Source organism: Cupressus sempervirens, chromosome 1, assembly GCF_028749045.1.
Source record: "Cupressus sempervirens isolate cs-2001-9-10 chromosome 1, ASM2874904v1, whole genome shotgun sequence".
Classification (NCBI taxonomy): domain Eukaryota; kingdom Viridiplantae; phylum Streptophyta; class Pinopsida; order Cupressales; family Cupressaceae; genus Cupressus; species Cupressus sempervirens.
Window position 1 is genome coordinate 21,976,810 of NC_143118.1, and position 72,089 is coordinate 22,048,898.

General features: G+C 34.9%; 1 protein-coding gene across 1 annotated transcript; it reads left to right on the plus strand.

Annotated features, from left to right (window-relative positions):
• The first annotated feature begins 14,926 nt into the window (after window positions 1–14,926).
• Window positions 14,927–48,628, plus strand: LOC149575968 (U3 snoRNP-associated protein-like EMB2271). Its single transcript, XM_089816108.1, has 8 exons — window positions 14,927–15,570; window positions 22,901–23,225; window positions 23,313–23,537; window positions 24,130–24,388; window positions 25,503–25,681; window positions 33,397–33,462; window positions 48,005–48,148; window positions 48,248–48,628. Exons 1-7 carry the CDS (start codon window positions 15,113–15,115, stop codon window positions 48,080–48,082), a joined length of 1,590 nt encoding a protein of 529 aa, XP_089672234.1. The 5' UTR covers window positions 14,927–15,112; the 3' UTR covers window positions 48,083–48,148; window positions 48,248–48,628.
• The last annotated feature ends 23,461 nt before the right edge of the window (window positions 48,629–72,089 follow it).

The window sequence follows — 72,089 nt, forward strand, 5'->3', positions numbered from 1 at the left end:
TCCCAAAACACATAATTGATTCTCCTCAATTCTTGGGAGGGCTTTCTAGCCTGAAAATGTCTATAATATTGATGTATTGTCATATCTTCCATCCATGGTTTGTGAGGAAGACCTTCCCACTCCTTTGAGACAACCAAAATATAGATAAGGAAAGATGACATGAAGAAAGGAGCAAATTAGCTAAACCTAAGAGCCCTTTATGTAATCCTTCTACTATCAAATCAATCCATTCAACAAATTTCTCACCTCCTACAATCTTGTGAATGAAGAAATACATCCAGTCCTCCTAGTGGAAAGCATGCTCATTCCCTTTCACCTTATTCAAGAGGAAAACTATATCAATAATTTCCTCAATAAAATGTTCAATAGTTAGAGCTTTGGGTAACTTTGACCCTCCCATTGCTGGCTTCAAAAGCCAAATTTGTGCAATCATGAAGTTGTAATCTTTCTTGTTCTTTTCATACAGTCACACTGCTTCTTCAAAAGTCTAGGGCTCATAAGGTTCTTTGTGAGGAATTTCCAAGGCTGATACAACAATCGCTCTTTCAATTCTTGCTAAGACTTCACTTGGAAACTTCTTTATACACTAACTTTGAGGGTCGTAGCGGTTTGCACATTCTATTACTCACTTAGGACATTCCATAGCAAGAGGAAAATTTGTAGCCTCTAACAATCCGCTACTGGTTAATTTTTGAGCTATGGTTCCATTCTAGGCACTTCTGGTTCTTTCTACTAACTCCATTAAATTTACATTTACTAAAAATGTATCTTGAATTTCAGGGAGAGAACTCAATAAACAAGTTTTTTTTTCAGGTTTCAGGAGTTTTGGCCAAAACAGGGTCATGTTAATTTGAAAATGAAAATGATCCACTAAATACAGCTGCTTGAAATTCTTAAAGAGAAACCAAAAATGGAAAACCACAAGAAATATTGCTTTGTACTCACCAATTTCACGTGCCAAATCAGTATCCTTACTAGCTCTGTTGCTCCAAAATCTAGAATATCAAATTTAGGATAAATGGCAAAGAAATTAGTACTTAAGGTGCAAATTCTAAGAAATATCACAAACATATATGGGAATGTGAAATCATTAATACATCCGTGTGAAGATTTATTTGACAAGACACTTTAGTCTTTTCAGTTAAATTCCGCTATTAAGTCGGCACACAGTCTCACATTTGAATGACCTCAACTTGCAATCACACTCCATTCAGTGATGACTTGTACTTTAACACGTGTCTTTACAATTGTCAATGTCATCATGCTTTCAACCACTCGGTCAATACTGCAAGCAGGAATACTTTTATTAACCAACTGCTTGGTTAATGCTAGAAAGTCTTGATTACCCGACTGCTCAATTAATTCGTAGATATACAAGGTTAACATTACAAAATCTACATTTCTCGATTAATACTGACATTTATGTAAACATCAATGACAATACACAATTGAATGATTATTTTCAACAAATCTGTGATTTGTAATGACATCTACAACATCTCTTACAGGGGCATGTTCAAAGTATTGGAGGTGACAGATGAATGTTTAACAAAATGTTGATGTATTCATAGCTCATATGCCAAGTCGACATAGTGGGCACTTGAGATGTGTTGATTACCGATCACAATATCCATAATTAGAGCATAGTGGAAATTATCAAAGTGAATTATAGCGAAGAACATGACGTAGAAGTTATTGAAACCAATGCATTTAGAGCCTTCCAATTTCAGGTTTCAAATCACGGTAGACATGAGAAAGACATGGTACTCAGAGTGTCTCATGAAGATAAATAAAGCGAATGTCTAACGAAGGGAATTGTTATAAAATGTCACTTATAATATTTATATTTAAGTAGAAACATTATAAAGATCCATAAAAAAAATTCAATAAGATTTTAGAAAACAAGAAGCTTTAGAAATTTTTTAAGCAATGTGTTCGGTTACCAAGAATCACTTTTGACAACTAAATAGTCATTGGGAGGCAGATGTGAGAAAAACTAGTTATTTACAATTTCTCATCACTGGAGGGGTTCTTCTTTTTCAATTTTAGGAGTTTTGTAGCTGCAGGAGGATGAGAGGAAGAATAGTATCTTGATTGTACCAAGGGAATATATGAGAGTTTATTTTATGTTTTCTACATTCTTGATTGCAAAGGGAAGACACATAATAGTCTTGTGGTTGTTTTGTTATATCTAGAAATAAGAATGAATTTATATCATAGGTCATGTGAGTTGTATATTTATTTTTCTTGATTGGGAGTTATCATGAGGTTCTCTTCTTCACATTTGTAGATATAATCTTCCATTTTGTATCAAACATGTGCCGCACTTAATCTTGTGGTCCATGTAATCACATTATGCTAAATAATATGTTTAACTCCACTTATTTCCTCTGTAAAGTAGAAGGTTGAGTAGGTAATCTTATGGTTATTTGTTCATCCTCTTGTTTTTAGTTTGTAAATTCAATAATAGCACTCATTCCATGGTTATGGGTGAGTGTTAACATGCCTTAGTGCCTTCACGTTAAAGGTATATCTAGATATTTAATTCATTTAATATCTTCTAAGAGGGAGTTGTATCTCTCAATTCAGAGGAAGCTTATCAATGCAATGATAATCTATCCAGTCGTTGGTAGAATTTGTGTCTTCATTTGGGCATTTTGATTCATTATTTGCATTTATTTTTTGAAAGACAAATTTTTTTACCAACAACACATATGGTGGATCTACCTTACAAATTATTTTAATAAAAATGCCCATGTAGATGTAGCATGTTATTTGATGGATAGTCTAATGCCATTTCATTGAAGATAATAGAAAGTGTTTTTGTTTTTGTAGTTGTTAGTGTCTTGAAAATTTGTACTAATTTCTCAATTGTGTTGTACGTGTTTGGGTTAGTAAGGGGAGTACTTTGCAACGAAAAAAGTCTTAAACATTGTTAAAATGGCTAGGATTTGAACTTATTATTTCATTCTTTAACTTAGATTTTCTTATTTTATCTAGCTTAGCAAATAGTCCCAGCATGGTTGTCCAAACATCATGAGGAGGTTTGCTATATGTAACATGATATCTCAAATCAAGAGAGATAGACAGTTAGAGAGTGCCAATAGCTTTATCCCTTCAATCATTTTTTTAAATACTTTATACATCTCTTGTAGATTTTGGATCCTAGTTGAAAGTGATTTTAAGCAATCTGAAAAGTAACAAAAAATCCTAAATAGTAGTTTTTCATTCATGATAATTAAATGGAGTTAGGGGTACAATTTTGACAAATCCATAATATTATCAAAGAGTACAACAGAATTGGAGGTGACCCCTTCAAATTGTTGATGCAAAATACAAAATTGATATCTAAGTATATTAGTGTCAGAATAGTCCCGGTAAGGATAAAATGTATTGAAAGTGTTATGTCCACTTACAATGACTAAAATCTAATAGCAAATCTAAAAACTAGACAAAAAATCGTGCACTTTAAAAAATAAGGCAGCTAAAAAATGTTATTGTATGTGTCAAAATGAAGCCCTGAAAGTTATAGAAAACAATATTAGACAAGTACAATTAAGAAAAAACTATAATTTTTTATCATTCTAGTCACCAAAATTAGAAATAATGCCAGCGCTAGAATGTTTACAAAAATCTACCACAAGTCCTCCCAATTTTTTTTTGTAAAAACAAAGACTTAAAATGAGCAAGAAATGAGCCTTCAAAGTTGGAATACAAAATAAAAAAAGATAAATGATAAAGAGGGAGAATTTCCAAAATCTTTTGACATTAGAAAATCACTAAATTAAATTCTAAAGTTATACGATTGTCACATAAAAGATAATTTGTCATGTTTGAATGGATAGACAATCATTAATTTTAGCACCATGGAAATTTGCATGTCATAGAAGATGATTTTGACTGCGTAAACAAACTACTTGTGTATCATTGATGTCTTTTTCTTTGGTAGTAACTATGTGATGATATGGTTCTAAACATGTGGTGTGTTCTAATTAGGTCTAGGTGTTATTCCACGTGAAGTCTTTTCCACTTGTAAGGACTATGAATCTCACCACTTATCTATGTTCTGTGTATTGTATGTTCCCACATGGAACTCTATCTTGTGAGTCATGGGATCATTAGAAGATATCATGTATCCACTAGTATATGTTTGTGTGCCCAAATTTTTATTTTTATTTTTCTGAAGTAGCATCGATATGTGTCGATGTAGTTATGTTTTCTGCAAGCAACATAATTATGGGGAAGAAAGTCATGTAGATTTTTCTAGAAACCAAGGGACTTAGTCTCACATTATTAGTGGGAGGATATATATAGCAGTTTATAATTAAATATGTACTTATTTCCTACCAAAGAATTCATCAGTGGCTTGATATTCCAACATGTCATTTCCAATGACCCTAAAATTGTATAGTTCTAAGAAATGTACAATCATTATATTCTTAGTCTCCTATACAAAACTAATAAATGATAGAGGCTAGGTATGGGTCTTGAACAAAATATATTTATTAAAAATAAATAAGAAGATAATTATGAAAAGGAATATACTATACTTGTAGAATAAAAACATATTTTCTATATTTTACTATTTTTTTCAAATTGGGTCGTGTGACCTAATTTGCTAAAAACAATGTAGGTCACATTTGAATTTTGCCAATATGCACAAATTTATTGTCAAAATTCATCAAAATAGCCTCTTAGATGTAGTGGTGATGCTCAAGCAACTTTATTATGCACCACAATAAATTCAAGCCAAAATTTTTGAGTAAGAGTTTTCACACCTTGAGAGCTTTGATACCATGATAGAGTTTTAGGTGACTTTGCAACACCCCCATGATCAAATGAAAGACTAAAAATAACTTGAACAATAGAATGGGAGGACAATTAAAGCAAGATGTAAGGATGGAATTATTACCAATAGTCATAAATAAAATATACATAATGAGCCTACTTATATAAGCAAGACAAAAATATACAATGATAACAAGTGGATAAATCATCACCTACAAAAGGTGGAATCACATGCCCAACAAAGGTGGATCATACTCCATTATATAATGAAGTATATGCAACATGTGGAGGATAATAATGTGATAAGAGCACAAAAGGTGGATTTCGTACATAAAGTGGAACATGATAACAAATATTACCATGTAAAGTTAAATTTGTCATACACCATGTGCTAATATAGGTGTAAACTACTAGATGTTTGACACACAAATAGTTATGTATGCATTATCCTAAGAAGTTTAATTAGTAAAAAATTGCTAGTTAGTTATTTCAGCTTTTCAATTATTTTCACATGAAATGGATGGTAAGGTGTAAAAGATGTTTACTTTGGTAATATGGTTGTGTATTACTTTCCTAATTGCTTTTATTTTTCAAAATCTAATATTTAATTTTAGTCTAGAAAATGTGTATGTTACAACTTGAAACTAAAGCTTTTTTCTTCTTTAATTACTTTTTCAGGGTTTTCTTCTTTTATAGCCACAAATCCTAATTCATCATCACTTTCACTCTGAACTCTTTCCTCAGACTCATCATCTTCATTTGCACACAAACAATCTCTAGGTCTTCTAGACTTGAAATTCCTCTTATAATTTTTATCTCTTTTAGGACACTTAGAAGCATAATGACCAAATTCATTGCAAGTCTAACATTTAAAAATTCTCTTAACATCTAGTTCTCTTCTTACAAGTAGGGAAATTCCTTCTTCAATTCTTCTATCCTCCTCAAATTTGGATTTGTTGCTGCTAGCATAGTCTCCACTAGTGCTTGCACTTCTTGATAAAGAAGGATGAACACTTAATGCACTAAAAGTTGTTTCCACTTCGGGCAATTCTTCAGGTTTCTTTAAGCTCACTTCTACTACTTCTAATCTTCCAAGTAAAGTCTCTTTGGTAAAATTATCATTGCAAGGTATCACTTGCTCAATCATCTATGTTGTCTATCTGAATGGTGGTGTCAAAGTTTTTAAAATATTCCATATAATCTCATCTTCATCTTTAGATCCACTACAAGACTTAATTCCTACAAAAATTTGTAATATTCTACCAATATAGCTTCTCACATATTCATCTTCCATCATTTTAGCATCTTGAAACAAACATATCCAATTTTGTGGTCTGATTTTTTTAGCATTCTTATCACCTTCAAAAGTAGATTCTAAGGCTACTCAAATTTCATGAGATGTCTCTAAGGATTTTACCTGGCCATATTCATTCTCAAGTTGAGCTGACAATAATGCTTCTCTAGCAAACCTAATTACACATAAACATATCTCTTTCAACTTCATTCCATTATTCAAGTTTGGTTTCTTCTGCAATCTCCTTTTAACTCTTTGTCATCAACTAATACCATGGATTCATATATAGAAAATGAGTCTTCCTCTTTAATAGCTTCAAGGGAAAGACCACCAAACTCACTGTCCAATTGGTCTTTGTATTATTCCTTGCTAAATAATAGAAAATGAATGATCTCAAACTCCTCTATCCTCTTGACTGGATCTCTCCTCTTTTGATCTCAATGACATATCACCAACTTTGCGTCCAAATAATCCCTTGGATATCTTACATGGAATTTCCAACTTTGCATATCACTTGCACAATTCACACTTCACTCTTGCTCTAATCAATTACATGATTCATCAAAACAAAAATAACCTTACTTTATACCATATCCTCAAAATAATTCCTTGATTTGGCCTTCAGGCTTTCCCAATCGATTATAATAGGACCTCATTAAGATATTACAACAATTATACAACATTGTTGGCTCACAATCTTTAAAACTTTTCACACGTATGACCGCTGACCTTACACACTTATTGGCACCATCATCAGGTTGTCTACTATCACTATCTAATTGTATTCATCATGATTCTATCACTGTTAGGAGATTTAATCCAAACATCAGAAATCACTTATCAGGTACTTTGTCTGCTTACTATCTTTTGTAATTCAATAATAACTTTTGCATGTCTTTGACTCTTTCTATGTGCACTTGTCCACATCATTTGGATATAGTGTAGAATACATCCTTAATTGTACTTGACCTGATTATCAACACACAGTACGTACGACCTCGTTCTCTATCTTTTACTCTACCAATATTCACAGAAACAATTCTATTTTGACATCAATGTCAAACACATACATGATTGCAACATATCAATCATGTACACAATATCTCCAATACTTAGGATACTCCCCTAAATGAATATCATTAGCATTCATGCTAACAAAAGTATCATCAATGTTGTAAGAGAGTTATGTTTGGTAATTTTGGGAAGTTTATAAAACATCTTGGACCTTTTCAGGGTCAACCTCAATGCCTTTTGCTAAAATGATATAACCTAGCAATTTTCCAGAAGTGACACCAAAGGCACATTTTTTTGGATTCAGCCTAAGCTGGAATTGTTCCATACGGTCCAATATCAAACTAAGGTCTTTGAGATGTGTGTCTCGTTTCTTTGATTTTGCCAATGTGTCATCAACATAGTCTTCCATGTTTTTATGCATCATATCATGAAAGATGGTTGTCATTGCTCTTTGATATGTAGCGCCAGCATTTTTGAGCCCAAAAGGCATGACATTCCAGCAAAAGGTACCCCATGCACATGTAAAGGCTATCTTTTCTTGATTTTCTAGAGCTATCTTTATTTGGTTGTACCCAAAAAATCCATCCATGAGTGAGTACATCTCATAACCCGCAGTCATGTCCACTATCATATCGGTGTTTGGTAGTGGAAAGTCATCCTTGGGGCATGCTTTATTGAGATCTCTAAAATCAGTACAAACTCGTATGGATTTGTCATGCTTGGAGATAGGTACAATGTTGGAAATCGACTCGGCATAATCAATGGCCCTAATGAAGTTTGCATTCAATAGTTTTTCTAACTCTGTCTTGACCAGTAGGGCCACATGTGGATGCATTTTTCTCAACTTTTGTTTGACAGGCTTGACATTTGATGAGATTGATAAGTGATGCATGATGAGATCTGTATCAAGCCCTGGCATGTCAGAGTATGTCCATGCGAAGTTGACTTTCTTGTCTTGAAAGAATTGAGCAAACTGTGTCTTTTCTTCATTTGACAAAGATTGAGCTACATGGATAATCTGAGGACACTCTTCTGTTCCCAAGTTGATAGGCTTTGTAGGTTCAACTAGAACCGAAGATCTATCCTGGAAATAGCTTGGCAGACTACCAAGTACCTCATCCGCAGGTGCCTCGGAGAGGTTTTCACCATTAGATACACCTTTATTTTTACTTTTTTGAGGGTCAGACACACCCACAATGTGGTTTTCGCCGTCTGATCGCTTATTTTTCCTTTTAATTTTTTGACTGAGGTACTTGATATCTGATTCCTTCATGTTAACCATGGGTTCGCTGGTGGAAGAAATGACAGGTTCAATTGCGTTTAGATAACAAGCGATCTCATAGTCATTTTGGAAAGACCATATTTCAGGTCTTTGATTTTGGATAGACCAATCTATGAGATTTGGGTAAATTAGCGAGAGTGAGGGAGAAGTTTCAATGTGATTGATATGGAAGGAGTCATCTTTGGTGACCTATGAAGTTGAGCCTATAGAAAATGTCGCAAAAGAGTCCAACTCAGGAATAGTCCTGGAAGAACTAGCGTGATCCATTGAGACATGTTGTGAGTCAAACTCATCCGACCCCATACTAGACTGTTCGACTACATCGAGTTAGGTTGCATAGGCATGAATGACATCCACCCCTAGCTCGCAGGATGTATCAGAGACGCTTTCCCACTCATACTCATGAGAATCTGTACTTTGACCCCTATCTATGAGATGAACAATATTCTGCCTAATTCGTCCTCTATTTATGTCCTCAGAAGTAGACCCTTCTTGTTCTTGTTGTTGGGAGCTAGAAGCTTCTTCATTATTAGTAGTCACTATTTCTTCTCCCCAAAGGAGGGAAGTGAGAGGAACAAAGTCTTCGTCTTGTGGAGTAGTAGCAATTACGAGAGAGTCATCATCCTCTGATTCACTAGACATGAGCAATCTTCGATCACAGTTTGGTGTATTATTGTCTAGCCCAAAGCCTAGACCAGCGGTGTCTCGAGCATCACGACCTTGAGTGTGACTTAAAGGTTCAACTAGAGCGTTCTTACAACCAGTTAAGGACTCGTGGCCCTGGTAGCCCTTTTTTGTCAGAAATTTATAGCCTTTTCCATATTTTTTGGGAGAAATAGGGGTAGTCATTGTAACCTCCTCGTCTTCCTCTTCTCTGTAGATCCGGTCCCTAATGGCTTGTTCTTCCTTCTCTGCTTCCAATGGTATGGAAGATTGCACAAAAGTGCCAAAAAGTGTCATAGCAGAAGCAGAAGACTTCTTTGCAATAGTTGGTTTCCCATAGGACTGAGGGGAAATTGGTAAGGCAGCAATAGAGTCCAAAGTATACTCGCCCATACCAAGGCTCATCATTTTAAGTTTTTGTTCACATTCTGTGAAAGATGGTGCTAGCTCATGAGAAGAGCGATTGTGTGGGACTAGCATTTCAGCAGCAGATAATGTGTTGATAGACATGGAGTTGTCGCCAGGGACAACTACTTCAGTACCATTAAAAGGGAACTTAATGCACTGATGGTATGTAGAGGGTACTGCTTGCATATCGTGAATCCATGGTCGTCCCAACAACAAGTTGTATGCAAGTGGTATGTCTAAGACTTGAAAAACAACATTCTTCTCAACTGGACCAACTCTGATTGGAAGTACAATTAGACCTTTAGAAGGCCTTTCAACCTCATCATAGGCCTTTATAGTGATCTTGCGCTTAGGATCGATGGCAAATTCAGACATGCCCAATTGTTGGATTACATTGAACGAAATGATATTTAACCCTGCACCATTGTCTATCAGGACTTGACGGACGCGAGTACGAAAGATTTGAACTTCGATATGAAGAGCAAGGTTATGGGGATGACTGAGAGCTCGGTCATCTTCTTCACAAAAGGTGAGATAATGAGGCGAGGAGATGTGGTTCACCATAGCTTGGAATTGTCCCGCATCAATATCTATGGAAACATTGGCAGAACGTAAAGCCTTCTCAAGGATATCCCTGTGCAAAGGAGATAACTCTAGCAATTCGAAAATGGATATTTGTGCTTGTGTGCATTGCAGTTGGCTAACAAGATCGTAGTTGGAGATCTTGGAAGTAATTGGTTGCTTAGACGTGAAGCATTTTTAGGATCATTAGCAACTTTTAGGACAACCTTAGATTGCACCCTAGTGACAGCGTTGAGTGGTTCACCTTGAGAAGATGAAGACTCAGCCACTCGGAGTACCACCTTGGGTCTAGTATCAGTATGATCTTGAGGAGTGGATCGTGTCCTTAAGACCACTCTTGGTCGTTCATCTTCAACATCATAATTTGGCCAGTTGTCATTGTTGGAGCTTGTCATACATATGTATTCAACGGGCTCAAGCATGCTTATAACATTATCAGTGTTAGCGTAAGCATAACTGATTTTGGCGTCATGATTCTTTTTGGCAGCTACCCTTGAGGTCTCACCCTTTTCGTATTTAGGTAATGGTTTTTGGAAAGCCTTATGATCAATATTCTTAACAAGGCCATCTGTAACAACTTTGCCAGCTTCAATGAGGTCTTGAATTACATCTTTGAGTTTGAAGCAATTCTCTGTGTTATGTCCCTTACTTCGGTGATAGCTACAAGTATGATCTTCTCTCCACCATGGAGGTCTAACGGGTGGATCGTAAGGACGTGAGTTGTCTGGCAAGGTAACCAATTTGTTTGCAATTAAGGTTTTTAAAACCACTTCATAAGGTTCGACCATAGGTGTGTAAACACGTCGCTTCTTTGCAAATTTAGAGCCTTTGTCAAAGGTTTGTGGTTTTGAACCTTCTTGTTGCTTTGTTGCATAGATGGCATTGGAAAGATTAAATGCAGGTTCCTTAGTCTTAGGAGTGTCCACTACTCCGTCATTGACAACATACTTGTTTTTGTTCCAAGGTTTTCCTTTGTCTTTACCGTTTCCATTGTTAATTCTATCCTTGTTTATGGAAATATCACCTCTTTTGATAGCAACATCCTCAATGCGATATGCACTTTCTACCATGGTGTTGAAGGATGTGAATAACTGTTTTCTTAGATCAAAGTATAATTTGAGTACAAGCGTATTGACAAAAATGTCAATTTTTTCAGCCTCGAGCACTTGCCAAGGATACCGAGAGTATAAAGATCTCCATCGTTGGAGGTATATTGCAAAAGATTCTCCTGGTTTTTGTTTGATGTTGCATAAGTCTAGCACAGTCACAGGATGTTGAATGTTGTATGAATATTTTTGGATGAAGCGTTGCGCAAGTTCGTCAAATGTTTTAAGAGGAGGACTCAATTTTGTGAACCATTCCATAGCTTGTCCTCTTAGACTTCTAGGAAACAAACGCATAAGAAAGGTGTCTTCATGCATAAAGTCCATGCTAATAGCATAGAAATGTCTCACATGGTTGTGAGGGTCACCATTTCCATCATATTTTTCATACTTAGGAACCTCTATATCCTTAGGAAATGGCAGCATGTATAGACTCCTATCGAATGGAAGAGGCCAAATTGATTCAACAAATGATGTCCTAGGAGGCTCTTTTGAAGTTTGTAGTTGTGCAAATTGTTTCCTTAGTTCCTGTATTTCTTCCCTTAAGATTTCAGCCTCAGTGGGCTCTCATTTTGGAATAATATGTTCAACATTAAAACCTTGAGGGAGTTTCCATCCCCTAGCTGTCATGTATCTGAAGTATTGGTCTCTATTTTCCTCTAAAGCTCTGAGCATTAGTTTTTGGGCGAAGCCATCCTGTTGAAATTTGATCACGTCTTCGCTAGTTACTTCTTCATCACTATCATGATGAGATGGTTTAGGTGAAGGACATGCGCCAGCGGCAGCTCTAGGAGTCCTTGGAGGCGTGTGATTACCATCATTGTTTTCAAAGGGATTTCGAGGACAAGTTCCTTTATATATTTCATAGCATGCCTGATTGTCAGTTTCAACTTGTTGATTATCTCTCTCCATAGCGTATATAGCCTCCAAAGTCTTTTGGGTTTCACGTGCTTTTTCTTCTAAGCGACGTTTAATTTCATCAGGGTGCACCATAGTGACTATACCACTCGTATCCTCGGGTGTCTCAAAGGGTGTACCAAATGGATTTTCAAAACTATAAAGCGGGTTGTGCCGAACGTTAGCTGTTTGTGTTTGAGCAAATTCGAGATTCTTATCACAAGGTTGTTTGCGAAGACATTTGGGTGGTGTTTCCAATTGCTTGAAAACGAAAGGCGTGTGGCTACCGTTACCAACTTGATATCTAGTTGTGACCGACATGTAAAGAGTTGTCTTTGTTTAGTAGGACAAGAAAAGCGAACTGAATTTGAAGCTTTTACGATCAGGACTAGTCACTTATCAAAATGTGATAGATGGCTTGTCAAACAGTGCTCAAGATCTTACAGCACGGGTGATTCGAGCCGAGCGGACAAGTGAGAAGATCAATAGCAGATAGCTAGAATAAAATAATAGCTAAATTTTGACAAGTGATTCATCAAGACGTTTCAAGACTTACATTCGACGGACTAAACTCATCTTTTCGACCTACGACGAATTCTTCACACACTGATACGTAGCCAGGATCAAGGGTGACCAGCGTGACGCTCCTTAGACCAAACAAATCCAACGACAAACTCTGTTTTTGACCCAAAATGACTCTAGGCGATACTTTCTCAAAAGGAGGGAGACATAAGTTCGAAAACAGTGTCGTGCAACAAAATTTCAGGAATAGTGCGACACATTTTTTTCAAGCGACAGATATTAGGCTCGATTGCGATAGAATCTTGCGAACAACGCGATATAATTTACCAAGACATGCGACTTAATTTTTTGAAAAAAATGTCGTGCGATATTTCTTCTGAAAGTGTGCGACAGAGTGTCAGTTTTGTGCAAAAAAGTCAATTTTTCGATTTGAAGTTCGTTTCAATTTGTCAATCAGACAGTCGTTTGAATCAGACAGCGTTTCGTTTCAGTTTGCATCAGTAAACAACAAGGTTTGCAAATAGTAAGTGTTGTAACATGTCTCAAAACAATTGATCAAGGGCAAAAACAACCTTGTCAATATGCATTTGGGATATCAGAACGGCCTTCCTAACAACTTTTTATCAGAATGTTTATGTTGCAAGAACATAAAATTGGTCAAAACATCGAAAACAATAGCCAAGCAATCTACCTTAGAGTCACGGTTCATTACTCAACAACTTGGCCCACGCTTGATGCTCCTTTGCCTCACACCAAGTGGTTTCCCACAAGAGATATTGGCTTTGTCATGGAAGTGCCATAAGCACAACCAAGGGAACACATATGGTGAGTGTAAATCTAGGGGTGATCCGGGTAGTCCACTAGGATCAATCCTTGCACCAAGAAGTTGAGCGGCTAAAAAGGGTAGTTACTAACTTAGGGTTTTTAGATCGAGCTTCCGTTCATAGTGTTCCTCTTGCTCCCAATTACGGGACACCTCACCTTACGATGAGTAACCGATCTCACGATCACAAGAGTACCTTAAGCATTCTTGCCTAGTGATCTCCCTATGGTCGAAATCCCATAAGCGATCACACTAGGCGAAGACAAACACTACGTCTAGCAAAGTTTTGTGTCCTTGGTAGCCTTGAGTTTATAGTGGGTTGGAAGAGCTAGGTAATTGGCTTGTCCCCAGTTGGGTCGTTCCTCTCAGGTCGTCCGAGAGCAAGCCCTCTAAAGGATTCTAACTACACAAAGTGGATCAACTTTCGGAAGTCAAGATTTCTGATTCACCGCAAGGGTGAAGAGCATACTCTCCTATTCCAATCGTTTTCTCCCAAACACGCCAAGAAGATTCAATTACCCCTTGCTTTTGAAACCAAATGGCAAGTAAAGATTTCTGATTCACCACAAGGGTGAAGAGCATACTCTCCTATTACCAAAAGATTCAATTACCCCTTGCATTAGTATGGAGGAGAAGATAATTAGTTTTTATCAACCCTTATAACATTTATAATGAGTTAAAGAGCACGAGGTACAATATTGAACAAAAATGGAGGAACGTTTTCATTAGAGAGCCACCAAGGGCAGGATAGGGCAAAAATCTCCTCTTGTATAGGTTATGGAGACCATGAGATGACCCAAAAGTTATAGGCACCTATCCTCCAAAACTGTCTTAATACTTTTCTTTTCGCTATTATTGTTTATTGAAAACCCCAAAACAATCCTTGCTGTAACATACGAAAGCATGAAAAGTGAAAAACTAATATTTTTCCCCACACTTTATGAAGCCACTCATTTTAAAAAGTTTGAGAAGGCAGATTAGTTAGTTCCTGGGTTGCTAGAAATACAATAGAGCTCTTTAATTTAGATTTTTCTACATCAATAGCCATGACCATTTGTTGGTTAGGTTTAAGCGTTGGTAGGTAGTTCCTTACACCCATTGAAGTCCTTGGTAGAGGTCGATGTGGTTGATCACTACTTGTAGAAGCGTGCTCCATCTAGGATTGAGAGGGTTTCTTGTAATGCTTCCTTGAAAGACGCATGTTCGACCACCAACGATTTTTGGAGACATTGAACACTTTGATTATGGTTGGCCATTGGGAAATAAAGACCCTATAGAAAAAAAGGTTGGATAAGGAAATAAATGCTATTAATAGAAAATGACCACCTACACACAAGGAAGGCCTACTTGAAGATCATACTCAACTTACAACCAATAGATTTCTTATTTATATGTGAAACTATTTTTAAAACTTGTTATCAAAAATTAAATGAAAACAACTTCAAATTAATCTGAAAAGTATTGTAATATGTCTACCAATATTTATATAGTTATGTAAATTTGTAAAATTTATATAGTTATGTAGATTTGTAAAAGTATATGTTAAATAATTTAAAAAAAAAAAATTCCTTCCATCCAATTTAATTCTTTTCGGTCGCATAGGCAAGATTCAGTCCCCCAAAACCTAAAATTTATTTTCAGAGGTTTAAGCCGATGAAAAAATGCAGTGGCAGTCACAGAGTTTCTGAAGGAAGGTGCCGCCATTGTTAAAGCTGAAAGGATCAAGATTTCCGACAATGTTTAATATGAAGAAAAACCAGCAGCGCCATAAGAGCAATGTATCCAGAGGAGGAGGAAGAGGAGGACGAGGAGGAGGAAGTAACAGAAAAAGAAAAACTCCTGCAATTGGCAATGACCCATTTTTCAACGATAAAACCTTTAAACGACAAAGAGGGAAGGGGGAGGAGATTCACAGCAGCGAAGAAGACGACGACGATTTTGTTGACAGAAATGGGGAGGAAGAAGATGAAGACGTCGCCTTGGAAGATACAGAGACTGCTGATGATAAGCGACTTAAGTTGGCCAAAGCTTATCTGGACAAAATTAGGGAAATAACAAAAGATCAGGATGAGGAAAACGAAGAAGATGAAGATGAAGAAGGGCGGAGGGGTAAACGGGATTCGCTTGTTGCCGAGATTCTTCAGCAGGAGCAGCTCGAAGAGAGCGGCCGTGTGCAGCGTCTTCTTGCTTCGAGGTATTTCCCTTCTTCATTTAAATTTATTTATCGGATTGATAAAATTCTCTTTTTGGCTAAGGTAATAATTGGGAGGATGATTTTGAAGGTATCACGTGCGAGAAAACTTTTTCTTGATAAGAACATTGAGCAATGGAGTTCATGAAATCACTTGATTTTTGTTTTGGTTAAGAGACAGTCCTAAAGGTAGAAATTGAGCACGACAGCGTTTTAAAGAAGCAAGATAGACATTGCAAGGAGCAACAGAACTAGTGTCAGTTTACATGGGCAATATTGTGTAGTTTTCTCTTTAGGGACATTTCTTATTTTTGCCCTAGAACAATAGTTCCTATTTAGGTTGAAAACTGTATTGTATCTTAAATATTAAAAAATGATGAAATTTAATTATCATTCAACTCAATAATTCTGAAAAGAAAACTCATCTGAGTTTTCTGCTGTGTCATTGCTGATTGCAGTTCTCTTCCTTAATATTGACTTGTCTTTCACTCGTTAATAGGTCCTCATATATAATCCAAATTGCTGATCTGCTTATTCGATTTCCATTCCAAAAATGTCTTGAATGCTCCCATCTACAAATGCATTTTGCTTACCCTTGTAGCTTCCAGAGTTGGGGGACTCACACCTTTCCATAATGGGGCACTGCTTTTTAATTAGAGAAATGGCTGAAAAGCTTCTGATCTACAGCCATGGGCTGGTTGTCTGTGCAGTACATAGGCTTTTGGGCGGGGATTTTCTCTCATCTGAGCATTGTTGTTGTGTGAATATGGATATTACGACAATGTTTGTTGCAGTCTTGAACAATGTTGGTGAAGCGAAGGATATGGTTGCATTGTGTACGAAGCTTTTCAAGAAAATTTCCTTGATGAATTAGACCATATGCAGGAGAACATTGATGAAAAGAAGATGATCGCTTTGCTAAAAGTCTACTATGTGATATGTCAATGAGGGAAGGAAGTGAAGAGATATCCCCTTTGCTGGGTGGATGGTTCTAGAATTATGTAGCGGTGGATGGTGGCAAGATGCAATACTTTTCTGAAGAAATTGATGGACCTACTAAAGGAGTGTGGCCTGGTTGGTTGCAGAAGTAATTCGTTTTGGAAGGTCTTGCTAGGGATGAGGAGAGTGTTCAGGTCAAAGATATCAGTGTTGCCTCCTCTAGTGTGGAGCTACTTGTGAAAGAGGATTTGGCCATTCATTCTAAGTGTGGCCCTGGATGCCTAGTCAAGGTTTGTGCTGCCAAAGAAATGCCTGGATGGGTTGTTGTTTAGTAGGATTTATAGAAGATGTTCGGTTGAGGGGTAGATGAATTACAGATAGAAGTAATAATCAGGACATTTTGAATACAGTCTCTTGCCCAATGATGTGATTTTTTAGATATTACTACAAGGGCGCTGCCCCTAGCCGCTATTTAATGATAAAAAATATTCCAGTCAACCCTATTAAAAATTAAATTGCTTTATAATTTCTTCTAACTCTACTTTCCCTTTTAAAATAAATTTCTTCTGTTTAATTCTTGTAGATATGGTTGGCGGTGGCCTATTATAATGAATTGCCATTATATTTTATTGTATATCCTAGGTTTATTTATTAAGAACATGATCTCTAGCATGGGCATGATATATTGCAAACGTAAAGTTGTATCATATGGTTGGTTGTAGTAGTTGCCTAAATTCCTTCAGAAATATGGAAACTTTTTGTTCCTTTGAATCTGTCAAGATGAGTAATACATACAAGCATGCAATTATATAGTCATAGGCATGAAGAGTTTTCATAGTTCAAATCAAAACTGTATTCATTAAAAGGCAACTTTCAAACCTAAAACAATCCTCAAATATAGTCGCATATGATTCTATAGAGGAAAACATGCAGAAATCATACAAGAACTGTGAAATGAGGTAAAAGGGGGTAGATAAATAGTTACAGAAGTCTGTGATAGAAGTCAGCTGTAGTGCTTGATGTATAGGAGCATTGCTTGTGGAGGTAGACTTGGCCATGCTGTAGATGTCAATGTTTCACATCCAAAACATGTTGAGGCTCTCGTTAATACTAGTGGTGAGCTTTTAGCATGTGGGGAATATCTCAGCTGTGCTGTATAACACTTTTTGGTGATTTATATACGTGGGGAAATGGTAGTCATATGGGTTCTAGAAGAGCTAAATGGACATTTGGAAGGAATATCCTCATCTTCAATTTCTTGGGGACCACGACACACTGTTATAGTAATCTCTATAGGCTAGTTCTTTACATTTGGTGATGTAACATGTGTTTTGGGTTGTGGAGAGGGCCTCAAGAAATGAGCCCCCTTGCTCCATCTGATCTTGAACTTTTGGTAGAGGAATTGCCCACTTTTGGCCACACTTAAAGAACAATCCATGGTTCTTACACGAGACCAAATCAAATAGCTGGAAATGATATTTTACAAGAGTTTCAAGAGATTGCCAATTATCACATTCATAGATGTATCTATGCAAAGGGATTGACTTTCAACATTTTCTTCTCACCATGTTGGCAAAAAATGCTCAGATAAATTAATGAAGATTGAAAAGGGTACAAGTGCCTAGGTTTTGAGGTATGTGACAACTAATTGCAAAAGACGAACCTCGTAAGGGATCCATTGAAGCCCATAAGTAATTTGTGGGATGAGGTAGAGGTATCCATATCATGGATGGAATAATGGAAACCTTTAGTTGTTGATCAATCAAAGTCATTGAAGTGGCTTGTAAAAGGAAAATGCATCTAATAATAGTGGATTTTAAGGGGGAGATGAAGGATGGTGCATGTGTTGATTACATCTTTATCTTGACCATTATCATAATAGACAACACCAATAATTGTAGAGTAGTTGGCTTTTGGTTGAGGAGCATTATTTGTTGGTTTTCGCGAAGGATCGCTGCAAATGTACTAAGCGCTGCCAGATTGGTATTTGTGTTCCAAATGCCAGCAACCTCTAATTTATAATGAGCAAAGGCTATGAAGAGACGGGGATGCACCGGGGACTTGGGCTATGAAACTATAATTATTATGCACTATTATCATAGTAACATGGAGACACGTCCCTCCCCTTTTGCCCCACATCTCGAAGAAGGGGATGCACCAGGTACTTGGGGACTTTGTCCCCCTATCCCAAGCGACACCGTCAATGTCTGCCACCTTCACTGAGGATGGGGGGATGTCCAATGTTTACTATGTGCTGATTTGACTATTTATGTTCAATGTTCGATGTTCCAACTCAATGCAATGTTCAAGTATTGACACTTTTACATCTTTATATCTTCTATTGCAATACATCTTTTCATAACTAGCATTTTAAGTATCGTATGTATAGTATATACAACGCCCCGTCCCCTGCCACCGTCTCCCCGTTGTCCCCAAATTGAGGCCCCTCTGTAAGCCCGTCCTAGGAACTTGCCCCCCAATTCTGCCATCCCCCCGTCCCCGAAGGCGGTGTAACTATGACTATTATAGATTGCCCTTTTACAAGAAGCAACAAACTCTTATAGTTTATAATTAATATTACAAAGTAGTTTCAAAATATTAATTGTTATTGTCTATTAATAAATATTAATAGCATAGAAGCAAAAAATGACAAAAAATCACGATTATGTGTGATTAATCATTAGTTGGCATGTGCAGTGATTCATTCTCCCAAAAATCAAGGATTTTTGGTCAACGACTTTCAACTTTTTTTGCAATTTATTAGATGATTAATTGGCAAAAAGTGACAATTTGATAAGCAAAATAATTACGGGAAACTAGCAAAAACTCTAATAGCAATTGTGATGGGAAAAACTTGCAAAAATATGACGTGTTTCTCTACGAAATTGATGCGTGGCGTTCAAGATGCAATTGGGAAAGTGGGGTTGAAAGTTTTGCGTAGTCGCGAAGTATTGTAGATTCGGGAAGTGGCATGAGAGATAGGCAATTACAAAGAAATTTTTCCTCTCTGCATTGAATATATTGTATAACTTGATTGATAATATTTCTTTTCTAACATTGATTTTGTTTATGTGAATTTCAAATATTTAAATTGTTGCAATATGAAGCAAAAGAAGATCATAACAAAGCTTCCTTATTTGTTGCAATATATCTAAAAGAGCAGGGTAACATTGTTTTTCACTATCTATTTTAGAGAAAACAAAGAACCCGTCGATAATTATATAAATCACTTTAGGCTTGTCAATTATGACATATAAGTTCTTATGATTTATGAAATTGCTCAATATTTATAACTTAAATTAAATTTATAATTCACGCAGCTCAGTCTTTATGTTCAACATATATAGAATTGTTTTGTTATATACACGTGTATGTATCACTTCACATATGTGTATGTCATGCCAACTTTGTATACAATTGTTTGTTGAGTGTATATAATGAAAGGAACTTGAGAGAGTTCTAAATAATGAATTTTCCTTCTTATCAATTGATGAGATTAAGGGGCTTCCTAATGAATGCTTCATAAGGCACAATACTTGTTAAAGGTTTTGCAAACAGGGTTTCAAGCAAAGTAGCCTTAACCTTGGACGAAACTCCATGGTTAAGCATGTCTAAGCTATAATACTAGGATGAATGACCTCTCGAGAAGTCCTAATGCTTCACCTCTACGAGCTTCACCTAGATGCAACGAGTGGTTAGTGCTCCATTCATTTTCATGAGGGATGGGCTCTTGTGAACCACTACTCACAAAACATGGGTCAACGAGTTTAACTCAAAAATTATTAGCAATATCAAAATTTAACTTATGGAAAATATCTCCAACTTATCATTTGATGAGCTTAAGGGGCTTTATAATGAATGTTTCATAGGGCAGAACACTTGCTGAAGGTTTTGTGAATGGGGTTGCAAACAAAGTGGGCCTAACCTTGGAGGCAACTTTGTGGTTAAGTGCACTTTGAGTTGGAATAGTACTAGGATGGGTGATGTTTTGGAAAGTCCCGATGCTTCACCTCTGCTCATCACCTAGATTCAATGAGTGTTAAGTGTTCCATTCATTCTCATGAGAGATGGATTCTTGAGAACCATTACTCAAGAAACTTGGATCAATGAGTTTGACTCAAAAATTACACTGATGAATTTTGATAGAGATATCATAGTTTGACTTGTTGTGGAAAATATGGCCTACTTATTATTTGATTTGTATAAGGGGCTTTCCAATAAATGGTTCATAAGGCACAACACATATTGAAGGTTATGTAAATGGGGTTGCAAGCCAAGTGGGATTAACTTTGGAGGAAACTTCGTTGTTAAACACACTTGAGCTAGACCACTATTAGGATGGGTGACGACTTGGGAAGTCTTGGTGCTTCACTCTTTATCATTTAGATGCAATGAATGCTAATTGTTCCATTCAATCTCATAAGAGATGGGTTCTTGCGAACCACTAATGAAACTTAGGTCAATGAGTTTGACTAAAAAAACTACATAGATGAATCCTGATAGTAAATATAACAATTAGATTTTCTGTGGAAAACATCTCCCACTTATCAATTGATGAGTTTAAGAGGCTTTCTAAAGAATGATTCTTAAGGTACAATCATGGTTAATTGCACTTATGCTTGGAGTAGTACTGGGATGGGTGACCTTTTGGGAAGTCCTAGTGGTTCAGGTTTGTGAGCACCACTTGGATGTAATGAGTGCATAGTGTTCCATTCATTCTTATGTGAGATGGAATCTTGTAAACTACTACTCATGAAACTTGGGTCAATGAGTTTGACTCAAAAACTACACAGACGAATCCTGATAGCAATATCACAAATGAATTCTACTTAAATGAATATGAAGATTTTCGTAGCTTCATTCTGATTTTGAAAAATAAGAAAGGCCACATCATATTTTGTTGTTCAAATCATAGCTTGATTGAATTCTAAACAAACAATATCACGGTTAAAACTTTGAGTACTCCAAGTTTAAAATATATCAGGAGGTTGTGCAAGTGCTTTGAATCATTATGTACGTCCCTTTTCATCCATTCTATGGAAATGTCCTTTAATTAAAAAAGAAGCGCAGTTCTTGACTGCTTTTCTTGAGTTTTTCACATTTTTTTGTCTATATCTGATTTTTGTCGATTTTTTCCAAAATTCCACTCCTCTGGTTCGCGGATTTAAAAATCCCACTCCTCTGGTTTGTGGATTTACTCCCCAAACGATTTATGCTTTTATGGGGCTCTAAACCATGAGATACTCTGCTTTGGTTATCAGTAAGTTTATACATTGCAAGTTGAAGTTATGATTTTATAGTACCTAAATTTCTGTTATAGTACTTCGCATTTTTGCAGTACTATACATTTTTTATTTTAGCTATAGCCTTAGTGGAACTTAAATTTAGGGACATTGCAGAAATTATCTTTTTGGGACAAGTTCTGCACGTTTTTCTTTTGGGTGTGGATCCAACTCTAAATGATGCCATGGATATACAGCTTAAGCTTTTGCACCAGAAATAAGTCACAGTTGACTGTATGCCGTCAAATTACAATGATCTTTTAGTTATTTTTATTGGTGTCTGGAGTTCTCAACTGTATATTGGTTTAGTTGTGTTTTATTGTTGATGCGACAAATAAGAGCAACTTGATGGCCTGGAGATTCAAACCTCTTGTGTTTAAATTTTTTATTATAAGAACTTTTTTTCTTGAGGTGATTCTTTGTGTTTATTTAGACCAGGGCTTTTATTTTAAAGTTTTTGAGTTTCATTCACCAGAGAATGGTTCAAACACTTAAAATTAGTAGTTATGATAATCTGAAATATTAACAGAAGATTGTTAATCTAAAAATACTTGCTTGTTTACTTGATTGTCAATGAAATATTAACAAAATACAATTTAAAGATAATTTTTTCGTAGATGTTATGATAGCTTGCTGGTGCATTTATCTTTTCTCTACTTCCAGAAAAGGCATTGTATTCAACTGAACTGCCTAGTCGTTTGATTCTGTTACATGTGTGCATACTTCATTCAAGGAACAAGTCTATGCGCATGAATGTTTATAGCTGTTTTAGTTTCTTTTTTTGATGTTTATATCATGAATTTTGAATAGCTATCCAGCCTCTTGGTAATATTTTTTTTTTTGCTAAAGAAATGTTGATAGTGTGGTTGGTGCTGAGTTTTGTAAAAGAGTTCAATGCATAGCCTCGTATGATGGTTTGAAGTAGTAAGTAATTGAGTGGACAATTATTCCAAATTCCAAATTTCTCTAATAAGTGCCACAGGAAATTATTGATTAGCCCTTCAGAATTTTGAAAAGAATTCATTTAGTAAATGGAAATTCAAGACAATATGTTGTGGTATGTTAGTTTGGTTCCGTATAATAAATGAATGCTAAAGGTCAATTCTCAACAGGGTTGTGAAGCCTTCCAATCAGGTAGAGTGGCGAGTTGTTAAAAGACACAAGCAGTCTGTAACAGCTGTAGCTCTAAGAGAAGATGATTCAAAGGGTTTCTCAGCATCAAAAGATGGTGCTATTTTTCATTGGGATGTTGAAACAGGTGCAAGTGAGAAATATGACTGGCCCAGCAAGGAAGCCTCTACAAAAAGTTTAAATAGGAAGCAGCGCAGCAAACATATTCTATCAATGGCTATCAGTTCTGATGGCCGGTACATGGCTACTGGAGGATTAGATCGTTTTGTTCATCTATGGGATACCCGCACACGGGAACATATTCAAGTACAAATTTCATAACCTCTAGTGCTTATCCATTATTAATCTGGGCAGAGCAATCATTCAATTTTTAATCTTCTCTATTTACTGCAGGCCTTTCCAGGTCACAGGGGAGCTGTGTCTTGTTTAGCTTTTCGGCAAGGTACACAGCAACTCATATCTGGATCATTTGATCGCACAATCAAATTGTGGAGTGCAGAAGACAGATTGTACATGGATACTCTCTACGGTCATCAAAGTGAAATCCTAATGGTAGATTGCTTGCGAAAAGAACGAGTTCTTTCTGTTGGACGTGATCACACATTGCGTTTATGGAAGGTATCTTTTAATGTATTGGTGGAAGGATTTAGGCACTTAGAGATATCCTGTTTCATATATAATTTTTTATATAGCAGCTCAAGTTTACATTAAAAAATAATGTCACTTCTTTTGAGGTGTTTGATGATAGTATTCTGAAATTTTTGCTATCAGTATGTGTTGTGTGTCATGAAACAAATACCAAGATCTGCTGTAATTTGCTTTGAAACTTCTTGTCTAGAAAATCTGAATGATCTTATGGTGTAGGTGCTTAGCTCATCATATCATTCTCCCAATCTAGTGTCTATATTATGGAGCATTCCCGTGGTTGTGAAAAGTTCGTTTTATCTTTCACAATATTTTACCCCTTTTTTCTAGCTTCCCTGTATAGTTTTAGTATTTTATTTGTTGACATTATATAAAATGATGGATCATTTATTACTAATGATGTTCAAGGCAGATAAACTAGAAATTCCCATCACCATCCATTCAGTGGCTTCAACTTTTATGATGAAATCTATTTATGGCCTTTTTTCTTTAGAGTGCTTGTGTGATGGTTATGGTTTACTGATTATTTAATAGATTCTCCCCAATGACTAACTTTGGTGTGCAGATTCCTGAGGAGACACAGTTAGTGTTTAGAGGACCTGCAGCATCTTTAGAATGTTGTTGTTTTGTCAACAATGAAGAGTTTATATCAGGTTCTGATGATGGAAGCATAGAACTTTGGAGCATGATGCGGAAAAAACCGGTTTTTATTGCAAAAGGTGCACATGGGCATGCGGGTATTCAACATCTCTCAGAGAATCATGGCGCTGAGGAAAAGCCAGAAGAAATGACATCATCACAAGTTAATGATGGCAATGATATTGGTAAGCAATTTGTAAATGATAATTGGAAATTTGGGTTTAATGTCATGCCACTGTTTGATTAAAATGCCAACATTGAACAAAAATAATTGATCTATTGAGAAAGGTTAAAAAAGACAACATTGAACAAAATGAATTAATTTGCATAGGAAGGTGCAATTAGCAATTATGCTAGGCAAAATAAGTGTCACAACTGCAGCTCTTCAAACTTGAAGTCTCTCTCTCTCTCTCTATACTATTCCGGAATCTCTATGGTAGATATTTTTTTAAAAATCAAGGATGAGTGGACTGTAAAGACAACCCCTGTAACTAGCCAAATTTGTTGCAAGAGAAATAATGTCATTTATTCAAAGAGATATAATTAATTGATAAATCATTGGTGCCTTTATTATACTGTTCAGTTGGAGAGAAATTGGGTTGAGAGAGAGTATTGGGTGTTTGATCATTTTGCTGCATAGATATTTACTGGTCTGAAATATGAGTAAATCTTCTGTATCAAGCGCATCTTATGATATTGTATTTGTATGTATGTGATCTGTGATAAACCAGATTTGAGTGAGTTAGTTAATCTCATTTGAAGAACTTTTATATTCTGTATCTGCATAGTTGAAGTGATTGAACTTCGTATACTACTGACTGATCGATTGTTTGGTATTGATAATCAGAAGTTTAAGAGCCCTGTGTATTTGTTTTAGCTTTCTATAAAAGGGTCTATATTTTGTGGGGCTGGATTTTCCACCCCTGAGTAGGAGGGTTTTCTCAGGATAAGTTATTGTGTCATTTGTTATCGCATTCCTGTATTCTGGTTCGAAAACATTAACAACCAGAAGTCGTAAATAACATGTGAAAGTACTAATGACTCCTTTAAACCATCTAAGCTCATTGGTAAATTATTCCTCTGATCAGGCTGACACTAACCTGCAAAGCCAACACCAATTGCATTGTAAAAAAAATCCAAAATGGAGACATTACACGACCTGCAAGTTTGGACCTTGTTACTGCTTTTTGGATGTCTATGTTTTTAACACGCTTTTGTTTTGGTTCATTTGTTTCTCTTTCTTTTCTTCTCTAGTTTATGTGTTTAAAACATTGTGTTGAATTTTTTGCTTGGATGCAGGAAATGGTAACGTAACACATAAAATGGGAAGTAGCTCTTCTGTAGAGTCCTGGGTTGGAGCTCTTGCAGTGTGTAGAGGGAGTGATCTTGCTGCATCAGGGGCTGGTGATGGAATTGTGCGATTGTGGGCTATTGAGAACAGCAATAAAAGCCTTAAAGTTGTGCATGATATACCTTTGGTAAGAAATGAGATCACCTTTTTCTGTTCTGAAGTCAATGTCAGATGAGAAAAGGCCTAATTAAAATTTAAATAGCACCAGTGAGCATATTTTTAGTGGGAAGTTCATATTGCTGAAGTTAAATGCTAAGGTTATCTAATTAGACTCATTAAAAGATGATTGTCTTGCACTATTGCATATTGCAAATATATGTTACATTAAGGGCTTGCTTTTCTGCCTTTTTAACTTCTGATGTAAAACTTTCCTTGCATTTGAGTGCATATTGTTAAGATTATAGCTACAGTCGGATTGATTTAATCATAAGATACAATGTTGATATAATAAAGATTATATATGTATAGTGCATAGAGGATTATCAAACAACAAAAATGGAAGGTATCTGCCGGCAAAACAAACTTCATCTCAGCTATGGGAATGAAAGAAGATAAGGTATCACAATTAACCTACTACCACGTATACTCGAGTCAATGGAATATAAGGATTGACTCATCAAACAAGACTTACATTGATACCTATTATTGAGCATCCACACTGTGGAAGAGAATCAGGTCTACTATCATTTGAAGACTTGTTCTACAGACCATATTTTAAATACACAGTGCAGAAACTAGAATTGAACAAAATTCTCTTCACACAAAAACCTACCATTGCTGAATTATAAAGGAAGATGAATATTAATAGAAGTTATCTCAGAGATTCATTCGAATGCTCCAGCAATATTCTCTATTGGCAGTGTTGGTACTATAAGCATCAATGATTAGACTCAATTCAGACATCAATATATATTATCCAGTTTTCTATAGCTTAGGATGACACCTCAATCAATTCATAAAAATGATTGATAGAAATAATCAAGAAGGAAGGAATCACATAAGTCAGGTCCAGTCAGAATCAGCGACCAGTATAGAACCTCACAATTATATATCATAAAAAATCTCAGTTTCTCTTTCAGCTATCAGACAGAAATTCAACTCTAGGGTAAATTCATTAGTCGCAGATGACTATGATGGAAAAAGAGGGATTACAATTTATAAATCGAATAATATCCCATATGATTGGAATATAATCAGACAATGAATATCCAACCAGGGAATACACACGGAAGAATAAATAGTCAATGGTACGAATGAAGATTCAGACTTTGTGTCTATTCAGCATATGTCAGAAACTACTGATGATCATTATATACAAATAACATGCTAACAAAGCATAAGTATCGACCCAAGGAATAATATTAAATCAACTATTTTGGGTATTTGCTGAAAGGTGAAGACGCAGAAGAATTTTGTGATGCTTATTATTGATATAATCACCGAATTGGAGAAAAGGGAATCGATTCATCACTTAGAACATACGGTCAGTATTTTTGCCACATATAAACAAACAATGATGGGGGTCTCATAGGAAGTCGGTCCATTTCTTACTTAGTTGAGGAGTTTAATGAAAAATCCAAACTGATCCAAATTAACACAAGGCACTATTAAAGACTGCAATTGTATCATCCCAATCTATGATAAGTCAATAACCAAGATCGAACTAGACAGCAATCATATTTGAGGACATTGATTATTGTGAAGAAAATGGTTTGGAAATGTCATCATAACAAAAATATAAGTATGAAATGGGAATGTTGATTCAATGAGTAAGAGTGTAAGAGTGTAACGTCTATTGTCAAAATAAGATAATTATATTATCACCCTAAACAAATTGAGAGAAAACTTACCAAAAGGAAGGGGTCATCACAGCGGTAGCTGAGATAGGAAATACGTGATCCAGTTGAACAATGTTTTGTTAATAGGGATGGTAACAATCAAGTTCATCTTCAGAAGAGACAAATATCATTAAACACTTCTAGAATATATCTAACATAAAGTCAAATTTGGAAAAATCTGCATATTTGGAACAATGTTCACTATCGCACCATATGATAGAGGGGCTACATCAATATTATGGGGGGGATATGACCATTCACCATAATACTTGTATCATGCATGGAGGCTTATGATGGATTTGGGGATGTTTTCAATAGCAGTTACACATTTTCTAGACCTGTCAATCTGAAATGACTTGAACACCTCATAGTGTTACTAGAACTTTTCATGTGATACAGAGTCTCAATCCATTAATGTACCTTGCAATTTTCTCAACATCATCATCCACATGTCCAGATCTGATGTCCAATCTATAGAATTCCTCAGTATATTCTTTCACAGTCATGTCCCTTTGTTTCAAATTTTGCATCTTTCTCAATAAGCTAACTTGGTAATCAGCAGAAAGGGATTTGTTCTTTACCTTGTTCACCATCTTTGGCCAAGTTCTTATATTCTCCTTTCCTCTCCTTTGTCTATTAGTTTGCAAGTGCTCCCACCATAATGATGCATGACCTTTCAGCCTAGTGACTGCAATCTTCACCTTTTTGTTATCAGGAGTGTTTTCATACCAAAAGAACTTCTCCATATCAGAGATCCAATCTAGCACAGTATTTGTATCCAATTTCCCATCATAAGGGACAACTTCTACAGCAGGCTTTGAATTTGCCCTAGACAATAATCGCAACAATCTTTCCTCATCTCGATCTTCTTCAGGTTCTGGATTATGGTCTGGTGTTGCTGCTTCATCATCACTTACATCTTCAAGGTGCGCTCCTCTCCTCTGGGCTGTCTCCACATCATCTAATCTGGGTGCAATTTGTCTTAACTGATCCAATATAGCGTTATCAACATTATTTCCTCTACCACGAACCATCTTTACAAATTAGGTTCCTGCAAGATCGTAACCCTCTGCAAGTTATAGGTCAAATCCACAGATCTGCCACCCTACAACCAGATCCAAATCAGGGTTCTACACGATCCAATCTCCACAAGGATGAACTTCGGGCTCTGATACCAACTGATGCAGGCAAGGGATGAATAACTAGGGCCAAAGGCACACCCAGCTATCAAAACCACCCTACAAGAGTTAACACAACGGAAGCAAACACGAGGAACAACACCAAGGAGAGGGAGAACAAGGATATATTTATTGATTCATCAAATATTCAGCATACATGCCCAGCTGTAAGGCCTTTTGGGTTACGACCAATTACAAATGTACAACTTCCAGATCTTCAAATCAGCTTTTTAAATCCACATATCTCTTTTCTATTGAACTCTCCCCAAAAGTCTACCTTAACCCTAAACCTAAACACCCTACTTATACTTGCCAAAATGGCTTACGGATAATTCTAGAACATGGAGAAACCACAAGTCGGCCCTCATCAAATATAATTTGACTATACCAAAATTAAATGTGAGCGAAGTCGGCCCAATTGGAACTAGGCAGAATGAACTAATGTGCAGGATTATAAAGAAACCCAGGATGCTCTTGCATCACAAGTTCTCTACAATTGTATTTTTCCACTTCTCCCACTCTATTTCACTTGTTTAGGTTTGTAACTTTATCCTATTTTTCTTATGCTTTCTTATTTTCATCTTGATGATGGATAATTGAGTGTGATTTGGAACATTGATGCAAAATTATTCGACACAATTTAATCCAGAAACTCTTATAGGTAATTTTAAACTATTTTGATAATTTTGTGGATATATTACTTCAAAATAATTAAATTTATATAAGGCGATTGTAATGTTGATTTTGTTTTTTCAAATTTGTACCCTTGCATAATCTTAGTTTTATTTTTACAAACCCAAATTAGAACCTTGTGACTTAGCGTCAGCTCGTTGTTATTCCATACTGGAATTGAAATTTGGGTCTTTGAGCCACATATTTTCTAATTCAAATGGGCATTGATCTAGGTTTTGATCTTCTTTGTGTAGTAGCTAAATTGAGAAGTGGTCAGATCCAAGAATAACAAGCATACTTTATGCACAAGTGGGAAAGATTTCCAGTTGCTACTGATCTAGTATCTTTAGTTATATTAAAAAAACTCAAATGACGATTTATCCAAGTTAAGGGTGCGTCTTTTAGTTTAGTGTTTGGTAAACTTGCTCCATTTACAAATAATATAAAGTCCAGTTATGATTGCTTCACCTCCTTAACAACCGCTAAATTATCTCATTAATAATATATTTTTGTTGAATTCTAATGTCCCCTTTTTGAAATAGGACCTAATAATAAGTAATAATAAAATAAAATTATAAGAGAATAAAAAATAATTTATATAAAAAAATTGAATAATATTAAAATATAACAATACAAAATTAAGTCAATAAAGGTTCAAAAGGCATTAAATGAAAAGTTGTGACTCCTTCAAACATGACATATATAAATAGAGAAGAGAACTTCATTAGAAAGGGGAGAGAAAGGAGTAAAAAGGGAAAGGTATGAAGAAAGGAAGAATTAATAGAAGAAAAAAATGGAAATTAAAAGATAAGGATGTGATTCCTTCAAAGGGCAAAAGTTTTGAAGGGTTCGGACTCTTTGAAAAGGTACTAATTACGAAGGCTTGTGACTCTTTCAAAGAGGCCAATTATGAAGGGTTGTGACTCTTTTAAAGGGCATAAATGATGAAGGGTTGTTATATTAATTGATAGGCTAATGTTCTCTGCAACTTGTGGTGATCTATGATAGGGACATTACAAGATGGATCTAGTCTTGATTGAATATTCTTGCCTCTTGTGGGTTAAAAACTTAAATGATAAATTAATTACCCTAAGGGATGGATTTGGTTCTGGTTGGGCGTCCTTGCCTCCTGTGGGCCAAATGATGAATTGATTACCCCAAGGGATGGTTTTGGTCCCGATTTTATGTTATTGCCTCATGTGGCCTAAGTGGTGAATTGATTACCCTAAGAGATGGTTCTGGTCTTGGTTGGACTTTCCTACCTATTTTGTGGACCAAGTTAACTTTGGCTACATTATATTCATGTGTTCCCTCCATTTTTTTTATGTGTATGTTTTGTGTTTTAATGTTATGCTTTGTGTTTCGATATATTCACTTGTTTTCTTTGTGAATGCTCCATGTTTTCACGCATTCATGTGTATGCATCATGTTTTCAAGTGTACGATCCATGCTTTGCTTTATGTTTTTAGTTGATCTAGAAGAAGAGAATAACTAAGAGTGAACAAAAAGATATGAATTTGTGGTATGCTATCATGCGAACATTGGCATTTGCAAATTCAATTGACACCATTATGAGATGGGCTTGATCTTTTTTCTAGAAGAAGAGAGAAAAAATTCTCTCAAGCTTTGTCAAGTTTCTACTATTGATCATAATTCACTTTCAAAATAAGGGAGAGAACACATATGATAATAATTGTGCAGTGGAAGGTGGATATGGATGAGATTCCATGATCATTTAATCATTGCTTGAGGATGAGCAAATTTGGGAAGGGCATGTAATGTCCCCTTTTTGAAATAGGATTTAACATAATTAAATCAAAATATAAAAGGATAAAAATAAAATATAAAGTAATAAAATAAATATTAATATATAATATAATTAATTTTAGTTAAGTTGGTGAAGGGTCAAAAGGCATGAAATGAAAAGGTGCAACTCGATCAAACATGTGATATATAGTGGGAGAACTTCATTTGAAAGGGGGAGAGAGTATAAAATGGAAGGTGTGAAGCAAGGAAGATTAATTGAAGAGGATAAATAGAAATGAGAAGAAAATAAGGAAGTGATTCCTTCAAAGGTCAAAAGTCTTGAAGGGTTGTGACTCTTTGAAAACGTGGTGATTTTGGAGGTTTGTTACTCTTTGAAAGAGGGCCAATTTTCAAGGGTTGTGACTCTTTCCAAAGGCATAATTATTAAGGGTTGTCTCATCCAAAGAGGGGTAAACCTTTGCAAAGGGAGCCACGATGAAGAGGTGTGGTTCAAGCTCACATTGCAAGATATGAAGGGGCAAGTGTTTCATTTGAGGACATTTAGGGAGAGCAATTTGGGGAATATTATATTATTCTCAAAGGCAGCATTGATAAGTGTTGACTCAATTCTAATGAAATGTGGTGACCCTTTTACCAATAAAGTATACAAGAGTTATCATTCCAAGCCAAAATGGAGGAATAACAGTAAAAGAGTGTTATGCAGATTTTGAGAGTAGACTGAGTAGAAGAATAACATTTGATAAAGGAGATTGATTTAAGAGATCAAGCTGATATGAAAAATTGGACTTTCGGTATTCATACAACTTATTTCATCTTATTTAAGTAAGAATTGCGACTCTAACTGCTAAGAATTACAACTCTAACTGCATTTTTGCTCTTGCTTCATTTTGGATTTGTGAATTCAGAGCAAACTATAAGTTGGTTCTGAAAAAGGACATCACGTGAATAGTATCAATAAATATGATAATTATTTTCTCGAATCCTTTTTTAATTGTGGAAAAATATTCGATTTGATATAATATTAGTTCTGAAAGGGGACATTACATGAATGGTATCAATAAAGATGATAATTTGTTCCCGAACTCTTTTTATTAGTGCATATAATTGGGCCATATACATTTGATCAAGAAAAATATTCAATTTGAGCAAAGATATAGGTAATACTACTAATTTTACTCATCACTAGTGTCGTTCTTTCCAAGTGATTTCATGTTTGATAATTGAGGATCTCTTGTTGCACTTGTTCCTATTCTTCTCCTTGTATTGCATCCGCTTATCTTTCATTTGGAATTGGGTGGGCTGTTTGCTGATCGATTCCTTGTCCTTTTCTCATTTCTCCCTAGGGGTGAATATTCCCCTACTTTTTTTGCACCTCCAAAAAGATTCAAGGTGATATCAAAGGTAGATTGTCCTTATATATCCAAATATCCCCCTAACAAAGTATGATTTGTATGCAATATTATTTGCAAATCTCCATTTCTACCTAATTATTGCTAGGTTTTGGGGTTTGATTTTGTTTCTTATTTCTCGAGAGACTCGGTTCTTCCAAGGCTAGCAGTTGTTTTGAATTCTTTAGCAATTCTCTTTGATTTGACCACATTTTGAGCAGTTAGGGTAGAACTCTGACAACCCTTGACTTCATCCTTTTGTATTCAGCTCCTTTCTTAGGTCCGGATTCCAATTGAATATGGCATTGTGTGGTAGGTTTAGGAAGGCACAAATGTGCACATATAACCAAAATCATTTTATGATTTTATTTTATCAGCCATTATGAAAGTGTATAGGTAATTGTCTAGTCCTACCAGGAGCAAAGAGCTCCAGTTTTAGAGTTCGGTTATACATTCTAATCCACAATTGTGTATTCAAACATTGTGGTTAGAAGGGTCAAAGTTTGGCTCCTAATCCTTGATGTAGAATCCAGCTCGATCCATTAGCCAAGGTGTCCCTTATTGATTTTTTTTGAATCTTTGATTCACACTCAACTTGGAAGAAGCCTTTTGCAGATTTTGGACTTTCACCTCTTGCCCTTCCTCTTCTTGCCTCCTGAGACTTTCCTTCAATTGATATATTATTCTGCTTTATTGCTCCATTTTTTTGTGCTCCCAATCTTTTTGTCATTTCTCTGCATTTTTCCGCTCCATCGTCTCTCTCTCTCTCTCTCTCTCTCTCTCAGATTGATATTTAATTATATTCTTATTTTAAATTTTTGGGTCTTCAGGCTGGTACACAATCACGATTCCATTAGTATTATGTTTTATGCTATATTTCTTGTTTTGTGCATTTCATATGCTCTGAGGCTATACTTTATTTTGTTTCAAATATTAAGCCTATGTTCATGTTATGTCAGTTATCTGAATAGATGCCTTGTTGTGCTATGTGGAAAACAGACCGGATTTGTTAATTCACTTACGTTTGCACAGTCTGGACGATTTCTTATTGCTGGAGTTGGGCAGGTATGCTTTTTATTTTTATACGCAATCTGAGTTCAGTATGATTCAAAACCATTGTATTTTTTATTTTCAGCTTATATTGAAGGTTTTTATTTGTTGTTTCTATGGTGGGCAACAACAGCTCAAGGTTGAATTCTTGTCTGTTTTTGTTCTAACTTCTAATATTCAACAATCTAGAAGAATGCCAAAATTTCTAACATACATGCATTGACATTGCATTTTTTTGGTAGGAGCATTCTTCTTTAATGATAAACGTGGTCTTGCATTTATGTGGTTGCGCCTAATACTTCCTATTCTCCTACTGCTGAAACATTGATTTATAAGGGGTAGTCTATTTGTTTAATTGCTAGATTAAATGTGCATCATGCCTCTATCTCCCTAGCTCAAGGTTTCTTTTCTGATAAAGATTCATGTACCCATATACCTTGTATCTTGATTTACCATTTCATTAAGCTCAAGTATTGGATGACCGTGAATGATAAATAACCTTTTTTGTGAACACAAATTCATAATTGTTTGCACAACTTGTTATTTGGTATTTTTATGAACCTTTCTCAATTGATTAAAATTTTGAATGCAATGTTGGACCATTTTTATACCTTTCTTGAGCAACAGCAACACTAGATATCTTATGGACATGCAGATATCCAAGGTAAATGCAAGTCGACCTACACGTTTAGGTGAACATGTGATGTCTGTCCCTTTTGGGATTTACTTGGATTAAGCCCAAAAATAAAAAATCAACTTCAAGATGAGAATGCATAATGCTCAGTGACATAAACTTGTAATAAAGTTGCCCACTCTAAAGATCCTAATTGGAATTATTTTTGGTTTAGGATCTGCACTTGTCAATAGTCACTAGAAACTTATATTACTACAATAAATATTAATAATCCATAATAGCTTTTAATTACATAAATCCATATTAATATCTAATTCCACATCAATTTCATTTTGAGCAATTATATTCCAATATTTAATCATATTAGGAATGTATTAGGAATAGCTTGCATACTGCAATCCCAAGGATAATTGTTTTTGTATTCTGAGAGCATGCGCGGAGCTCACATCCATCCATCCCAGGTGGCCTACTTGATAAGACTCTCAAGCCCAAGGGCACTCAATGCCCTTGGTCCATATGTATGACAAGCGTAAGGTCTCCTCCATCCCTCAGTCCACCCTGGAGGTTGCTGTCCTTGTTCTGACTTGGGGGCATGCAACTCGCCTCAACCCATGAGAATGGCTCCAACCATCTTAGAGTGGCATACTTGATGGGGCCTCAAACTTAGGGGCACTTAATGCCTCTGGCCTACAAGCATAACAGTCATCTTGGTGGGCATGCTTGGGTCTCATGAACTTCAAAATATGTTCCTAAAGGAAATTTCTTTATCATTGCCAGCAAAATATCTCTTGATGAATTAATAGATTTATTCTCAAACAGATGTAACAAGTACACACACACACACTCACACACCCCTATGCACGCACGCACACACACAAGTTGCTGCTCTCTATTTGTATTTCCAAATTGATGTCTGTGATGATTGATTGAATGAATTCCTTTGATTTGTTGATTTGAGGTATTGGTGGATGATGATCTAAGATTGTTGATTTAGTAAAGTGATGGTTGATTGCTGGATTGTTTTTATCTTATTCACAAGATGAAGTGATGATTGATGATGATTTGATTGACCTAACTGATTGTTTGTTTGCTTGATTTCTTTAGGGATTGTTGATTGATGGATGAATGGAGGATTTGTTTTGTTGGATTTTGGAGTGATGATTGAACATTGAATGCTTGAAACGATTTCTCATTTATACTTCATTGGTGAAAGAGTCACCTCCTTTCATAAGAATTGGGTCACAACCCTTCTTTGTGCCTTTTGATAATAGTACCAAAAGTATCTAATAGAAAACTGACCTAGCTATTTATCCAAGGTTAGAAGATTGTATTTGGGGCTTGGTAAGTGCGCTGAACCCTACACCTGTTAACGATGCAATTCAAAAAGAACTTAATGTAGTCATCATGCTTACGAAGGACAAGAACTGTACAAAGACTCAAAATCTCCTAAGCCTTTTAGTTTTTATAAAGACAAATGAAAAAACCATTGATGCCTTACAAAGAAAGGAAAGAGTCTATGAAAAACAAATTGTGTTTTAAGTGCAAGGAAGAAAGGGAATAGGATATATTTGTAAAAGACAATGCGAAGACCAAAATTTGTATTTTAGCTACCAATAACAATTGATACTAGGCATGTGTGGAAAGGAAAGTCGAGCATGCTATATGGAAGCATTATCTGGCAAAGTAGTATAGAAAGGAGGGAAAGAAAACCCTAGCAAATGAAGATGGGGTGAAGAAGGGAAGATCATGGGAACTTAGCCACCATCTCACAAGCTTCCAGATCTTGGGTAGTGGGGCATTCTACAACTTGATCAACAAAGACTTAGTTGCAAAATTGAAATTGGAGATTAAGGACTTCAATGGTTTTACAATGGGTCAATTTACCAAGATAATTCCCTGAGTAGAAATTACTCCAGGGAAACACCCTAGCGAAGAGGATTTCCATGCAACATTAGATGCCAGTGAGAGATTGGGCACTCGGATACGCTCCTTGGGATGCTTCATTTTTGACCTTCCAAATTTGGAGATATTTTTCCAACATAATGGAGTAGTAGTCACTTTGAGAGGGTTACTTGATAGATCACCAAAAGTAGTCTCATCTCAAATGAAGAAGAGTGGTTTTTTAACCACTAGGGTTGTCCAAAAAGGTCGACCTGCGAATACCCAATACAACCACTAGACTTATAGAAGACACATGAGTCAGTTAAACCATGTTGCGAATCTAGTGAGGGATGTTGGCCTATTGCTAATTTAGCCGATAGGCTATTTGTGGGAACTTTGTTCCCAGAAATTAAATTTTTGACGAAAAAGTTGTCAGTTTGGCCGAAAAATTGTAAATCTTTCCCATTAATTATTATCGACCAGTTTTTATCTCACTCCACTTTTAACTCTTGTTTTGATATTTATTAGTTGTTATATCCACTTTTAAATATTGTTTTTCTTTTTCTATATATTTCAAAAAAAAAACTATTACTTGTGATCTCATATTAGTTCATGTTGTGATCTCTATTTATTTAATTTTTGATTCTCAAAATTGATTTTGGTTTTAGCTTTTAAATTATTTTATTTTGTTCTAATGATCGAACATTGAATGCTTGAAACAATTTCTCATTTATACTTCATTGGTGAAAGAGTCACCTCCTTTCATAAGAATTGGGTCACAACCCTTCTTTGTGCCTTTTGATAATAGTACCAAAAGTATCTCATAGAAGACTGACCTAGCTATTTGTCCAAAGTTAAAAGATTGTATTCGAAGCTTGGTAAGTGCACTTAAGCCTACACCTGTTAACTATGCTATTCAAAAAGAACTTAATGTAGTCATCATGCTTACAAAGGACAAGAACCATACAAAGACTCAAAATCTCCTAAACCTTTTAGTTTTTATAAAGACAAATGGAAAAAACATTGATGCCTTACAAAGAAAGGAAAGAGTCTATGAAAAACAAATTGTGTTTTAAGTGCAAGGAAGAAAGGGAAGTAGGATATATTTGTAAAAGACAATGAGAAGATCAAAATTTGTGTTTAGCTACCAATAAGAATCGATACTAGGCACATGTGTGGAAAGGAAAGTCAAGCATGCTATATGGAAGCATTATCTGGCAAAGTAACATAGAAAGGAGGGAAAGAAGACCCTAGCAAATGAAGATGGGGTGAAGAAGGGAAGATCATGGGAACTTAGCCACCATCTCACAAGCCTCCAGATCTTGGATAGTGGGGCATTCTACAACCTGATCAATAAAGATTTAGTTGCAAAATTGAAATTGGAGATAAGGACTTCAATGATTTTACAATGGGTCAACTTACCAAGATAATTCCCTGACTAGAAATTACCCCAGGAAAACACCCCATCAAAGAGGATTTCCGTGTAACATTAGATGCCAATGACAGATTGGGTACTCGGATACACTCCTTGGGATGTTTCATTTTTGACCTTCCAAATTTGGAGATTTGTTTCCAACATAATGGAGTAGTAGTTACCCAAAGTAGTCTCATCTCAAAGGAAGAAGAGTGGTTTGTTAACCACTAGGGTTGTACCAAAAGATCGACCTGTGTATATCTGATACAACCACTAGACTTATAAAAGACACATAAGTCAATCAAACCATGTCGCGAATCCAGTGAGGGATGTTGGCCTATTGCTAATTTAGCTGATAGGTTATTTGTGGGAACTTTGTTCCCAGAAATTAAATTTTTGACTAAAAAGTTGTCAGTTTAGCCGAAAAATTGTAGATATTTCCCGTTAATTATTTACCGACCAGTTTTTATCTCACTCCAATTTTTACTCTTGTTTAGATATCTATTAGTTGTTGTATCCACTTTTAAATATCATTTTTCTTTTTCTATATATTTAAAAAAAAAAATTACTTGTGATCTCACATTAGCTCATGTTGTGATCTCTATGTATTTAACTTTTGATTTTCAAAATTGATTTCGGTTTTAGCTTTTAAATTATTTTATTTTGTTTTTTATATTAGTTTATTTTTTTCTTTAAATATTATTTTTAAGTTTCTATAATTTATTTAGTCAATAAAATATTTGTTAGAGATGTTGCTATTTTTTCATATTATTTTTTTGTATTCCTTTTATTAATTTTTCATAATAGATTTTTTGAAGGGGTTTTTTTAAATGATTTTTTTTCATATTTGATAAATTGAATTTAAATAAATAATATTTATTAATCTATTTAAAAGATTTTTAATAAATATTATGTTATTTAAATTGAAAATTATTAATAATCTAATTTGTTCACAGAAGATTATATTTTAAATCTCCATTTTTAACTATTGTTTTTCTTTTCCTATTTATTTTAAAAATAATTACTTGTGATCTCCACATTAGCTCATGTTGTGATCTCTATTTATTTAGCTTTTGATTTTTAAAATTGATTTTGATTTTAGTTTTTAAATTATATTTATATTAGTGTAGTTTTTTTAGTTTCTATATTTTATTTAGTCAATAGAATATTTGTTAGAGATGTTAGTTTTTCATATTATTATTTTTTTATTTCTCTTATTAATTTTTCATAATAGATTTTTTGATTTTTTTTAATTTTAATTTTTTTTCATATTTGATTACAAAAAATTTATCGGTTAATTATTATTATTTGTGGTTAAAGATTTTTTATTATTAGTTAAGCTTGAGTAGATTTGAACCCAAAACCTCCCAATTAAGAGGCTCACAATTTACCGTTATGTTGTAGGCTCTTGCCTTCATATTTGATAAATTGAATTTAAATAAATAATAATTATTTATCTATTTAAAAGATTTTAGTAAAATGTTATGTTATTTAAATTAAAAATTATTAATAATCTAATTTGTTCACGTAAGATTGTGTTTTAAAAAATAATTTTATTATTGAGCACCTATCAAATTATCGTTGCAAGCACATGTATGCAATTGCTAGTAATCCCCCTCCCAACATTGCTCATTGCGACCTGCAAGGATTCAAACTTGTGACCAAGTTCTGATATCACTTGTTAACTGCTAGGGGTGCCGTTGCACCAAGTGATCGACTTGTCAATGCCTGATACAAACTACTAGACTTATTGAAGACACATGAGGTTGTTAAACCATGTCGCAAATCCAGTGAGGGACTATTAACATGGTTTGTGCAATGTATGACTATTAACAAGACTTTTTCCCAAGGGAAGATAGTTCACATTGATATCCAACCCATGTAAAAAGAACATAGGAAGGTATTTGGTGATATTCCTCTAGGACTACCCCCAAAGAGAGGATTTGAACCTTTTGCATCCATCCTGGTGCTAGTTGAGAAAGTCAATGGCACTATGAAGATGTGCATAAATAAAAGGGTGTTAAATCATCACTATGAAGATGGCACTATGATCATCACCTTGATTAATAAATCATCAACATACAATATCAGAATTACCATATCATTTTTATCTCTTTTATAATACAAGTTTGAATCGGCTTCATTCTTGGAGAATCCTAAGCCGGTGAGATATTTATCAATTATTTCATACCAGGCCCTGGGAGCTTGTTTAAGCCCATAAAGAGCTTTCTTGAGCTTGCAAACAAAAGCGTTAGGATCATGAGTTTCAAATCCTTCCGGTTGCTCTAGATAGACTTCTTCTTAAATCTTTCCATTTAGGAATGTTGTTTTTACATCCATCTGATGTACCTTCCATCCCTTTGATGCGACAATTGCTAAGACTGCTCTTACGGAGGTATATTTGGCAATATGAGCAAAGGTTTCTTCATAATCAATCCCTTCTTTCTGAGAAAATCCTCTGGCTACAAATATGACTTTATACTTCTCAATACTACTGTTAACAACATGCTTTATTCTAAATATCCACTTAGAAGAAACAACAGGTTTTCCTTTAGGTTTTGGAACAATTTCCCAAACATTATTTTTTATGATAGATTGGTATTCTTCTGTCATAGCTTCTTTCCAAGCTATTTGTTTAATAGCATCAAAGGGATTGGTTGGCTTTGTTTTGGATAAGTCACTCATGTTAGCTGTATAACCAGAGAATCTTTTAGGTCTTTTGCTTTCTCTGACTGTTTCGGAAGGTGCAACAAAGTCTTGGGCTGCTTCAATTGTTTTAATGGCCCAAAGTGGTCTTTTCTTTGAATTTTCTTTAAGGTTCATATTTTGAATTTCATCTTTGATTTCTTCTAAGTTCTCCCTCTGGGACCCAAAGTCACTATTTCTTTCAAAAATAGATAAAGAAGAAGGTTCATCAGAACTTATGACTCTTTTGAATGCAAGATCTTCGTCAAAGATTACATCTCTGCTAAGTTCAATAGTTTTTTGTCCAGGTATGAAAATCCTATATGCGTTAGAAGTTTCACTATACCCTACAAAAATACCTTTCCTCCCAGAGGGTTCTAACTTGGTTCTATTTTCTTTTGGAATATGGATATATACAGGACGTCCAAAAATTCTAAGAGGACTTATATTGGGTTTTACTTTAGTAAATACTTTTTCAGAGATTTTATCTTAAAGATAGGAGTGAGGGCTTTTGTTTTGCAGTACAAGAGGCTTCTGCCCAAAGATAGTATTCTAGATTTTGGTCAAAAATCATAGCCCTAGCAGCTTCTATAATTGTCCTATTCTTTCTTTCTGCTACCCTGTTTTGCTCTGGTTTATAAGGAACAATGTACTCCCTCTTAATTCTTGATTCGTTACAAAACTTTTAAACAAGTCTGAGGTATATTCTCCTCCGTTATCAGTTCTAAGGGTTTTAATTTTATGTCCTGAAATTTTTTTAGTTAATGCTTTGAATTCTTTAAATCTTTGTAGGATTTTTTCTAATTCCTTGCATTTTAAAAAGTAAATCCATGTTTTCCTAGAGAAGTCATATATGAACAAGATATAATACCAAAATTCTCCAAGAGAAGGAATAGACATAGGTCCATATAAATTGGAATGAATTAATTCTAGTACATTATTTGTTTTTGTAGTACTATCATGAACGGGACTTCTAGTGCTTTTACCCAGAGCACGCCCTTTGCAAATACTAGGATGGTCTTTATTTAATTTGGGTAATCCAGTAACCATCTTCTCCATAGTTGATAAGGTTTTAAAATTTAGATGCCCTAATCTTCTGTGCCATATTTCATTTGTATCTATAGCTTCATGGACTAGGGCTTGAGTGGATTGACTAGATTCTGTATTTAATTAATACAAATATTCTTTTCTTTGACCAATTAACTTTGCTTTTTTGATAGAAGAGTTCTTAGCCCAAGTTAATACTTTGCCATCTATGAATGCAACATTATGTCCATCATCTTCAAGTGCTGTAATTGAGATTAGGTTTCTTTTAATCCCTGGTACATAGAGTACACCTTTAAGAAGAAGAGTATTTCTTGATTTTAGTTTCAAAGTACAATTTCCAATTCCTTCAACGGGGTGTGCTGAGTTATCACCAATGTTAGCTTCACTATTAACCTTCTCTGATAAAAAATCTAGAGTTTCTTTGTATCTCGTTATATGTCTAGAAGATCCACTATCAATTACCCATGCTTTATTTGAAATTTCATTTGATAGAGAGGAATACAAAACACGGTTCTCAGGATCATTAGTATCTTCTTCTTTAGTGACATATGTACAATTTGCCTGTTGTTTGGAACTTTCAAGACAATTAGATCTATAGTGTCCAAATTTTTCGCATTTGAAACTCTTTATTTTAGATAGATCTTTCTTGGGCTTCACATTTTTTTGATTTCCCTTTTTCTTCTTGAAATGCTTCTTCTTGCCCTTATAAGAGTTTGTATTAAGAACGTAAAGTTCTTCATCTTCTACTTTTGGTTTCCCTCTTTTCTTTAGTTTTCTAGATTCCTCTTGAAGACAACTATTCTTGAGTTTGTTAAAGTCCAGAAGCTGATTTCTCGCACTTATTCTTTGTGCGAATGTCTCCCATGAATCTGGCAATCCACGTATAGCCATAAGTATTAATTTTGTGTCACTAATGATGGTTCCTATGCTTGATAGTTCATCTCTAATGCCGGCAACTCTTAGGAAATAAGAATTTATCGATTCTCCTTTCTTTATTTGAATGTGATTTAGTTGCCTTTTTAGTGCAAGAACCCTGGTTGCATTTTTTATTTCATATGCATTTTGTAATACGTTCATCATATCAAAGGTAGTTTGATGTTTTGTAAGCATAGGTACAATATCATTTTTAACTCCATCCAAGATGATTTGAATAGCTTTTCTATTTTATTTTCGCCATATAGATTTGTGAGGTTCAACTGGGGGTTGTTTGGATGCTCCGTCAACGAATTGTTTAACATTGTTCTCTTCAAGAATCATCAAGATTCTGAATTTCCAGGCTTCAAAGTGTTCTTTTCCATCAAACTTGTCCTCAAGTCTGATTGTGTATGCCACTGAAGATAGGAGAAAGCTACTAAATATATATGAAGTTTGATAACTGAGTTTTGCAGAGCCCTAGAACCGATAACTTGGCTCTGATACCATGTAAAGTTTCTGCTAATTCTTTGTTCTTTGGATCAGACTATTAGTTCAGTCTTGAATTGCTGAGAATGGTCTTCTAAATATTATGAATATTCAGATTGTTGAGGAATTTAACACTTATCCTAAATGCAGATCCAGTACTCTACAATCGATCTTGATTGAATTAGAATATCTCTGATTTAGAATACGCTGGATGTAAAATGCTTGGAGGAGCAGACTGCTGTAACTGTGTGCCATATAAACTGCATTTACAACCTACTATATATCCTTTCTAAAGGATATGTCCCTTAGAGGGACATAACGTTTCCTAAATGAGAACTAATCAAACTCCTTCCTAGTCGGCGATTCATGAAGATATAATTAATAGCACTTAACAAACTAATTGTTAGTTTGGTTAAACATTATAATCTTGTTTCCTAAGAAGTCTCTGGCCCTTAGAGTCCTATATAAAATGCTAATTTAGAGATATATTATATTGAGAAGAACATTTATGGTATGTACTATCAGACCTGTAGGTGATCAGGTTAACATTATTAACACTTCGGTTTGGAGTGTGATCATCTGGTGTGTGTGCACAAGACACATAAAGCCCCATGACTCTGGAAGCAGCTTGCACACTGTACTGGTTGCATTTGTGCAAACTATGCTCCACTGTGAAAAGATCAGAAATGTGAAAGAAAATGGAAAAAGTTGAGCTTCTCTGCAATGACAGTCATTACAGAACTCTATTGAAGATCAAGACCAGATTGAGTATTGAGATTTCCAGTATTTAGCATGTTTTCAATAACTTTGATAATACTCCCAGAAGGAGCCTTATCCATTGCCTTCTTTGCCTTATTTATATCTTGAAGAACAAACTCAAAACTTGTATCCTTCATCTCCCGCAGAAGTTGCGCCCTAACCTTGAATAACCATTCATGGAGCTTCTCCTTTACCAACTGTGTCGATTCCTATAATGGCATTATGTTTGAGATAGTGTATCTTAACCTGCGCAATTCCTCAGCACAAATTTCAACTTGAAGTTGTAACTGGTCTGGAGTATGTAGAGAAGAGGCAAGGAATTCAGGACATGATAGATATCCAAAGATTTTTCTTGAAATTTAGTGATATTCTGCTGGCTGCAAAGTACCCTATAAACTTGACTCCCTTTTGTACTACATCTTTCTATAAGTTCCTGAGCCTTCTTCAAAGAAGAATATAGTTCTTCAAATACCCTGACAACTGATCCCGTCAAAGCTGTCTTTGAGTCCTTAACATCATCCAGCAGAGGCTTCAAAAGCTTCAATCGTTCAACCAGACATTGGCAATTTGTATGATCTGCCCCAGTCTTTCCATTCAGCGTCACAATTTCATGAATTGCTTGATAAATGTCAGCAAATAAAACATGTAGAGTATCCATAGGCCTTACACTGTCACCTTGTACATAATGATGATCTGCAATGTTTTGAGCAGAAGGAAATCATAGCATTGCCATGTCATAAAGACCACAGTCTCTGAAAAACAGCATCCCCCTGGGCTTCAAAATCAATAAGCATTCTTTTATGACATGTGACATTCTCTTCAAAGGTACTGAAGACACAGTGAATATCTGTCACTGTGTCACGAAGTCCAATCCACCGGTGCAGTATAGCCAACTGGGAAATGTTCCAATAGAGAAGTCACAACAGAATGGTTTGATGATGTGCTTCAGACATTCCAATTGCAGCAACCACCATTTCTTGAGCTCTCTCTAGAGTAACCATGATACAGTCACATGCATAGACAATTCAACCACTATTTTGCCTCATAATCCTCTGTTTTTGCAACTTTGGAGATTGACCGTAAGAGCTGGAGCTCGGCATTGGAGTTGCATGCATTTTTTTTGAACTTAAGAAAGAGCCCGATCCTCTGCTTATCTCAGCTATTCCAAAGCCTTTATAAACTGCCGGGAGAAAATATAACTTTGGGCATTCTTGTCGGGCTTTTCTTTGAAACTCACTAGCCACCCAATAATATCTACATCATAAATGAACCAAGGATTATAAGAAAGAAGTGTTTCTCCTACTTCCCAATTTTCTTTGCATAGTCGATCATAGGGCTATTCATAATGGACTCCAACATTTGTCAATTAAATGCCATAAAATTTGTCCATTGCATCATATTTATGGATCTCATTTTTAGTTGTGATTCTAGAATAATTTTGCTAAAACAGTGACCTTGAAACAAATCAAGCATGGGGTAACTTGATCACGAATTCTGCCAACAATGGATCAACGATGTATTATGAATCCAATATTCAAAACAATGCAAATAGCCCAATCACGCCTGTATAACAGTTATAACCATACAAGAGGTCACGATTTCTGATCATCTATGGGAATGTATGAGTATCCACTCAAAGTAAGCAAGAATGGTTTACAATATCAATTGGCTAATTTTTGTTATTGGACGTTCATTTGATGGGAAGTGGGAATGTGTGCCGATATTATATTGCTTCTAATGTATAATTAATAATGAAGATTCCAATAAGCTTAATCTACCATTCCATCATGGAGGGGAGTGTACATATAGGGATTGTAAGTAGTATAAGATCCATTTGAGAGTGGTAACCCTGAGTGGGGCAGGGAGGTTGAATGGTGGCTGTCACTTTCTCGCTCTTGGGCTTGATGGATAGGTTCCATGTGCCCTGTACGATCTCCCATGGTGCTTCATAATGAGGATGGGTTCTTTGAAAAAGCCTTAAGGAAATCTCGTGTACATTAGGATTATATAATAATGATTAGAATTTTCTTTGGAACATTGTTGAACTATGTGTTTGTTTAGCTATTGATAACTAACTTGGTGCGGGCTTTAAACCAAGGTATTAATCCAGACCTCGTTTAGGGGTCCTAGTGAAAATTAAGTGAAGTTCTAATAGGGAACATTATGCTCTCCCTCTCCCTCTCTATCTCCCTTTTCCCCTTCTCTCTTTCTATCTCTCTCTCTACATCTATCTATTTGTCTCTCTTTTCCTCTCTCGCTCTATCTGCATCTACTTCTAGACATGTCTTAGTCTCTTTGCCCATTCATCTCTCCTCTCATCTCTTTCTCTCCCTCTCTAGCTTCCTCTTCCTCAACCTCTGTATCTCTCTCTCTCTCTCTCATGGACATCAAAAACGTATGTCAAAAATAGACCAAAATTTTCCCCATTTCACCTTCCACTTTTCTTTGGCGTACCCATCACACACCAATAGCAATTACTGGTTAGTACCAATGCCAGAAAAAAAAAAGGGCAGAGATCACTGGGATCGAACAACCTTAAGACATTTTCACTGCCTAACTCTGATGTGAGATGGCAATACATACCAAATTGTCTCAAAAAACAGGATAATTTTTTTCCATGTTGTGCATTGTGGTGCTAGAAATCAACTCATGCATCTCAGACAAGACATAGAACTGCTTGTACCAAATTAAGTAGTCTATCATTAATTTGCAAACATTTCACCGTCGAACCATTTTTTTTTGTAGAATCTTTTGGAAGTTTTATGCTACACTGACAATTTTACCATAAAATTTGTAATTCTGAAAACACTGCGGTTGAGTTCAATATTTCCTGAGCTCTTTAATACGTGTCTACTAATTACACAGATGCTGAAATCAATATACATTAAGGTTGAGTTTATCCTGTTAAACATTTGTAAGTATTACTGTACAGAAGCTTCATTTTAACCAATGATAGAAATGCTTGCAATTGCCTTGTGCATCTGCACAAAGGTTCAATTAATGTTCTGCATTCAGCTACCGTGTCTGATTTTGAAGATAAGTTTCTATCAGATTATATGCTGGAAAGAATTGTTGCTGGCTTTTAACCAAGGTTGCTGACTGATTTGTGGGTCAATTCAATAGAAATAAAAATAAAATTTAATAACTAAATAAAGAAATACTAACACAGATCAATAAAATATTAAAAGTAACACTACAAGAAATTTGAAACGGCGAAGAGGTCAAAGGATTTCAGATCTAGAAATAAGGCCTAAAAACCACCCTTCCATTGACGGACATATACTCCTCTGTTACGCATTACTATTTTGTGTTTCAGTTTTACTGCACGAAACTTCTTCTTATGCTTAAATTGCTTTAATGTGTGCCATTCTTCCTGGCTGGTTACTGTTCACTAATTCATTGTCCTTAAGTTGTTGCACTGTTTCGAAAGGAGAGTTTAATCATGTCTTACAGACTCAAATAATAAGCTTAAAAAGGCGAACCTTGAGACATGCATTCATTCATGTTGTGACTTATGGCAAAGAGGATACATAATTCTCTGCGAAGTTCTGCATACAATATATAAGTGTTTTTATTAGGGTTCTAGGTTACTTCCAATAGTTTCATGCTTCCCAATCGCTTTATATGATTCTACCTTTATATGCTAATTTAACCGCATTTCTATTGGGACATCTTTCATTGCAACTTGTTTTTTGTAATTAGTGCAAGGGAGTAGTACTCATGGCTGTGCAAAGATTTGGGATGGAAGATTGTCACAAAGTGTTAAGTGAATGCCGCCTTTGTCAAGGCTCTTTAAGCAATGATGTTGGGGTGATATTAGAGTTGATGCAAAACTCCATTAATGGATCTTAAATATATCTTTATATATGTATTACTGATACTCTAAGATGTATGTGGGCATGTTTTGGAAGAGGGTAGCCAGCTCATCTCACATGTTAATTTTGTAGTAGAATTTATAGGTAGTCTAAGGCCATCACTCTATTATCAAATTTATATTCTGTTCTCCTTTTTTTCTTAATGTTGAGTATATTTTGTTGTTACAATACTTGGAGGATTCCACTCCAGTATTGCGTTTGGTCTATCATTTTGTACATTTTTTAGATATATCATATCTGTTTATCATTGAATATTTTGCTTAAATAGAAACTGTAAGATCGTAATTCCAATGCAGCATTCACCTGAGTTTTTGGTTCTGCAGCTTTTTGTCTCCATTCCTCTAAAATTGCCTGCACCAGACCCTGCATGGAATTATCCGAACTCTGTACATTTCAAGCTTTGGCATTATCGGTGGTCACAAGCATAATTATGACTGATTTTTTTGATTTATCTATGCTCATCATACCTACTTAAATGCTTACCTTGTTATAAAAGACTGCATTGCACTATTGTTAATTAGTTCATGGCTTGATTTTTTTGGTGATACTATATCCAATACATTTAACAAGTTAATACATATCCAAACTAAATGTACTGGATATGGTGTTACATGTCTTTGGGAAAGGGAGGGCTCTGGTTTCAATAAATCCTATTTGCTCCTATACTTTTGCTTCCTTGCTTGTTGATTTATAGCTACAAACCAATGCTAAATGTACAATTTTTCACATTCATCTGCATATCTTTTCATTTTGAATTCTGTACGGATTCCTTCATATATTACAATTCAAGTTGTTTTATCGATCATTAAAATCAACAGTTAGAGCAAGCACTAATTATCTAATTGGAAATTTCTTAAACAGGAGCCTCGGTTAGGTAGATGGGGTCGCATTCAAGCTGCTCGCAACGGTGTTGCTTTGTACCCTATAGATATTTCATGATGAGCATGAGGAGAAAATTGGAATTATCGTATCATATCTTTGTTGCTTCTCTCAGTGATATGCCTGGTATGTACGTTAGTGTATAGGAGAACTTGGTGCATGTTTTGGGAAATCCTTTATAGCAACACATTCTCCTGATTTGTCAATGTTTGCTTTATGTCTAAGGTGGTCTGCCACATTTCAAGTTTCAAGCACCAAGATCGTTCTGACCCCTAACTGTGGCTGACCAGAATATTTTATTCGGGAATATATCAAATGTATTTTTAGGAAGTTGGCTTGGCATGAGACGTAGTGCAGAGAGAATTTTCTAATTTTGTCCTCTCAATCTATGCATTCTTTTATTTGTTGTAAAGCCAATGTAATTTTGTAGTAGATATGAAAAAAATTGCTTAATGATTTAATCTTTTTAATACACCTCTAGAAGTTGCCTTCTTGAGGTCAATTTTGAGAAACCTGAATCTACATCAGGTGCCATGCAAATTCGCCAGATTTTATCAAATTTTAGGCTATATCTAAATGGGCCTCGCAAAATAATTTTACATAGAAGGTGAATTGTATGGCCTATCAGTGCATGTCTCATTATTTAGTGGAGTTGGATTCTATTGAACATTATGTATTTTGGCATTTCTCATATTTAACTTTTCTGTAATACAGAAAATGTGCTCGATCTTTACTTGTATCATAAAAAATTATGTCATCAAATTGTCAAACAAGGTGACTGACACATGAGGTTGGTAGTACAAAATTACATTAAAGTCGCAAAAAATTAAAGAATGGATTTCACAACATAAAAATGCAATGTGCTGTAACATATAACTCACGAAACCATAATCAGGAGCTGGTGATAAATTGAATGGCTGTATGTTACTGCATGTGTGGCACCTTTTATGCTGAAATCAATCGTTGTATTATTTTTGGCATTTTAACGTTATGGTGTTATATAATGTGTAATGTAGATCAAAGTTAAATATGTAGTTCTTTGTCAGCTGAAGACCACATTGGACTGCACGGATGGCATCCTTTTCAAGTTTATATCAATTGGTGTCAATTTTCATTGTAACTATATGTTTTATACTTTTTGCAATTTAGATTAATGTTAAATTTGGAGTTCAAGTGCAGTAAAATAAGCAATGGGCACTGTATGGCACACATGCAAGGAGTTACAATTCACCGTGGCTATTAGAGAATACAATGAGTGCCGGTCACGACAATAACCAATAGTATTCCACATTACACAAAGAAGCGAAGTTCCACTCAGTGGTAGAGAATTGCACATATCAGAATATTGTATGTGGGGTGAACTTTATGATTTTACATTTTGAGCTTATTTGCATGCTATTTCCATAGCTATACATTTGAAGATTGACAACATTAGTTGGCTTTTGATTTGCATGCTTTTATGCAAAGTCTTGTTGAGTCTATTGGTGCAAAAACAGTGACAATCACTTAAAATCATTGTTGTTGATGTGTAAGGGCATGACATAATTTGCTTCATCAAATTGTAAATGATGACACGCACACACAAAAACTAGGCAAGGTTAGTTTCTCCATTCATCAAACCTTGAGATGAATAGATTTAAAGGCCTGGAGCAAAGATGAAGGATGACAATAATCCAAATTGTTTGACCTAGGATGATGAAATAATGTTAATATCATATTCTTTGAATGATACAGAAAGTGAAAAATGAATTGATACTTTGCCAATTGTGGATGGTAGAGAACTTGTGCTCTTGTAAGAGGTCAAAAGTTCAAATCTGGAGTGGGGAGGGGTTGTACACCTTATATTAAAAGCATTAATATAAGCACAATAAGAATAGCAATCGACCAAACAGTACTATCCTAGGGTGATGAAATAATGTTTTTGATTAACTAAAACAGGGTTTGAAGGGATCTTGAAACCTTGTACAAGCCTAAAGTTTTCAATGAGTGCATAAACAAAAGGTACAATAAATAAATGCAGAACTAGTCACCCCCCAATCTAAGGGTAACCATGGTGACAAAAAGCCAGTCACCAGCCAAAAGAGAAGATCCAGCTAGGAGGCAGGGCCAGATACATCACGATTTGCCCTTTGATTTAGAGCCTCCCTTGCATGATCGAAGATTCATTTTTAAGGAGCAGATGGCCTAGTTTTCTTTCTTTTTACTGCATTCTAACTATCCTCCACCTTAGTTGCTTCAGCAATCCGATCTCCAGAAGAAACAGAACAATGGAACCCAAGAGAATTCGAGAAAACAACAATCTCCCTAGAAGAACCCAAAGCCAGTTGGCCCCCCACTGAAATAGGAGGAAAGTCCAAAACAGGGGCGGGGCCAAGAGAGGGAACAGGGTCCTGGCCCCCAATAGGACCACGAGGAACAACAAACTCCTTCACCGAAGAATCATCTGCAAGGGAGACATCCGTAGACAAGGGTAGAACAGAGGAGGTCTCCAAAGAAGGGGCCACAAGAGAGCCATTTGAGACAACAGTCGTGGCAGACACATAAGAGTTCTAAGGAGAGTCACCATCCCCAACAGAGGGGGCTTTGAGGATAGTGTAATGATCATTCGACACATTCTTCCACCAAGGAGACTTCTTCTGTCTAGGTTTTTTAGAGGAGCAGCAAGGTGACCGGTCTTGTGGCACTTCCTGCATCGAAAAGGGATACCTTCGTAATCAAGACACTGGATCCAAGATCCAATTAGAGAGGCCAAACAAATCTTCGCTGAGAGACCTTTGGAGATGTTGACCTCAACTAGGATCCGAGCATAAGTGGTGCTATACACATTGGAAGAAGCATAAGTGATGAAATAATGTTAATATCATATTCTTTGAATGTTAAAAAAAGCTAAAACAATGATTCAATACTCAACTTTAGATGGTGGGAAACTTGTGTTCTTGTAAGAGAGGTCACGAGTTAAAATGTATAGGAGATAGGGTTTGCACACCTTATATTAGAGGTGCAATAACATGTCTCCTAGATATTTAAGTATGAGGTAGTCTTGTATAATGGATTATAAATGACCTATGTGCTATGCCATTTCAATGTTCAAAATAAAATAAAGTTCATCCTTCATAAACATAGCATACAATTTAAATACTCCAACTCTAGATGGTGAGAAACTTGTGTTCTTGTAAGAGAAGTCACGAATTCAAATGTATGAGAGATAGGGTTTGTACAACTAATATTGGAAGTGCAATCAGATGTCTCCTACATATTGAAGTATGAGGTAGGCTTGTGCAATGGATTATAAATGACCTATGCTCTCTCATTTCAATGTTTAAAATAAAATAAATTTTTTCCTCCATAAATATAGCACACAATTTAAATATTCTCACAAGCCAATCAGTTCGTGACTACCAAATAAGTTTATATATATATATATATATATATATATATATATATATATATATATATATATATATATATATATATATATATATATATATATATATTTTAACATAATTGATATTTTACATATAAATTTTAAAAAAGTACAAATAGAATCAAACCTAAATTAAATAATTTATTATTATCATTTAATAATAAAACACCGAACGCACATAAATCAATAAAGTAAAATAAGGATTGTAACATAACCATCAATATTTTTAAATATATTGATGTACATATATACCTGCTTTATGTTTTGTGCCTTACTCTTTTATTTAAGATTTGTACTCTTAGTAATTTCTCTAAAATCACGTTGAATATGGGCAAATTAATATTTCTCTTTTATACGCCTTTCAATTAATAAAGTCATCCACCTAAATAATTTGTATTCATTGGATTATTATTTTCCTCATCTCTATCTACATCATAATGTCTTCCATTATTTGAACTTATCTATCCTTCTCGAGATATTTATTTTTGAATAATTCTTCCATTCGATGGAAGATTGGATTGCCTAATCTTAGAAAGGTACATATTAAGACCGATGTTGACATCCCACCGCCTTTAGTCCTTTAGTGGATCTCTTTACTATGGTTGGAGAATGGAAAGTTATCTTGCATTTATAGATATAAATTCTTATTTGTTTTATCAAGTATAATTAGTATCAAATTTGAATAATTTCTATAATGTAAGTATTAAAAACAATATGTAAAAAGATTGTTTTCTTAGGATGGTTTTATTTTAAAGTTTTTATAGAGCACATCAATATAATTATTCAAGTAATCTAACAATATCTTAAATTTACTATATGATCTGGATTTGTGTTGATATAGTATCTAAAGTCTTATGTGATCATTTCTTTTGAAAAGCTTGGGGAATACTTGATATTTAAAGATAACGCAAGGGACTCAACAATGGTGATGCTAATCGACCAAGGCTTGTATGAGTTTCTTGTTCACTTAATTTTTTGACATTCTCTTTTTGCTATATATCAATGGATCACTAATATCCAGAAGCTTATTTTGAAGGAAATCTTAGAAATTTATCCTTGTGTTAGTGGCTTCTCAATTGTGTCTTGTGATCATATTGAGGACTGTAATGCAATTCTCCACAATCTAAAGGCATGGGAACAATATCTTTTGGTCAAACTGTGACCATTTTTTTGATCTTTCTGTAGAATCATTCTATATTCAATTTGGTTTGGGTTCAACATCTCCCACTACATTATTGTAGTGATTCTTGTTTTGAGGTGATTGGTGATGCATTAGGTTACATTTGGATATTGACAATTACTCCATATTTCATCCACAACATTTACATATATTTTGGTAGATTTAAACATATAAAAGGATCTACCACAAAATTAAAGCCCAGTGTGGATGACCAAATTAGGTTTCTCATGTACCGGCAAAGAACTACACGTTTGTTGTTGGTGATGTTACACCATTAGGCACGTGGTCATTGATTGCCCTAATCCCAAATCCAATGAAAAGTTTGTTGCAACTCGGTGTTAAGAGGTTGCCCCAAACCACTACACAGTTGACTATCCAATTGAGGTTACACACATTGCATCTAAGTTTGAGCAAGGACAACATTTCTCAGTTGAAAGTGAGTAATGATCTTAAGAGATCTAACATGGATGCTTGCACTTATCTTCATTGTGATTTTGTCATTTGTTGGTTGGTGATTCTTATTGTATGCACAGACTTATAGGACTTAGAGATGACATACAATTTCTCAGGCAATGTGTTATGCTCATGTGTTGTGTTATTCTTCCAATAAATCTTGTTTATATGTAAGATTAATTATGATTGTTGATAGTAGTTATAATGTTGGATAATGTGTTCCTTACTTTATTTATGCGAACTAGGAAATAGAGCTATATCCTTTGATTACACCAAGGAAAGTGAACCCACTTGGTTCAAGCTCATATTTGATTGAAAAGGTTTTAGCAGAAGGTGAATTAGATACTACTTCATTGAGTTGAAAATGACAATTTAAAATGACTAAAATGGATCTCAAATTGTCTAATACATTAGGCACATTACTTTATGGTCTAGAATCAATATTTATAGGGTCAATTAAAGATTGGCCTTTATTAATTTCTACATCTTTGAGCTCATTCATCTCAAAATTGATATCCTCATGTGAATGAATTGTAACAAGGATTCTAGCTATAAACAAATTTGATTCTCTAACTGTGAAAGAATTGATCATCAACAAATTTATTGTCTTTGTTCCTCTTAGTTCTTGGCTCTTTCTTCCTTGGAACATCTGGTCTAACTTCCCCAACCATTCTATGTATAACATCATCAATTTTGCGGTAACTTCCTTTGCTTCTCGATTGTGAAAATACTTATTCTTCTTTTAGCTTGCTCCAACATGTTACATATCTCATCAATAGTGATTAAATGGAGCATTATAGGTAGTGATGCTTCACTAATCTTCCAATTTTTGTCTAAAGCAATCGATCTCTCCTCCAATATACCATATCAATGCTCAAGTAATTGATCTTCAATTTCAACCAAGATTCTACTAAAATTTATCAATTGATCAATAACTCATTTCTCTAACTTTCTTTTATCCTCTTCATTAGACAATTGATTACACTTTAATAGGAACTAAGATACCATACTTAACTACTTTATCAAGTATTTTAACAATTGTATTTTTATTCTTGCCCACATCAGTTTATCAACTGATAATACAATTGGCCCAAACACAAATTACTATACTGAGAGGGGGAGGGGGGTGAATTAATATACTATACTAGTTTCAACTTTTTTGCTTATATCACACTTCACACTAGTCTACAGGTTTGTGCTTGCTACAACTTAACTAGTTAGAATTAAGTAAAAACAATGAACATGAACGTAGCAACACATAACACAATATTTATCTCATGGAAATCCGGCTAGGGTAAAAACTACAGTGTGTAAGTCGATCCTCACAAAGCTTGCACTCTCCTAAAGTGCGCCTGGTCAATCTTATCTGTGTTAAAAGATTACAAAGACATTGTTAAGGGATTTTGATGAGGCCTATAAAAATCTTGCCCTATTAGGAGCAACCCTGTCAAAGGACTTTGGAACACAAGTTAATGTGTCACCCTATTAGGGAATTTGACGCAAGAACCCTATTAGGGTCCACTCTCAATGAGATTTTCTGTTATAGAGATTAGTAAACAATAGGGATTGATCTAATAAAATAGCTACTACACTGAGCTTGGAAATAGATCCCTTTTCAGCCATTCTGACACATTTGGAACTATGCTCCATCTTCTCTTGGCTAAACAACTTCATACACGATCACTTGTGGACTTGGCTCTGCTCACTCTCGCACATGATCACACTTGTGTTGTTTTGGCTCACTAGATTATCCTTAACACATTCTTAGGTGTAAGATCTTCCCTCACTTTGTCACTTTCTTCACACTTTTAGATTACACTTATCTTGACTGTTTGGCTAATCAATCAACAATCTCGTTGCAGTAGTGCGTCACTCTTGTTAGATGTAGTACGTTTGTATAGGAGTCATGGGTGTCTTGTGTCTTCGATGACTTTCTTTTGTTGGAAAGAATTCAAATTTGAATTCTTTCCACCGTTCCTTGATATGTCAACCCCATCACCGTTAAGTGCAATGATGAGTGCAGTTCTACCCACTTGGTGACATCGCAGTCATTGGTATCTTACTTCATGTTTTTCTTGCTAACTTGGCCAAGCCATCTTTCATAGTCACTAATTGATCTGACATTCTTTCTGCTTGACATCCTTCAACAGATTCTCTCTTCGCTTAGCATAATTCCATCTAAGTGGATCTCCTTTGTCATTGCCTCTACTAGGCTTGTACTTCATCTTTCTTTGATCACCCCTGTGAACTAGAGTCACACCTATAAGATTAATGTGCCTTTTTGGCCATTACTTCCTACTAGTCTTGGTTCCTTCTTGTGCCTTGACATCAATGAAAACATCTTCATAACATCATCATTACTTCCTACCAATCTTGGTTCCTTCTTATGCCTTGACATCAATGAAAACATCTTCATAACATCATCATTACTTCCTACCAGTCTTGGTTCCTTCTTGTTCTTGATCCTTTGTGGGTTTACTTAGACTTAAGGGTAAAAGCACAAACCTGTGTCACCCTTTTATAAAGGAAAATGATATCAAAATTTAAACTGTTCAAATTTAATGACAGAAAAGGGACATTTGTGTTTAAAATTTGAAGATGATGTAAACTAATGAAATGTGTAAAATTGGATGAAGTTTATGCCTATAATTTTTTATTTTTTAATTGAGTGAAATTTTTATCATTTAAAAAAAATTTTAAGTCTATTTTTAAATTATTTTAAAATGTTGAAAATATACAGTTTCATTCGCACCAAACAAATATATGAAAATGATCATATGTTGGTCTAATTTAAACTATGTTATAGTGGACTTGTATACCTAGAGGACAAAAAAAGATTTTAAACTTATATGTTTCAAGTTATAAGTGTTCAAAGTCGAACTTGTCAGAAATTGACAGTTTTTTTTCCCGCCAAACTTTTTCTATCAAATATACACATTTAAAAAAAAAAAATTACATATTCTTGAAGATGACTCTCTCCTGTAGAGGTACACATAAAGTTTTTATTTTTTGAACATGATTTACTATTTTTTTCCTTTTTTTGAACAAACATTTTGTTGAATTTTAAAAGACCTACTTGTAATATTTTATAAATATAACATATTTAAAATAATGAAAATACCACAAAATTTATATGAACATAATCTTGACTCCAAGCTCTTCAAAAGGGTTTTTTTAGTTTTTAGAAAAACTTCATTTTGTATGGAGAAATTAGTATTGAAAGTGCAAAGTTCCGAGAAATTGCATCTTTTGTTTGTGTGGCTGCCACTTAGGATGACACATAGACAGTTACGACCAAACCCCTTTCGACCGCAACTCTTTTGGCTGTAACGGTTTCGGCCGTAACCCTTATCGGCCCCAAAAATTCGCTACTGGTTACATTGGTGGTTTCATATAAAATAATTTTCTTTTAATTTCAATTTATAATAACTGCACAATAAATTGCAAAATTTAAAGGAGCATTTTCAAAAATAAATATTTTTTTGAAGTCGTGTTTATCAATTGTTTCGTGGAGTTTAATGACAATTACAAAGGATCATCAATAAGGTATTTTTTTTCACCTAGTTATTTTTATGTACTCTATATTGAAGTATTGAAATATATTTCTAGTGGAATCTAAATTAAAGGATCGTCAAAGTATTGAATAGGTAATAAAAAGGCTAGATCAAGGAAATACGACAAAATAAGAGATGACAAAATGAAGGGTCATACAAAACGTAATCAAAACCAACCTATCGAAGTTAATGAAGAAGATGAGATTCATGAAGAGGACGAGATTCATGAAGATGAATAAATTGATAGTTTTAATGATAGAAACATATTATTAGGTGTAGGAAATTTGATGGATATGGACGAGGATCTATTTTATAGTCGAATTCCATCTACAAAAATGGCAAAAGAGAACACTATTAAAAAGCATTGTCAAAACATGTGGGATGAATATTTCAAAAACAAAAGTATATTTGGAAAGACACAATTATTTGTCAAGTTATTTAGGAGAAAATATATGAGGCATGTTTTGGAGTTGTTGGGTGTTGATAATAGGAAAAACCATGCACATAATGTTAATAAAACAATAGTTAAAAATTTGCAAACTGCTTATAACAAAATTGACAACACAACTCGAGGAGGTGATTTGAGTGCTACAAATAGAGCGTTGATGACTATTATATCTAGTAGAAAGTTAACACATAGAAAACAAGTACGTGCAATTTCTGATTTACTACATATATCTAGAACTATTCAAAGATACATTAGGAGGAGAAATATGTTAGATGAAAACATTGAGAATATTTGGGTGAATATTTGCAGAACTCCTCGAAAAGACAGAATTTTTGAAGATATAAAAAAATATAGATTATTGAATTTGGGACCACATCGTCTTGTGTTTCTTCCAATAGACATGATACTCTACAAATTAAAGATCAAGAGACAGGGGTAAAAATTGAACATCCAAAACATTTTATAGATATAACACAAAGTGAATTATTTCAAATATTCAAGCAAAAAATTTCAAATGTGAAAATATGTTAGAGAATGTTTGAGAGCCTACATCCTTCCTTTGTATGCATAAATAAGAAACGTAAAACTTGGTGTTGTCAAAACCATATTGAATTTGGTCTACACTTGTAATCATAAAAAAAAGTTATGGCAGTACTTGATCCAAATTTGGTCATCCTTAGCAGTACGTCACAATTTGTGAAGTCTATGTTGCGTGATATACTAGAAGATTTAGATGAGTTCAAAGTACAGTGCATCATAAATCAATGTCCAGATTATGGAGATTTATCTAAATTTCCATCGCAAATTGAGAATATTGATGAATCAACAACAGTTTCATGCATGAGATATGAATATGAGACATACCAAAATAAGACAGGAGTTGAATCCAAAAAAAATGTATTGAAGGAGAGTGAAATGCGGTATGATGAGTTTGCGAACAAGTTTCGTCCATCGATATATCTACATATCCAACATTGTCACGGTGCACGATGGCAAGCTAGACAATTTTGTGATTCAAAAAATTGTTTTCCACTTGGTTGTATTCTAGTTGTAGATTTCTTTGAGAACTATACATTTTCACCTCAAACAGAGCTTCAAGGAAAATATTTTCATTTTGAACAAGTTGCAATATTTGTGCAAGTGGTTTATAGACATGCAAAATTTGAGGTGGATGAGATAGAAAGTTCAGAGAAAAATGAACACATTATCATCAAGGAGGTTCATTTCTATATTAGTGATGATAGAGTTCATGATAGGAGCTATGTTGCTCATTTTTTGCAATGATCTCTCAAGATCTTAGAAATTGTCGAATAAATGTTTCAGAGCAATGGATCTGGTCTGGTGGTTGTGTAGGTTAGTGTATGTATGTGTACATTTTTATTTAACTTTAAATTCAAAACTTATATTGATTTGTACACATATTTCAATTTGATTTCTATATATTTTTATTTTTAATAATCTCATTTCATGAACTCACAAGACAACTTAAATCTGCAAAAGGATTTAATTGGTTAGCCATGCAACTTGCTAGAAGCAATGTTAGTTTTTTTAGGAACTGCTTTGAAAGTGGACATGGAAAAGGGGAGCACGATGGAGCAAGAGCATGTATAAAGTGCGCACTTAAACAACATGAATTTGTAGGTACATATGTACATACATTTAGTGTGTTCTTGATCTACTTATAGAATATATACATGTATAGATTATGTCTAGAGAGACACACGTGCACGCGCACACACACACACCCACACACACAGATTTTTTTTAAAAAAAATTATATATACATGCATGTTACACATGTAGAAGTTATGAAAACCAAGTTCATAGATCACGAAAAACACCTCCATGCAAATAACCTGTACTGAAGAGAAGCCAGAAAAGGAAAAAATAGAGTTTGGAAAATCTCAATGGTGTGAGAGCAAAATTGTATTCCAAGTTATGAAAAAAAAAAGTACAAAATTTCAACCTTAATGGTGAACGAAACCCTAAAGGGAAAGAAAACTAGGTTTGCACATTATAATTAATATAAAATATTAATTATATGCACCTAAGAGAAAGCTTAAGTAACTAGAGTAATAAAGAACTTGATTAATTAAATCAACATGATCTATAAATTAATAAGAGAAACAAATAATTACTCTAACACCCTACCTTAAGTAAAGCTCAGGAGGAAGCTAACCTAGCATGCCGTCTTTTATAACAAGGTAAGCATTTAAGTAGGTATGATGAGCATAGATAAATCATAAAAATCAGTCATAGTTATGCTTGTGACCAACGATAATGCCAAAGCTTCAATTGTACAGAGTTCGGATAATTCCATGCAGGGTTTGGTGCAGGAAATTTGAGAGGAATGGAGACAAAAAGCTGCAGAACCAAAAACTCAGGTGAATGCTGCATTGGAATTATGATCTTACAGTCTATATTTAGGCAAAATATTCAATGATAAACAGATATGATATATCTAAAAAATGTACAAAATGATAGACCAAACACAATACTGGAGTGGAATCCTCCAAGTATTGTAACAACAAAATATACCCAACATTAAGAAAAAAAGGAGAACATAATATAAATTTGATAATAGAGTGATGACCTTAGACTACCTATAAATTCTACTACAAAATTAACATGTGAGATGAGCTGGCTGCCCTCTTCCAAAACATGCCCACATACATCTTAGAGTATCAGTAATACATATATAAAGATATATTTAAGACCCATTAATGGAATTTTGCATCCACTCTAATATCACCCCAACATCATTGCTTAAAGAGCCTTGACAAAGGCGGCATTCACTTAACACTTTGTGACAATCTTCCATCCCAAATCTTTGCACAACCATGAGTATTACTTAAATAAATTGTATTTTAAGTATTTTAGTAATTAAATTAATTGTTTTTTAAGTGTTTTAGTAATCAAATTAATTATTTTAAAGTGTTTTAGTAATCAAATTAATATTATTTTAAGTGTTTTAGTAGTTGATTATTTAGATTAGTTAATTTTTTTAATATAGTTAGATCATATGTTAGATAAAGAGCTATATAGTATTTTTTAATTAAGTATTTACTTAATTTCATAAATGTAGATTTTACATCAAACATAGAAAACTCAAGTTGAGACCTAGATAACTAAATTAATTACATTTGAGAAAAAATTAACATAGTAGAAACCTATATAGATAAAGTTAACATGCAGTGAAACATTAGGTAGAACTAAACTATAATAACTTAGATAGTTGTTCAAACTTGAAAACTTAAAATTTTACCAATTTCAAATTTAGAAAACTTGGAAACTATAATTCAACATACATGTACATGAAACTTAAAAAACTTGTTCAGACCTCAAGATAGCTAAAAATTAGTTACATTTTAGAAAGCATTAACATAGTAAACCTATGTACTTTAACATGTAGTCAAAAATTAGGTAGAAGAAAGTTGACTTAATTTCAAATTAGTTTTTTATCACACATACACATGTGCGTATTTTTTGTTCACATATATGAGCTAGACACATCAAGTTGATATATATTTAACAAGTGTGTTAAATAAAACGATGATCTATATTTTTTAGTTACATTCAACTTTATACACCTTTTAAATTAAATTAAATTTTCAATTTTATATGTACTTACATATATCTTAACTCTGCATTTATCGGCATAGATCTTCTTTGCATATCATTATGACATCTGGTACTAGTGGTGCACCTACATCCTCAGAGGAGGCTAGTGTTCAGGGAGGGGGTCATAGTGTTGAGTCAGGTACAACATGTAGACCTACATGATCCTCTAAGGAGAGACAACATTTATTTAGAGATACAGTTGCTAGATTATCTCATGCTGTAGAGTTTCTTGATTCTACACTTTTGGCTTCTACCACTCTCCCTAATAGGGAGAAAATTGTTTCTATGAGAGATGAGTTATGCCATATGATTTAGACGATAGAGGCATACAACCCATATGATGAAATCAGTATTGAGACTTTTTACTCTTCTCTTTCTCACAGTGTCACTGGCACTGTGAAGTATACACAGATTGTTAGACAGGTCTTCATCGCTATGGTGAAGAGTATGTTTCCCTTTTATACAAATAGGTCTAGGCTTGGAGCTTATTTGGCTTTGAAGTGTATGGATTAGCTTGTTGCACCATTTATATATCCTCGTTGGTTAGTTACTCATCACAGGTGGCTATAGATGGATGAGTTTCCTCTTTATTTATGTAAACAATTGTTTGCAAAATTTTATTTACATCATGATGTAGATTATACAAATTTTTCAGGTCATGTTGGACAGGGCCTCGATAGATTATCAGAGAGATTTAGACCTGCAGACACCCCTACACTCGTTAGTAAACGAGCAATGATGGGTCCAAACCTTTTGGTCATGCTAAGAGCTCCACAGATGGTTGTTGTAGGTATGACTATTCTAGATGATACAATCCAACTCAAATCTATTCTAGCATTGCCACAGTTACTACACAGTTACAGGAGATGTCTTCAGATCGATGTGGTAGATATATGTTATGATCTCGTGGTACCATTCTGACAGCTACACCCTCTAGCACAGGAGTTGATGATGTGTATGTGATAGCAGATATAACATCTCCACTGAAGGTTTTTGCTATATTAGATGTGGATGAATTGTGTTGTATGGCATCCTATTTAGCATCTGATCTTCTTGGTTTATATCACTCTTAGTGACATTGGTGGACACATCAGCCATATTCTCTCACGCATAGCAAGATCACTGGGTTCACAGAGACATGAGGATATCCTTGCACCTTCTACAACACCTGCTCCTATACAGGGCCCTACAGCACCCACCCCCCACCTACTGCTCAGGATCTTGTACCACCTCCTAAAGCACCCCCCCATAATCAGGCCCCCACAGTACAACGAAGTCTATTTACCACTATGCTTTCAGATGAGGTAGTCAACCTGGACCAAGCTACTTTATCACTTTATGATTCAGATATCAATCAGATTGGCAAAGCATTACATGATGCTATGGTAAATATAAATTTATATATGTTTAAATTTACTTGTTACTATAATTTACAGTTATAAGTTTAACGTGTACTTGAGCTTTTATACATGTACTTAAAGACATACATATATTCAAGTGATTAAATCTGACTTGTGTACATACATTTGTTCTATAGGGTCTTAGTGATAGTGCGTTGGATTTTTGAGATCTTCAGACCCCAATAGATCCTGCACAACATGAGTCACAGGTATGTTGCATTTTTTAATATATATTTGATTCATATATATATATATATATATATATATATATATATATATATATATATGATATAATACATGCACGTACATAATTTTATATAATATAACAAATTTCGTTCATTTGACACAGGGTTCAGACCCAAATCATAGTGCCTCTTGGGATCATGGATCAGAGGGGAATGTGGTTAATCTCATTCTAGATGTCTATTTCATTGATTTGTTGGGACATTATATATATACATGTTATTTCAGATACTTTGATTTGGAGACCTTGATGTTGTTTATATGTTATTTGGATACATTTGATGTGCCATTTTAGAGACAATTGATGTGGTATTTTGGATACATTTTACATGGGTCCATTATTTCATAGATGTGCTATTTTGTAGATGTACATGTTATGTTCATGTTGAAAGTATTTATGTTTTCAATATTGATATTTTTATTTCATAGATCATGTGTTATTTTGTACATGTGTTACAACATTTAATCAATAAATTGCATACATATTTAAGAACATAAAGCTCACTAGTAAAGAATACATGTGTTACAAGATTTAACCAATAAATTTAATACATATTTAAGAACATAAAGAGTATTAGTAAAGAATACATGTGTTACAACATTTAATCAATAAATTGTACACATATTTAAGAACATAAAGCTCACTAGTAAAGAATACATGTGTTACAACATTTAATCAATAAATTTATTACATATTTAAGAACATAAAGAGTACTAGTAAAGATTACATGTGTTACAACATTTAATCAATAAATTATATACATATTTAAGAACATAAAGCTCACTAGTAAAGAATACATGTGTTACAACATTTAATCAATAAATTTAATATATATTTAAGAACATAAAGAGTACTAGTAAAGAAAACATGTGTTACAACATTTAATCACTAAATTGTATACATATAAGAACACAAATAATACATACAAACATAAAGAATGTAATACATGAGCTATAGAATCTAATAAGAGTGTGTTTAATTAGTAAAGGGGTTTTCCTAATTGGATGTCTTAAGGGGAAGTCTTAAGGGGAGGTCCTAAGGGGAAAGTTCTTAGAATGGGATGTCTTAAGTCGCTGTCTTAAGGGGAAGTCTTATGGGGAGGTCATAAGGGGAAGTCCTAATGGGATGTCTTAAGGGGTTGTCTTAAGGGGAAGTCTTAAGGGGAGATCCTAAGGGGAAGTCGTAATGGAATGTCTTAAGGAGAGGTCCTAAGGGGAAGGCCTAATGGAATATCTTAAGGGGTTGTCTTAAGGGGAAGTCTTAAGAGGAGGTCCTAAGGGGAAGTCCTAATGAGATGTCTTAAGGGGTTGTCTTAAGGGCAAGTCTTAAGGGGAGGTCCAAAGAGGAAGTCCTAATGGGATGTATACATATATATACATCAAACCATACACAAAATATAAATAACAATACATGTAACTTATAATTTGTACCATATATCCAAGATCCATGATCAAATGTATATAAATTTATAAAACATATATCCAAAATGATGTGTATGTAGTAAATATGTAAGTATGAGAGTTGTATATAGAAAATAAGTACAAATAGCTGAACTAGAGCTCCACAAACATTTTATTGTTAGGATCCTCTCTATTTTTAATTATCTCTAGAATATTATCATGTTCTTCAATAGACAGTTTCCACTTTTGATTTCCATGACGTCCTCTTCTTGGTATTGTGTCAAATTGCAACTTTGTCGCTATAACTTGGTTACTGTATTGTAAAAAAAATTGTCCAAGCATGTATTCAATAAATTCAATACCATTATTGGTTATCCTATTTTGTTGATAATATGTTCCTTCAACAACAATTGATCCAATTGGATATGACTGTCCATCAACATCTATAGTTCCTTCTAGTAACTTGTGTTTTGCTTTTGTGCATCTTAGAAGATAATAGTCTACATTTTCTACATTATCTGCTAAGGCTTGGACAGCAAAAATATCTCCTACATTTACATAAAAATAGACATGTTTATAAAGTGAAAACTTTAATATATATATATATAAAAGTTTTTTTTAATGAGCATACATGTGTGTGTGTGTGTGTGTGTGTGTGTGTGTGTGTGTGTGTGTGTGTGTAATACATGCCACAAACCTGCCATAACTGAATTAGAAACACACTCATAATCAACTAAATATACAGGATCATGAATGTCAATGTCAATGTCAGCATCTTCAAAAGGAGGCTTTCTGACTATGTGCTTCAAATCCCAATGTGAAACATATCCATTCGTAATATTTTCAAATAAACTCATTGGATTGTCCTTCATGTAGTCATCACAAAAACATGATTTCTCTCATACTTTAATCACTGGAGGCTTGTGGTGTCCTATAGTCACCACTTGATGTAAACTTCTAATACTAGAAATCATTTGGCAATTGTAACGATTAGATTGATCTATATCTAAACATATAAATACAGATAATTTAATTTAAAACTTGAATTATAAAAATATACATATGTAAATATTATATCAAATAAATAATGTATATATAATATTTTCCTTTCACTTCCCAAAAATAGCACTTATTGTGTTCAATATCTCGAGTAGCAAAATGATCTTTGCACCATTCAACAATTTCATTCACACTCTTTATCCTATTACTTGAATGTGTTGTTAGAGTAATTATTTATTTTGCTTATTAATTAGATTGTATTGATTTAATTAATCAAGTTCTTTATTACTCTAGTTACTTAAGCTTTCTCTTAGATGCATATAATTAATATTTTATATTAATTATAATGCACAAACCTAATTTTCTTTGCCTTTAGGGTTTTGTTCACCTTTAAGGTTGAACTATTGTACCTTTTATTTTCATAACATGGAATACAATTTTTCTCTCACATCATTGAGATTTTCCAAGCTCTGCTTTTTCCTTTTTTGATTTCTCTTCAGTACAGGTTATTTGCATGCATGTGTTCTTGGCGATTTATGAAGTTGGTTTTGACAACTTTTACATGGTATCAGAGCGTCCTTACTGCTTCCTGGTTTACAGAGTTTGAAGCCATGATTAGGAGTAAAAAATCCTAGCTTTTTCGAGGTTTTTTCCTTCAATCAAGAGGACATTTTTTTGGCTCACTTTGGGCCCAAATAGATGTTGCCATTACAGTCAGAATCCATATAAAATTTTTGTTTTTCGACTACTATAGCGTTAGGCAAATTTTTTTTGCCTCCTGGAAGGTTGTACAAATGCATTTATTGCAAAAAATTAAAAAAATGGTTTAAAAAATGGTCGTACAGGCTACTCCACCCATTGGCCACCCCACCACTATTGGAGCACAGCCTACGCTCAGCTCATGCTCAGCCGACACCGAATGCGTAGCTGCAGTGCTAGCCACTCGAGGCCACCTCCGACGATCGCCCTCCAGCCACATCCACTCAACCCCATCGCTATCAACACTAGTGGCACCGCCCAGATCCGCCACCGCCACTACAACCTCTGCCAGTGACACCGTTGATAACCCCTGCGCAGGCATGATGTAGGCATGAAATCATTTTCAGACTAGTATACATCAACATCACGACTGATTATGTCATCTTTTCGATGAGCCACATCATTTTCTGGCACCGATTTTTTTACCTTGCTAACATCATCAATCTGACAGTTGATGTCATCATTCTAATGGCTGAATTTTTTTTCAACGATGGTCATGTCTGTAATTTTCCAATGAGCTTGTCTATTGTAGCAAGAGTTTCTTTTTTGGCCATAATTTGAGAAAATGGAGGTCTTTTTTCAATTCGAAAGAAGCATCAAAATGCTGGTTCCAAGACAAAGATAATGATGCTAGTTTCATTCCATTTTGAGTCTATTTGAGCTCCCACTTTTTGTGTTGAAGAAGAGGCTTCAATTTCCTCTCACTCTGCATCCGGAATCCAGGTTCTTTTCTCAATTTTTGTGCTTTCAATAGTTGTTGCTTTGGTTTTTGAGGGATATATTTATCCATTGTGGGGGTAACCATTTTCTTTTCTATAATTTACTTCAAAATTGACCCTTCTACTTTTGTCTTTTTCTCTCAATGTCGAACCCCTCTATGGCCTGGCTAACGCCACACAACTATCACAATTGGAAAGCACACATGACTCAACTTCTTATGTCACGTGGCTTATGGTCATGTCTGGATGAAAATGAACCTATCCTGTAGCACCCTTTTGAGGTTCTTCAGCATAGGAACAAAATGGATGAGGCCATGGGATTGATTGCAGTGAACATCTCTGATAGTCTATTATTTCACCTGGATGGTTTAACCACTCCTCAGGCTATTTAGACCAAGTTTCACAACTTGTTTGGCATAGTGAATGAGTTTCGGGTACTACAACTTGATGCAGAGTTGACTTCTTTGACACCTACTAGCTTGCCCACCATTGAGGACTTCTTGATGAAGTTTAAAACTCTACATATAGTTTTGCAGGGATGTGGGAAAAAAAAAATAGATGATGAGTGTATTTTTTTTATACTCTCAAAGTTGCGAGGACAGTGTCAGTTCTTTTCTTCCACTTTCTACTCCACTATGGATGCCTTGGGTAACAGACATCAGATGGCTTCTTTTGAGACATTTTGTCATCGATTGACATGGGAACAGGCAAAGATCCAATAGATGGATGCCTCTGGCTCTTCCATCCAAGCATTGGTTGCTTAGACTTCTTAGGGGAAACCAAAAAAGAAAGCCAAACCGAAGAAAGATACACCAAAAATTGATGCCAAACCTCTAGCTAACCCTTCCAAGGGTAAATCTCTTTCGAAGTCTACTGAGTCTACCTCCAAGACTAAGAAGAAATCAGCTCAGACCTACCGTTTTTGTGGAAAGGATGGACATCTCATTTGTAGGCGTTGGAAATGTTTAGAGGCTTTAGAGGAAGCCATGCAGGAGCATCACATTTCAGCTCCTAAGTTTTCATTCCCCCCCTGTAGGGAAAGGTCACGCTCTTACTGCACGAGCTATGACTTCTAGGCCTACTTGGATTCTTGATTCTGGTGCCTCTCACCATATTACAAACATTCAACAGTTGGTTACCTCACGTGCTCCTTGTGCTACTTCATAGATTGCTGTTGGAAACTCATCACATCTTTCAGTCGTAGGTTCTAGTTATGTTGCATTAGCTGGGGGTTCTCTTTAGGATGTTCTTTTTGTCCTTGACATATTGACGAACGTATTGTCTATTTATTAGATTTGCCACTCTGGCTTTGGTAAGACAGTTGAGTTCTCACCACATGATGTGGTTATTCGGGACTTACTTAATTCTGAGTTGATTGTGGCCACTGGGAGTGTTGACTATGCATCTCACCTCTACAGATTTGATGGATTTGAGTCTTCTCATGACACAAGTTCTTTTCTTATAGCACATGCAGATCCAGTAAGTAGACTTTGGCATGAGCATTTTGGCCATGTCAATTACAGATATCTTCAGCAGATGAGCACACAGGCACTTGTTCTTGGGCTTCCCTAGATTTCCTACACAAATGGTGTTTGTTAGGGTTGTGCTCTTGGAAAACAACATAGGGATCCTTTTCCTCATGGACAAGCCACTCATGCTTTGGCACCATTGGAGTTGATTTATAATGACCTCATGTCATTTCCCACTCCTTTTCAGGTGCTAGATATGTGCTTATTTTCATTGATGACTTCTCCAGATGTACATGGGTGTACTTTTTGAAGTACAACTCTGATGTCTTTGATTCATTTCAAGTATTTAAGAAATTTATTAAGAAGTAGTCTAGTCTTTCTATTTGGCAGATATGCACAAATAATGGGGGGAGTATGTGAACCAAGCTTTCAAGGATGTTTGCTCTGAACATGGTCTTCAACATTAGTTTTCAATGCCCTACACCCCTCAACAGAATGGTGTGGCCGAGAGAAAGAACAGAACCCTACGGGAGATGGCTAATTGTATGATTCAGTCTAGGTCCATAGGTTCATGTTTTTAGGTAGAGGCAGTCAATTGTGCCAACTATATTCAGAATTGGATGCCTCACAAGGCAATTCAACTAATGACTCCTGAGGAGGCTTGGTCTCATGTCGAGAATAATGTATCTTCATTTCGAGTTTTTGGTAGTGAAGCATGGGCATTTATACCAGATGCTCAGAGGAGAGCAATGGAGCAGAAGAGTTGACACCTCATTTTTGTTGGCTACTATGAGGATGTTAAGGCCTACAGGTTGTTTGTTCCTGATTCTAGAGAGGTCCTATTTCAATAGTGTTAGTTTGTGGTGACTAATCAAGAAAGTATTTTACATACTTCATAAATTATTTGGTACTATTCGTAGATTCACCACTAAAGTAATGGCTAATATTTGCCAATTTATGGTTGACATGTAGTAACCCTAAAGCGGTTTAATACTTGTATAAAAGGGCTTAGGGTTATGGTTTTTTTATAGTTGTGATGTGAAATTGGTTCTTGCGGTGGTATTGAGCTGTAAGGGATTACGGATTGTAATCAGGTAGTAATCATTGGATCATAAAAATATCATACTTGTTGTTTGGTGGATGTAGCCCATGGATTGGGTGAACCACATTAAATCTTGGTGTCTTGTGTTCTTTTTTCTGTGTAATCTATTATTTTTCTGTTATTAGTTATATTTGCATGAAATTGTTATTTATGTTCATGGTTTAATGCTAACAGACGAGATGTCCAGTTTAATGATTTCATGAACTCCATTGCTCAACGTTCTTGTCAAGAAAAAGTTTTCTTGCATGTGATACCTTCAAAATCATCCTCCCAATTATTACCTTAGCCAAAAAGAGAATTTTATCAATCCGATAAATAAATTTAAATGAAGAAGGGAAATACCTCGAAGCAAGAAGACGCTGCACAGGGCCGCTCTCTTCGAGCTGCTCCTGTTGAAGAATCTCGGCAACAAGAGAATCCCGTTTACCCCTCCGCCCTTCTTCATCTTTATCTTCTTCGTTTTCCTTATCCTGATCTTTTGTTATTTCCCTAATTTTGTCCATATAAGCTTTTGCCAACTTAAGTCGCTTATCATCAGCAGCCTCTGTATCTTCCAAGGCAACGTCTTCATCTTCTTCCTCCCCATTTCTGTCAACAAAATCGTCGTCGTCTTCTTCGCTGCTGTGAATCTCCTCCCCCTTCCCTCTTTGTTGTTTAAAGGTTTTATCGTTGAAAAATGGGTCATTGCTAATTGCAGGATTTTTTCTTTTTCTGTTACTTCCTCCTCGTCGTCCTCCTCTGGATACATTGCTCTTATGGCGCTGCTGGTTTTTCTTCATATTAAACATTGTCGGAAATCTTGATCCTTTCAGCTTTAACAATGGCAGTGCCTTCCTTCAGAAACTCTCTGGCTGCCACTGCATTTTTTCATCGGCTTAAACCTCTGAAAATAAATTTTAGGTTTTGGGGGACTGAATCTTGCCTATGCGACCGAAAAGAATTAAATTGGATTTAAGGAATTTTTTTAAAAAAAAAATTATTTAACATATACTTTTACAAATCTACATAACTATATAAATTTTACAAATTTACATAACTATATAAATATTGGTAGACATATTACAATACTTTTCATATTAATTTGAAGTTGTTTTCATTTAATATTTGATAACTAGTTTTAAAAATAGTTTCACATATAAATAAGAAATCTATTGATTGTACTACAAGTTGAGTATGATCTTCAAGTAGGCCTTCCTTGTGTGTAGAAGGTCATTTTCTATTAATAGCATTTATTTCCTTATCCAACCTTTTTTTCTATAGGGTCTTTATTTCCCAATGGCCAACCATAATGAAAGTGTTCAATGTCTCCAAAAATCGTTGGTGGTCGAACATGCGTCTTTCAAGGAAGCATTACAAGAAACCCTCTCAATCCTAGATGGAGCACGCTTCTACAAGTAGTGATCAACCACATCCACCTCTACCAAGGACTTCAATGGGGGTAAGGAACTACCTACCAATGCTTAAACCTAACCAACAAATGGTCATGGCTATTGATGTAGAAAAATCTAAATTAAAGAGCTCTATTGTATTTCTAGCAACCCAGGAACTAACTAATCTGCCTTCTCAAACTTTTTAAAATGAGTGGCTTCATAAAGTGTGGGGAAAAAGATTAGTTTTTCACTTTTCATGCTTTCGTATGTTACAGCAAGGATTGTTTTGGGGTTTTCAATAAACAATAATAGCGAAAAGAAAAGTATTAAGACAGTTTTGGAGGATAGGTGCCTATAACTTTTGGGTCATCTCATGGTCTCCATAACCTATACAAGAGGAGATTTTTGCCCTATCCTGCCCTTGGTGGCTCTCTAATGAAAATGTTCCTCCATTTTTGTTCAATATTGTACCTCGTGCTCTTTAACTCATTATAAATGTTATAAGGGTTGATAAAAACTAATTATCTTCTCCTCCATACTAATGCAAGGGTCCTTATATCTCTCAACCCTAGTCTAGACATCGCCAAGGGGGGGAAATGATTTGGATGATCAATTGGTTTATTGTTTTGTTACATTCCTTGGAGGAATCAATGTGTGCTTCTTGTGTAGGACAAGACGTATGTGAAGCTCTTGTCCACTAATCAAAAGAAACTTATTGCTAACCCTAAATCATTAGAGAGTTGCAATGGTAATTCTTACCTTAATAATCTTGCCAAGAATACTCCAAAAACATAGCCCTTTAAATTTTCTTCTCATACCCCCTCTAAGACATCTTCCATCAAACTTTATGGTCATTTCTAAAAAACTTGACCACCTCAAAGTTGCTTTCTCGGAAAAGGTGAACCTGTCGCTTTGTACACCAGCTAGACTCTCCCTACGGGTCAAAACCTACTTGAGGCCAACTCTTGAAAATTTGGTTTGAAGCCCTATGATCCTCATCCTAAACACGGGACTAAGAATGCTCAAAAACTTTCTATTGAAAAAATCACAAGGGTCCTTGATCATATGTTTATTAGTAACATATCCTCCAAAGGTGAAGGTTCCTCACCCCACAATCCTACCTCCGTGGATTAGGCATCTTTGCAAAAACATGTCATTTCACCCTTAGTCCTAGATAAGAATGGTATCAAGGTTGGAAGTGTCCACAAGGTGACTAAGAACGAATCTAGGAATTTGGGTAGGGTTAAGAATTTAAACAGTGATACTAATATTATAGTTTCTTGTGATGGCTTGGAAGCCCTTCAAAATATGTATGCTAAAGAGAAGAAGCTCTCTAATTTCTCCCTTGTGATCATCTTGAATCTTCCTCCCCCACCTCCCCTTTGCAAGCATTTCATTTTTGCATTTCCCCTTTATGTCTCTTCCAACCCTGGTACCATTAAGATTCAAGAGGTAGAGCCAAGTGATGCTCCTTAAGAGATGTTTCATGCACTAAAATTAGGTAAAGAAGATATTAATGAGATCATTATTGTTCTCGTCAATGCCACTCAAGATGAACCTAGCATTTTTATTTTTAATGCTCTAAAAAAGAAGGGGAGGGAAAGGATCAAAATGTTAAGAAACACTTTGGAAACCCCTACTCAATACTTGGACCCCTAAGAGGTTGTGATTAAGAAGAAGAGAGGGGGATTGAAGGACTCCTTTAATAACAATAAAGGGAATAAATACCAAGGAAACAACTCCCAAGCTTCTATAAGAGCTTTTATAACACTCATGGATATTGATTTTTAAGGTTGCCTGTGGACTTGAAATGTACTTCATGGAATGTCATCGGCCTTGATTCCCCTAATAGGAAATATATTATTAAAAGATTTCTTATGATGAATAGAGGAAAAGATGTTATCCTTCTCCAAGAAATTCAAGTT

Excerpts from the sequence above, each read along its gene's own strand:
- LOC149575968 (XM_089816108.1), top strand. The coding sequence starts at position 15,113 with ATGTTTAATATGAAGAAAAACCAGCAGCGCCATAAGAGCAATGTATCC. Across the intron at positions 15,571-22,900 it reads CAGCGTCTTCTTGCTTCGAG|GGTTGTGAAGCCTTCCAATC; the intron begins GTATTTCCCTTC and ends AATTCTCAACAG. Across the intron at positions 25,682-33,396 it reads TTGTGCATGATATACCTTTG|ACCGGATTTGTTAATTCACT; the intron begins GTAAGAAATGAG and ends TGTGGAAAACAG.